The sequence below is a fragment of the Peromyscus eremicus genome, chromosome 11 (assembly GCF_949786415.1).
Source record: "Peromyscus eremicus chromosome 11, PerEre_H2_v1, whole genome shotgun sequence".
Lineage (NCBI taxonomy): Eukaryota > Metazoa > Chordata > Mammalia > Rodentia > Cricetidae > Peromyscus > Peromyscus eremicus.
Genome location: NC_081427.1, coordinates 5,946,405 through 6,007,352, shown reverse-complemented (window position 1 = coordinate 6,007,352; position 60,948 = coordinate 5,946,405). Strand labels below are relative to the sequence as shown.

The 60,948-nt window shown below is 40.5% G+C and overlaps 2 protein-coding genes and 1 long non-coding RNA gene across 3 annotated transcripts; 2 read left to right on the top strand and 1 right to left on the bottom strand.

The window, feature by feature from the left end:
- The first annotated feature begins 1,467 nt into the window (after positions 1-1,467).
- On the top strand, positions 1,468-23,051 carry LOC131921396 (zinc finger protein 728-like). Its single transcript, XM_059276086.1, has 4 exons — positions 1,468-1,641; positions 10,040-10,166; positions 11,337-11,432; positions 17,695-23,051. The coding sequence occupies exons 1-4, from the start codon at positions 1,636-1,638 to the stop codon at positions 18,795-18,797; spliced, it is 1,332 nt and encodes a 443-aa protein (XP_059132069.1). The 5' UTR covers positions 1,468-1,635; the 3' UTR covers positions 18,798-23,051.
- Positions 12,063-21,876, bottom strand: LOC131921398 (uncharacterized). The gene is made up of 4 exons (XR_009381995.1): positions 21,793-21,876; positions 20,878-20,972; positions 17,127-17,281; positions 12,063-12,346 (listed from the first exon to the last, which is right to left on the bottom strand). It is a non-coding gene; the product is annotated as an uncharacterized LOC131921398 (long non-coding RNA).
- A 10,362-nt stretch (positions 23,052-33,413) lies between the features above and the next one.
- On the top strand, positions 33,414-49,388 carry LOC131921963 (zinc finger protein 58-like). Its single transcript, XM_059276713.1, has 4 exons — positions 33,414-33,583; positions 36,723-36,849; positions 44,660-44,755; positions 47,097-49,388. The coding sequence occupies exons 1-4, from the start codon at positions 33,578-33,580 to the stop codon at positions 48,869-48,871; spliced, it is 2,004 nt and encodes a 667-aa protein (XP_059132696.1). The 5' UTR covers positions 33,414-33,577; the 3' UTR covers positions 48,872-49,388.
- Positions 49,389-60,948: the final 11,560 nt, after the last annotated feature.

Below are 60,948 nucleotides of genomic sequence, written 5' to 3'. Positions count from 1 at the left end.
CCTATATGCAGCAAAAATTTATTTTCTTGGATATTAATGTATTAGTTACTGTCATGACCTGATGCTGATTTCTTCTGGTTTCACTGATTTCTTCACTGAAAGTTTGTTCCTTTCATATCTAATCTGAGACTCCATTATTTCTTCATTTCCATTCTGCAGTTCTTGACTGATGTGGCTGCTATGGTTACATTCCTGGGTCTTTTTCTGCAACTACAACTGGGATACCTTCCCCTGTCCTTACTCCAGAGGTTCCACTGTGTGCAGATGCTTCTTACTGTGAGCCAGAACAAAACCACTTCCTCACTGTCCTTCACATGGGCACTGCCATATCCAACCAGTAAAGCAAAGTGCTAATGCTGGTTCCTGCTCTTCCAGAGGTCCAGTCCAGTTTTCCTTGTTGAGCAGTCCCGTCTCTTTCCTCCCAGGCTTCTTTCATTGTATTCTAATGTCAGTGTGAGGGAGGGAGTTTCTTGTGTTTACAACTCATGCATGAACCTTGCTGTGTTAGACATGTCATATCTGGAAAACTCTGGAGGGGAGGTGTGCTGAGTGAGGAAATTCAGTTCCTGCTGATTGATCAATATGATTATGTCATAGGCCATGGAGAGACATTGCAAAAGATTTGAACAGAGGTCAAACATGTGCAAGGAATAAACCTGAGCAGCACAGATTTTCATTATATTGTCATTTTTGGTTATATTGGTGCATGTCATAGTGCCCCCCATACATATTTTGAGTTCAGAGGTGTGTCTGTTTGCCCTGCCTATTCTCTTAAAACTGCATTCCATTGTTCTCTTCTCTTCACTCCACTTGCTGTTGCTTTAAGAAACTCAGAAACAATATATGGATGATTAAAATTCACAAGTACATCTAGACATCTAATGGACACAGCAAGTGATATTTACTTTGAAACTAAATTCTCATTATATAATCCATGTTTCCCAAAAGGGACATTACATTTGGTCTCCTTTGTTTTTTCATGGTTCCAATTCCATTATCTGAGTCATAGTATTTCAAAATGTGGTAAGTTTAAACCAAAAGAATTAATGATTGCTGCATGCCACATTTATTGGGTAAAGAGCCAAGATAGAGATCTAGGAGTTGCTACTTGATGATGTGTTTTAAGCACTAGGTCATTTAATCAGTACATTGGCAGTTTTGAATGGGGGGTGGTGGTCACTACTGTTAAGTGATATTTGTGGAGCAAACACAAGGGCATGGGAGTGGGAAGATACAAGCAATGCTCAGGTAACATTAAAATCACAACATATGGACCAGAAAACTTGCAAGGCTAACATGTTTGTCAAAGGCTCCACTCACACTAATACATCTCATGCTGTGGATCTGGAGGTGAACACCAGCCTCACTTCCCAGAGCGGTCCTGCTCTCTCTGCTTCTTCCTCCCATACTTCACTGCAGGGAGCCAGACACAAATCCACAAGAGGAGGAAACTCCATGCATGGGTTCCGGGAATTCTTTCGCCTAGACTTCTGGGAAATGTAGTATGTGGCACTGTGACATCACGGGGAGCCATCCAGGAAATCCCAATCAGGCTTTCTGTGTCGACACACGTGCTTCTTCTTCAAAGTTCGGCTAGAGTTCTGACCTGCTGTGCATTCCTGTTGCGTCTCTGACATGGAGGTTGGTCCAGGGTGCAGCGCAGCCTGAGGCACTGTGCGGGGTTCAGTGGTCCGTCTTGGAGAAAGAGGAACTGGGCTGGGTGGGAGGGCGGAAGAAGCTGCCTTGGAGGTGCTGTGCTGAACTGACGGGGTCACGTGAGGTTGCAGGTCAGGGCTGGGGAGAGGGCGATAGGGACTGTGCCTTGAGTGACAGTTTCCTTAGGATGTCCCCTGCAGCCCGAGTCCACCTTGGGCTTCTGGACAGGAGAGCTGCCTGGTAGCGCGGAGTAGGTGATAGTGCAAAGTCCAGGATTGCAAACTAATGATGGTCAGCTGACTGCATGCTCCTGAGGTGGAGCTGGGAGCTCAGTGAGCAGCTTTGGTGAGGAAGCATGCTTCTCTAGCTGAACCGTTCTCACATGGACGCTGTCAGATTTCTCAGAATCTGTAGAGCAAACGGGGTCTGGTCCTTCCTGAACTCTGTAGACGGCCTAGTGTAATGGTCTTGAGGTTTTGATCGTGCTCATTGTCTCTGCCAGTTAAATAAGTAAGAGGAAAATTTTGAGGCGAAACCAAGGTCTCAGGTGGGAAATTCTGGAAGCAGCCGTCAGATCTGCCAGAATCAGCTGCTATAGAAAAGCTTTGACTGGGGCTGAGAGAACACACAAACACCCACACACACAAAGGGACTGTCTGCAGGAAAAAAGGAACTGGAGAAGCTGACTCCAGGCCTCACCTTAAGGGCTGTGTTTTCTTAACTTTGAAAGGTCTTCCATCTCTTCTATAGGGTGGACTACAGTGGTTGTTGTGTCAACAGGTCTTGATCTTGTCTTGAAGTGTTGAGCTAGTCCATAAGCAGGATGTCTAGGAACAGATGAAAAACTCATGGCCTTGGGTTCCAGTGCCAGGCTTTTTTGTCAATTCAGCAGGGTGAGGAAGAACTCACAGACTGTGTGTATTCATGTGACAATAAACAGACCTGTGATAGAAAAGAAACTTCAGTCTGTTGTACTCAGAATCCCCCAAATACCACCAAGAGACCAAATCCAATGCAAAAGCAAGGTGGTCTTGGGGTCTACAAACTACATAGGAACAAACTCAGGATTGGTTTGTGTGAGTGGCCATCATGTTAGTAACTTTTTATTGGCTAGGATTAGTTAGGGGTTACAGTTACCCATTTTTGGAGAGGCCTGGACAAGTCCCAAGCTTTGTCCTTTAGCAGACATGGAGGTTGGCTGGCCTAGCAAGAACTGACTGTGGGACCTGATTCAAGTGCGTCCTATCTCCCTGTCCTTGCTGGCAGGGGCATCAGTGATTAATTGTCTTTTGTTCATGACCCTCTCAGAACCTGCTTGCTCAAGTCTCGGGAAACTGAAATTGAGGCCTGATCTCTGAGAGGAGACTGGGCAGCCTGTTATAGCACATGCTTGGTCCTGTCAGGTCTACTGATGGCACATCCATGTCATCTCTGCATTTGTGACGGGGAGGCAGGACCTCTGGTCATCCTCTGCTTTATAGCAAATTCAAAGCCAGAGTAAGTCAGAAAACATTTAGACATGCTTCAAGGTCATGAGAAATACTTTCTATGTTCATTTCATGTTTCTTACAGTAAGTGCCGTGACAAATCCATGCAATCAGCACTTTACTGACTTAAGAACTACTTGTGGTTAACGTCTGTTCACACATTCCATGTATAATTTAAACTTTTTTCATTATCATGCTTTTGTTATAGGTATTAAAATTTGGTGATTATGTACTTGCTCTCATTTACTCTGTGAGGAAGAATTCCTCTTTGCCTGGCTTAAATATTCCTCCCTATATGTAGTGATTGTTCATTCTTTTTGGATATTAATCTCTGTTTGTCACTGTCATGACCTGATGCTGATTTCTCCTGGTTTCACTGACTTCTTCCAGTTTGCTCCTTTCATATCTAATCTGAGACTCCATTATTTCTTCATTTCCATTCTGCAGTTCTTGACTGATGTGGCTGCTGTGGTTACATTCCTGGGTCTTTTCCTGCAGCTGCAGCTGGGATGCCTTCCCCTGTCCTTACACCAGAGGTTCCACTGTGTGCAGATGCTTCTTACAGTGAGCCAGGACAAAACCACTTCCTCCCTGTCCTTCACATGGGCACTGCCATATCCAACCAGTAAAGCAAAGTGCTCATGCTGGTTCCTGCTCTTCACAGGTCCAGTCCAGTTCCCCTTGTTGAGCAGTCCTGTCTCTTTCCTCCCAGGCTCCTTTCATTGCATTCTAATGTCAGTGTGAGGGAGGGAGTTCCTTGTGTTTACAACTCATGCATGAGCCTTGCTGTGTTAGACATGTCATATCTGGAAAACTCTGGAGGGGAGGTGTGCTGGGTGAGGACATTCAGTTCCTGTTGATCAAACTATATGATTATATAGAGTCCATGGAGAGTTAGTGCATAAGATTTGAACAGGGTCAAACACATGCAAGGAGTAAACCTGTGGTGCACAGATTTTCATTACATTGTCATTTTTGGTTATATTGGTGCATGTCATAGTGTCCTTCGTAGTCATTATTAAACACAGGAACATATTTTGAGTTATAAGGTGTGTGTGAATGCATGCCCACCTTCTTGAAAATCTGCATTCCATTGTTCTCTGTGGCAGGGTCCTGTGCTGTTGTTCCCTTTGGGGGAGGGGGCCAAGTAGGCTCAGAGTCAAACCACACAGACTCTGGGAGGATGTCCAAACAAGCTCAGTTTATTCAGGAAGAGGTAAACCTTATATACCCTCCACCCTACCCTGGGGGGAAGTCTGATGAATATGCATCTGCTGGTGTGGCATGGCTGCCTCTCATTGGTCCAGGTCATCTCCAGATCATGTTTCAGCTGCTGTTGCTAAGGTCCTTAGGCAGACATAGGTTGACTCTCAGAAAGTTTCTTTTTCACTTGTTTGGGCCGGCTGGCCCTCAAGCCTGTTAGGAAGGAGTCATCCCACAGTTCTCTTCTTTGCGTTATCTATATGAAATCAGATGTATGAGAGCACATGTCCCAAAACTATTGGCTACGATCCACTTACTGGTCCTTCAAGGAGACTTAGAAGAAATAGGTGGACTATTAAAATCCATACATCCATCTAGAAATCTAATGTAAAATGCCAAGCTTGGGATAATTGTAGCTAGAGAGTTTCTCTCCAGCTCCCGCCAAACCCCGCCAGTCCTGGAGCCCACTTATAAAATAAACACACCGACCCTTATATAATTTAAACTGCTCGGCCATTAGCTCAGGCCTACCATTGTCTAGCTCTTACTCTTATACTCAGCCCATTTCTGTTCATCTATATGTCACCATGTGTTCCATGGCTTTACCTGCTGCCTTTACATGATGCTCCCTTGATGGCAGGCTGGTGTCTCCCCCCTCTGCCTTCCTGTCCTTTCCTCTCTCCTCTCTGTTAGTCCTGCCTATACTTCCTGCCTAGCTACTGGCCAATCCGTGTTTTATTTATCAAACAATCATCCACAGCAGATAATATTGTGAAATTTATATTATTATTATGTAATTCCTGTTTCCAAAGGAGATACTACAATTGGTCTCCCATATTTTTCATGGTTTATTCTACTTTCTGAATCATATAATTGCAAGACATGTTGGCTTAATTAATAGCAAATATTAATGAGTCATGCCACACATATGCAAGTATAGAGCCTGGATGGAGACCTAGGAGTTGGTACTTGATGGTGTGTATAGTGTGTATTTTAAACACTATGTCCGTTGACCAGGACATAGGCTGCTCTGAATGGAGGGTCACTACTGTTAGGAACCTGATCAGGAATCCCATTCTCTCTTTGCATCTGGCTTGGACTTCCCACCACATCTTCTGCTAGTCTTCAGTTTTCTCTGAAAAGGTATCTCTGAGGAATACTGACAGGAGATGCAGGAGTTCCTAATGTATCTACTCTGTCCATTCTGTTATTCTAGGCTTGACTCTAGGTCAGTCTCTATTCAAGCGGACTACAGATTTCTGCCTCAAAATTATGGTGAGAATTGTAGCATGAATCTTAAAAAGTCTTATTAATAAAACAAATTCAGGGCCTGGTATTGGGGTGAATGCTGGAAGATCAGAGAAGCAGAACAAGCCACAGCTACCTCACCTCGCCAGTTCCTCAGCTGGTCCTGTTTCTTCAGACTGGAAGCCTCTGAGTCCTCATCCAGAATGAATCTCAGCTGAACTGTGTTGCTCCAAAGCCTGAAAGCTTAACCAGCCAAAAGCTTCTAGTTTCTGGTCTTCACGCCTTATATATCTTTCTGTTTTGCCATCACTCCCTGGGATTAAAGGCTCACTTCTTGGGATTAAAGGCATGTGTCACCATGCCTGGCTGTTTCCAGTGTGGCCTTGAACTCACAGAGATCCAGAGGGATTTCTACCTCTGGAATGCTAGGATTAATGGTGTGAGTGACACCATTTTCTAGCCTTTGTATCTAGTGTTCTGTCTCTGACCCCAGATAAATTTATTAGCGAGCACAATATGTTGGGGAACACAATACCACCACAGAGAATGTTAGCAATTTTTAATGAACGACACTTTGCCCACCTCAGACCAGACATTATTTGCATTTCTTCTTCATAGAAAGTGAATTTTGCCAGGCTCACATTCTCTTGAAATGGTTGCCATTAGTTTTACTGGATAAAATTCCTACTAAATGCTATCCAGTTTACAGGTGCACTGCCCTCCACTGACAGCATCTCATAAGAGATTGGCCTAAAGACAGTAGATGCTTCCTCATGGAATGGTAGTAGACAGTGCTGGGCAACACAGACAGTGATCCTTGCAGTTAGTTCTCCATTGGGGACCTACAATATTTCTCTTACAGAAGTATGTTTCCATCTTCACTGTGCTCAGGGCTCTTTCCATTCTCCACAGTGACTATTTTTCCCTGCTCTTGGTGATCATATAAATAAGAAGAGTCATATCCGAGGTTTTTTCCCCTTCCTTGTGAAGGTAACAACATGCTCTACTAGCTACGAAGAAGCTTTCACATAGTTCACTTGTTTTTTTTCTTTGAGAAATTACTGGGTGTTCTAGTCACCGATTTTCTTCAGTTAGGTGGTGACCTGGAGATGTGTTGTCCCAGTTGCTAATTAACTCTGCCCTTTATTTAAGGACATTATTTGTGTGGTCACTCTTTACAGAGTATATGTTTCTGCTGTACTAAAGGTCTTGTGACAATAGCTACTCCCTCCTCACAATGCTGACACAAGACTCAGGGGATTAAAGCTCGATCTGACCTGAAGGTTTCCTGCCTAAAGGTAAGTTTCCTTAGTTCTGGAAGATGCTTTGCAAGTTCCAAGGGAGAGAAACAATAAATAGTCCTGCTTAGTTGTTATGTTCATGAACCAAAACAATGGCCAGTATGGCATGATATCTCTAAAGGTGCCACAGTGCCTCTCACAACTTGGCCTTAGCAGCAGCTGTCAAAGGGACTTAGAGGGGACAGGAGACCTACATAATGCTTGGAGCTGCCTCTGATGACTTGTTAGGTCTTAAATCGTAGAGGAGAACACACTAATGCCACTAAACTGTCATAATCCATAACTGCACTCCAAGTACTTCTCCTTAGACCCACACTGAGTGTAGCTGTCATTGCTCATCAAAGGTGCTTCTTTCTGGAGCACAGAGAACATTCCAGAAACTAAAACTTACAAAATGCATAAATCTATTGTCTTGTGGTGCTGTGACCCAAAAGATACCCTGCACCACATTCCTGCACATAAGGCTCAGGGAATATCTCTGCACAGAGGTCATATTGATTATGAGAGCCAGGGGTCCAGGAAGTCTGCTGTGAGGTTGTGCCTTCTAGAAAGTGAAGGGAAGCTGCACCCATGATATCCCAACAACATGGCTGCCTGAACAAGCCCTGAACAATGACAGTGGCACAAGATCCCCTGCAGGGGGCAGTCTGCTGGGTAAGCATCCAAGTGTAGGCACCTGAGAACTGCTGAGAGAGGGAGAATTAGTGTTTCCAGGATGAGAGCACTCACTGTTCATCCACTAACAAGTGGTCAGTCCTCAAAACTTACACAAGGGAACACTAAACAGAATCAGCCGTTCATGTTTATATAGTTATGTATATATGCTCTCTGTGTGTAAAACAATAATAATTAGAGAAGAATAAGCTTCATATTTGAAATGGACTATAGGGGGACATGAGAGAAGTTGCAGTGAGAAGTTAGAGGGGAAATGACATACTTATATTTTAATTCAGTAACTTTTCAGAGAAAAAATACAATCTCGCCAATTGTGACAATATCGGTGAAACTGGAAGTTATTTCAGGCAGATAAAGGTAAATAACACATGATCTCAGTATGTTAAATGTAATGAATTGAAACTCATATAAGATAGAGCTATGTTAAACATACAGAATCATAACGGACAGAAGTTGGAGATGCAATGATTTTTCTATTGACCAGTGACCTCAGGAAGCCAACACTTAGGGACTTCCTTCCTTGTTGTGGAGTATTAGTTGAACATTGCAAAGAGGTTTTGCATTTGTATACAGAATATTTCTTTAACTGTGTGAAGATGTGTTGCATTTGTTTACCTTGCCTGCCTAAGGTACCTGATTCCTCTAATAAAACCTAGATGGGCAATAGCTATGCAGGAGGTAGAGGTAGGACTTCAGGGCAAAGAGTAAGAGGAGAAATGTAGGAGACAGAGACAGAGGGAGTTGCCAGGGGCCAGCCAGACTCAGAGGAAACAGGAAAGCAGGACATACAGAATGAAAGAAAAGTAAAGGCCCAAAGGCAAAACGTAGATGAATAGAAACAGGCTAAATGAAGTTATAAGAGCTAGTGGGACAAGCATAAGCTAAAGGCCAAGCTTTCATTAATAAGAAGTTTCCATGTCATTACTTGGGAGCTGGTTTGTGTCCCAAAGAAAAATGTCAGCTACACTTCCTGAACAGTGAATGCTCTGGGACAGTGTGATAGGAGGGAGAAGCCCCCAGTACTGTTGTCCCGAGTGCTGGGTGTCTGTAAGCATTATGTAGGGTACATTTCAGAAGCCCGGAAGATAGTGTTTAAGGACCATACCATAACTGAGAAAGAGGATCCAAAGGTTAACCATGAAATTATTACAAAATACCTCATTACTATATAAGTACCTGTTATTCCCTGTATTGATACAAAGAAAAATTAATTTGTGACTTTTCCGATAGGTCATTCTGGGACTTTACTCAATAAAATATGAAAAACATAAATTTTAAAATTAGAAAAATTTGAAATAAAAAATAGCAGGAGCAATTATATTTCTCAGCTTCAGCACAGAGATGCACAGGTGTCACATGTGCAAAACATGCTCTAGGAATACCGCAAACACCTCAATCAACACCTGTCAGAGAAAAGATAGCAAGGGAAAAACGACAAAAAGGTCAAGTGATGTGTATTCTATATTAAATTCTCAACAGCGTTGTTAGTCCTGTACTTGCCTGTTTTCTCACATGATCGGATACTTAAATGACATTCAGTCTGAGTTCCTCCCCTGCCTGCTCCTTCTCATGTCCCTTGTCACCATCATTTGCACCATTAGTAAATCTGTAGAAATCCTGAAACCCAGATGACAGCCCGAGCTGCTGCATCAGACTCTGTATTTTCATTTCACTTCACATTCGTGATTGTGCTTATCAACTGTTGAGAAATTCCTTCTCCCCCACCATGACTTCCTCCTGTGAGAAATGTGTGTATGTGTGGTGTATAGTAGCATATGGCACTAAATGCATGTTCCATGTGTGTGTTCATTCTACATTTCTGTCTTAAATAGATCATGTGCAACTTGGCTTATTGGATGTTTTACCTTGTCTTTACTTGAAGATGGGTTCAGTGTGAGATCATGTGACCACTTCAGTCATATTACTCACCTATTTAAGAAACATTTCCAGCTCTCTATCATCCTGGGCAAAATCTAGATTTGTGTCCACAAGCACATGATGCCTGTGTTAGGGTTTCTCTTGCTGTGATAAAGACCACGATTATAGACAGTTTGGAGAAGAAAGGGTTTATTTTAGACTACAACTTCAGGTAACTGTCCATCACCAAGGGAAGTCAAGGCAGGAAGCTGAGGCAAGAACTGGAGCAGAGGCCACAGAAGAACACTGCTTACTGACTTGTCCAACCTGCTTTCCTACACCATATAAACTGCCTGCCCAGGACAAGTACCACCCATAATGGGCTGTGCTATGTCATATCAATCGGTAATTAAGAAAATGCCCATTAGGCTTGGCTACAGGACAGTCCTAGGGAGGCCTTTTCTTAATTATGTTTCTTTCTTCTGAAATGACCCTAACTAGTGTCAAGTTGACAGGAGAACATCCAGCCCAATGCATCTTGGTATTTATATTACATTATTCATGGTTTTAATTACATTAAAGTGTGGTATCATTCATTGATCTTTATTCCAGGAAATGCTGTCCTTCTGGGATGTGGCCATTGAGTTCTCTGCAGAAGAGAGGGAATGCCTGGAGCCTGTTCAGTGGAATTTGTACAAGGATGTGATGTTGGAGAATTACAGCCACCTTGTGTTCCTTGGTGAGGCTCTCATCCATAGTGAATTCTTATTTCACCATCAACTGTAGCTTCCTCACTTTGTATGGTATCTCATGGGAGAATTTCAACAGTCATTTTCATATCCTTTGTTTTCAGAAAAATCAGGGGGATTGCTCTATTAAAAATCATTTCAGGACTGGTGAGATGGCTCAGTTGTTAAGAGCGTTGACTGCTCTTGTAGAGGATTGGGGTTCAATTTCCAGCATGCATGTGGCAGCTTACAACTAACTGTAATCCCAAGATCTCACACCCTCATATGTTCTATTTTGATTGTGTTCTGACAAATAAAGCTTGCTTGGAGTCAGAGGGTGATGCTAACTACTAGCTGGTCATAGAGGCTCAGAGGCTTATATAAAGATGGACCAGAAGTGATAAGTCGGGACTGAGACAGGATTTGAGCCCTTTTGGATCAAGGAACAGAATATGTAGGAAGTAACTGTGTCTGCTCCTCTGCTTGTCTGATCTTGCAGGTTTTTCTCGCAATATCTTACTTCCTTTTCTTTATTAATAAAGATTAACTTGATTAACATTTATCCACATAAGACAAAAGTGCAGGTAAAACACTAATGTGTATATAAAATTAAAATTAAAAAAAAATATCATTACACTGTTTTTCTCTTTTTGTGTTTAACATTTCTGTGTTGGACATATGTTTCCTTCACTCTAGTGGGACTCTTAGAAATTCGATGGCATGAGACCTCAAGTACACTTGTTAATTAAAGTGTTTCTCTATTCAGTTTTTTTTTTTTTTTAAATTTTATTTATTTATCATATATACAGTGAATGTTCAGCCTGCAGGACAGAAGAGGGCACCATATCTCATTGTAGATGGTTGTGAGCCACCATGTGGTTGCTGGGAATTGAACTCAGGACCTCTGGAAGAACAGCCAGTGCTCTTAACCTCTGAGCCATCTCTCCAGCCCTCTCTATTCAGTTTTAATGTTTTTTTTTCCTTTAAATGAAACTCAGAATCTAGATGTTGTAAATTCCTTTATGTAGTGTAGTGATTCTGTCAGAAAACATTTAAGGAACTGATTGTCTGCAATCATTTATTTCATCATCTCTTTCCTTATAAGCCATGTACTGGAAGGCGCATGTCAATTCCAAGTAAAAGAACACACAAACTATCTTGTTCCCTTTTTCTACAAACAGGTCTTGCTGTGTCTAAGCCACACCTCGTGACACTTTTGGAGCAAAGACAAGAATCTTCAGATGTGAAGAGACAAGCAGCAGCCAACATGCAGCCCGGTGTGTAGGAATGAAGGGTTTGGGGGAGGAGTTGAGGTCCAAATATCCCACAGAAAGGCAAGCTTTTCCATTACCCTGGAACATGACACTGTGGGAATCATTCTTTAGGTCTCTCCTTCATGTCTTTGTTGTCAAAGCTCATCTCTGAGAAGTTTATGATGGTTTAAGTCTGTTTTTTATTTCTTTTCTTCTTTACTAAGAAATTTCCTATTCATTTTACATACCAGCCACAGATTCCCCTCACCTCCCTCCTCCCATTCTCCAGCCTTTCCCCTCATACCAACTCCCGTTCCCACCTCCTCCAAGGTAAGGCCTCCTGTGGGGAGTCAGCAGAGCCTGATACACTCCGTTCAGGTAGGTCCATGCCCTTCCCTCCTGGATCAAGGCTGTGTAAAGTGTCCCACTGTAGGCAGTGGGCTCCCAGCTTAACTCTCTTAAGCTTTGTGATTCTGCAACTACTACTCAGTTGCTATGCTTCTATTTAAAGTGACTTCCAAGGTTTTTCTTTTTGTTGATTCTTTTTTTGTAGTATAAGACTCAGAGAAAGAGAACTCAGTGCTGGTCAGACTAAGAGTTATTTATTAGCAGAGGTTAAGGGTAGATTTTGCCAGAAAGATCTCTGTACCAAAGTGAGCATGATTGGGTTTATTAAGCCAGACCAACAATTCCATCGCAGAGAAGCAGGAGGGGCAGAAGGCTCAACAGTTCTGTTGAATAGAACAATTTGGGGGTAGGGAGCAGTTGGAGAAAACTCAGACAATCTGAGTCACTTTGGATAGTTTGTTCCCCACTGATCTTAGGGAAGAGTCAGAGCATTAATAGTGTAGAAGGGGATGGATTCGGCCATTAGAAGCTGTTTGGTTTTTTTCAATACTTTTACCACCAGTAGGTTCAGCAGGGCCTGACCATCAGACCTAGGAAGACAAGGACAGGATGAGTTACAGGGACTTACACTTGATTCAGGGATGCCCATGAAACTAGTTCTGGGTACAGTGATTGTGTGCCTCTCTCTCATGCCTCTCTTTCACTGTGTTGTAAGGCTCCATGGTTTTTTGAAGTTTTTTTTTTGTTTTTTCAAGTTAATATATTTTTTGGTATATTAGGTCTAACTGTTATTTGGACATAGTCCCAGTCACAACTTGTTAGAGAAATTAGAAACTTTTATACATAAATCTGATGTTCCCAGATACATCAGAGCTAGTAACATGCTTTGTTTCAGATCCAGTCAGGATAGCCACTGTGGCTAGTCCTATAGCAAGCATTATGGCTATTATTACCATGAGTCCAATGGGATGAAGAGATCTTGTAGTCCCTTCTTCTCCAGGTCCTCTGTTGATTCTCAGACTTCCTCCAACTGTATATTTTCATTTACCCCCAGATTTGTAATGGGAGCATGGCTTAGGAGTGCAGGTGGTTTTTTTTTTTTTTTTTTTGGTCAGGACCATGATCAGCTCTGTCCACCAGCCATTCCCAATAACAACTCAGAGACTTAATATTAATTATAAATGCTCAGCTGATTGCTTAGGCTTATTAATAACTAGCTCTTACATTTGAAATTAACTCATATGTCTTATTTATATTCTGCCATGTGGTGGCACCTTTTCTTCATATGGCCTATTTATTTCTGTCTCCTCTGCATCCTGGTGACTCCTCTGACTCTCCCCTTCCACTTCCCATCATTCTCTCTGCCCTGAAGATCCTGCCAAGCCATGGGCCAATCAGCTTTTTATTAACAATGAGTGTTTTATTAACATCTTCACAATGTGCAGAAGGATTATTCAACAGCATTTCCCCCTTTTGGTCTAATTAAAGGGGATTTTAATTTTAACATAGTAAAACTATGTATAACAATAACAGTTTTCAAGTAAGGATTACAGTTACAATGTCCAGTCCATTTGTATTTGGCAAATTTAGAGAAAATATTTTATTATCTATCTTATCTTTGTGAGTCAAAAAAGTTTTATATCTAATTTACCTTTTATCATAACTAAGGAAAATTTTAAGTCTAATTATTTAGTTTTTAACTCAATCAAAGACTCTAGAAGGGTGAAGTGTTGCCTAATGACAGGGACATCTGCTTGGACAGTCACTCAAAGTTTTTCTGTAATGTTGGGGCATTTATTTTTGGCCTACAGGCCTAGAATATCTGACAGACAGTTTTGAGAAGCAGGGAGTTTTGAAGGGCTGTGCTACCTTGTCTTGGCAAAGGTTGGCAGTCACTTTCTTTATGTCCTGCTGGCCTAGTTTGGACAGTATACTGTCAGCAATTGGGGCAAGGGCAATTCATTTGTCCAAAAGGGTAGCTTTTGCCATAAAGAAAGTAAACTCCATATGGAGTTTCCTCAATGTCCATCATCTTCTTTGAAGTAAATTGGTGCTGTTAGGAACAGACATGTTTTTCTGTCTAGAAAACCTATGTTATTAAAACATCTTAAATGACATATACTGTAGGTCTTTGAAGTGTTTGAAGATGGTCTGTCTATCCAAATACATCTGTTTATGACCTTGAAAATATACCTAACATGACTATAAGTTTGATTATTATAGATGACTAACTACTAACCTGTATTTTTAATTATACATTACATTTTTAAATGAGCTGCATAAACACAATAACCCAAACAAGAGTAGAAACGTACATATAGTATAAAAAATTAACTTTCAATTTGTATCAATAAACTAAAATTCATACCAATGTAAAATATTTTGAGATTAATGCTTGTCTTTTGGCTTAAAGTAGATTCAATAATCTACCCTTTTATCTTATCATTTCTATATCATATCAGGTTCTTTCCTTTAGAAGAGATCTTTGAATTTAACTCTTTCATTTAGACTTTTTTTCCCACTAAGACCAATCACATCTTGTAACCAGTCCCCCTTAAATGATAATAAACATCCATAACCCATATTTTGGAAATGTGGGTGTTGTTCTTTGGACTACTTCCTGTTGTCTGTGGGCACTGGTATCTTTGGGGAAACATTGAGAAAATCAGGATAATTGTTAGGTCTTGGCTGGAGTAGTCTGTAACGCTGGATCATCTCAGCCAGCAGCCTTGAAACTGTTTTTGATTCAGAATTCTAAGCAAACTGCAATAGAGGTTCACTGAGATGTCTGATCATCTGGACCATTCATTTTTATCGGTGTGTCTCCTTGTTCTGAAAATACATAAACAGATTATTTATAGACTTTATGTAAATTATGTTGTTGTTGAATTCTAACTTTAAGCCATGGTGGTCCAATAAAATATAGGAGGTTACTCCATTTTTTTATATCTGTTGAGATTTGCTTTGTTCCTGAGTATGTGGTAAATTTTAGAGAAGGTTCCATGGGGTGCTGAGAAGAAAATATATTGTTTTTTGTTTGGGTGGAATGTTCTATAGATGTCTATAAGTTCATTTGACTCATAACAACTGTTAGTTCCCTTATTTCTCAGTTAAGTTTCTGTCTGGTAGATCTGTTCATTTGTGAGAGTAGGGTGTTGAAGTCTCCCACTAGTAGTGTGTGGGCTTTGATGTGCAAATTAAGCTTTAGTAATGTTTCTCTTAAATATATTGGTGCCCTTGTATCTGGGCCATATATGTTCAGAATTGAGCCTTCATCTTGATGGATTTCTCCTGTGATGAACATGTAATGTTCTTCCCAATCTCTTTTGATTGATTTTAGTTTGAAGTCTATTTGGTTAGACATTACAAGAGCTACACCAGCTTGCTTCTTAAGACCATTTGATTGGAAAGACTTTTCCCAGCCTTTTACTCTGAAGTAGTGTCTGTCTTTGAATTTGAGCTGTGTTTCTGGTATGCAGCAGAAGGATGGATCCTGTTTTTGTATCCATTCTGTTAGCCTGTGTTTTTTTATAGGAAAATTGAGTCTATTGATATTAAGGGATATTAATGACCAGTGATTTTTAATTCCTGTTATTTTTTGATGGTATTTCCCTTCTTTGGGATTTGCTGCTGTGGGATTATCTATTGCCTGTATTTTCATGGGTGCATCTAACTTCCTTAGGTTGGAATTTTCCTTCTAGTGCTTTCTGTAAGGCTGGATTTGTGGATAAGTATTGTTTAAATCTGGTTTTGCCTTAGAGTATCTGGTGTACTCTGTCTTTGGTGATTGAAATTTTTGCATGGTATAGTAGTCTGGGCTGGCATCTGTGATCTTAATGTCTGCATTACATCTGTCCAGGACCTTTTGACTTTCAGAGTCTCCATTGAAAAGCTGGGTGTTATTCTGATGTGTCTGCCTGTATAAGTCACTTGGCCTTTTTCCTTTGCTGCTCTTAATATTCTTATTTTTTTTCTGTATTTATTCTGTATGTTTAGTGGTTTGATTATTATGTGGTGAGGGGATTTTTTTTTTGGGGGGGGAGGGTCCAGTCTATTTGGTGTTCTGTAGGCTTATTGTATCTTCATAGGCATTTCCTTCTTTAGGTTAGGAAAATTTTCTTGTATGATTTTGTTAAATATATTTTCTGTGCATTTGAGCTGGTATTCTTCTCCTTCTTCTATCCCTCCTATTCTTAGGTTTGGTCTTTTCATGGTGTCCCAGATTTCCTGGACGTTTTGTGTTATAACTTTTTTGGCTTTAATGTTTTCTTTTACTGATGAATCTATTTCCTCTACCATATCTTCAACACCAGAGATTCTCTCTTCCATCTCTGGCATTCTGTTGGTTATGCTTGCGTCTGTAGTTCCTGTTCATTTACCCAATTTTCCACTTCCAGCATTGCCTTGGTTTGTGTTTTGTTTATTGCCTCTATTTCAATGTTCAAGTCTTGAACTGTTAACCTTCACCTGTTTGATTGCTTTTTCTTGGTTTTCTTGGCTTTCTTTAAGGGATTTATTGATTTCTTCTAATTTTTTGTTTGCCTTTTCCTCAATTTCTTTAAGGGAATTTTTCATTTCCTCTTTAAAGGCCTGTATCACCTTCACAAAATTATTTTTAAGGTTCTTTCCTTCTGCTTCTTCAATGTTGTGAGGTTCAGGTCTTGCTGTTGTAGAACCACTAGGTTCTGGTGGTGCCATATGGCTCTTTATGCTGTATTCTTGCACTGGTGTCTACCAGTCTCCTCCTCCAGTTGGTGCAAGAGGTGTCTGTGTCTGAAGGAACTGCTCTTGATCCAATCTGTGCTGGCTGTGTCTGTGTCTCAGGGGGCCACTCTTGGTCCAATCAGAACTCTTGGTGCAATCAAGCTGGTAGATTCTGTGTCTCAGGGAGCTGCTGAGGTCACAGGGAGATGGGTGAGTTTGGGGGGAGGGAGTTGTTCTTGTAGATTGCCGAGTCCCCTGGGGGATATAGGTAGGGAGATCTGCCCACTGGAGTCTTCCCTAGTGGCCTGCAATGAGTGGGGTTGGGGGTGGAGTCATGGTTGTTCCCTGGGGCCTAGGTCCTAGAGACAGAACTTTCTGACTGGGAGAAGAGTCACTCACCTCTTGGTCCAATCAGAGCTGGTGGATTCTGTGTCTCAGGGAGTCAATGAGGTTGAAGGGAGATGGCTGGGTTTGTGGGAGGGAGTGATGTTGTAGAATACAGGGTCTGATGGGGGGTGTTGGTGGGGAGATGTGCTTGCCTGGGTCTTCCCTGCTGGCAGGCAACTGGGGCAGCAATGGATGGGGATGAGGGGGGTGGGCAAAAGTTGTGCTGCAGAGCCTAGGTGCTAGAGATAGGACTGTCCAGCAGGGAGAAGAGTCACTCACCTCTTGGTCCAGTCAGAGCTGGGGGATTCTGTTTTATTTTTTTTTCTCATCAATGTAAAACATACCATTCTAAATTTTTCAGTTATAAATTTAATCTTTTTGTGGACCATCTACTTCTTGTGCAGCATATCTTTTGTACCTTCCAAAATAATACTCTGTGTAGAGGATAAAAATGTTCTATTTAAACAATGGCTCAAATCCATACAGTCACAATTACCTTTCTCTTTTTCACAGCTTGGTTACTTTATAATTTTAGGGTTGTCTGGCCATATAACATCTCTATTGTTTAATGGGTTTATTTCTCTTAGTAAAATGCCCTTACAACTTCCTTAGGTATTAAACTTTGAATAAATATGCCATTATGCCTAGGTTCTTTTTGGTCATGCCCTTATTCTAGGAGAAGTTTCGGTTATTTCTACCTACAATATTTTACCATTTATTCTTAGTGCCTATAGGTTTTGATATGCTTCAATATATATGAGTAAATGTTTCCTTTTAAAAAGATAAGCATTGTAAGTATGAGGAATATTTCCTAGCCTTTGTTCATATCTCAACTTTTGCTCAACAGGAACAAAACCCAATGATTATAACATTTACAAAGCCATTGACTGTAACTCACTAATTATGCAACGCCAGAGAATTCATACAAGGGAGAAACCCTACAAGTGTGAAGAATGTGGTAAGGGCCTAAGTTCTCATAAAGCACTTTCCATACACAAGAGACTTCATACTGGAGAAAAGTCCTACATGTGTATAGAATGTCATAAGACCTTCAATACTCACGCATCACTTTTTATACACCAGAAAAACCATACTGATGAAAAAACCTATAAGTGTGAAGAATGTGGCAAATTATTTTATTATCCTTCAATGCTGAAGCAACATCAAAGAATCCATTCTGGAGAGAAACCCTACAAGTGTGAAAAATGTGGCAAAGCTTTTTATGATCCTTCATTCCTGAAGCATCATCAAAGAATCCATTCTGAAGAGAAACCATGCAAGTGTGAAGAGTGTGGCAAATGTTTTTACTCACTTTCATACCTTAAACAACATCAAATAGTTCACTCCAAAGACAATTTCTGCAAGTGTGAGGAGTGTGGCAAAAGGTTTTCCCATTATGCAACCCTTCAGAAACATCGTACAATTCATAACGGAAAGAGACCATACAAGTGTGAGGAATGTAACAAAACCTTTCTTTACCACTCAGGACTTAAGAACCACAAGGTATTTCATACGGGAGAGAAACCATACAAGTGTGAAAAGTGTGGCAAATGTGTTTGCTCAGCTTCATCCCTTAGACGACATCAAATAATTCACTTTGAAGACAACCCTTACAAGTGTGAAGAGTGTGGCAGATGTTTTTACTCATATTTATCACTTAGAGGACATCAAATTATCCATTCTGAAGTCAATCCTTATACCTGTGTACAATGTGGCAAACGATATTCCTGTTCTAGGGATCTTCAGGAACATCAAACACTTCATACTGGAGAAAAACTATACAAGTGTGAAGAATGTGGCAAAGCCTTTCATTATCACTCAGGCTTTAGAAGACACAAGAGAGTTCATACAGGAGAGAAACCCTTTAAGTGTGAAGAATGTCACAAAGCCTTTTGGTATCACTCAGGCCTTAAGAGACACAAGAGAGTTCATACAGAAGAGAAACCCTAAAAGTGTGAAGAGTATGAGATGGTTCTTTTCATCTTCATCTCTTAGACAACATAAAAAAGAAAAAGAAATTCATTCTAAAGATAATCCCTAAAATTGTGGGAAATGTGACAAAGACTTTGTTAATCTTTATATCCTTTCTCAACACATGATATAGTTCATAGGGGAGAGAAATCCTACAAATGTCTTAAAAACTTTACTTCAACCCTTAAAACACATCAAATGATTCATTCTGACTACAAACTCCATGAGTGTGTGAAGTGTGGTAAAATCTTTACTAACAATTCTCATCTTATCCAACTCAAATGAATCTGTAATAGAGAATATTAAGTTAATTATTTTGAATATTAACATGAACATCTAACTTCCAATAGCAAAAATGCTAAGCATATCATCAGAGAAGAGTAGAGATTTCTCTTTGCTGTAACATCCAACAGTTTGTTCAAGCAATATGTTTGAAACATGCCTTGATTAATGAATCTCTTTCTTCTATAACTATAAATATTCTCTGAAACCTTTACCATGCCCTAACTTTGTCCATTGGGTGCCTGGAGTCTGAGATCTGGGATGTGGCATAGTTACTGTTGTTTTTCCCAGTGGAGTCATCCAAGCTCCTGTAATATCTCCCCTTGGTGTGTAAGAATCTCTGTCTCTCTGAGCTAGCAGGTTTTCACGCAGTATCTGGCTCCTGAGTTCTTATTGGTAAAATAAAAGGATAATGACTTAGTTAAAACTACAGGAAGGCTCTTCCAGTCTAAGGCCTCAGCAGCAAGGCAGCAGCTACAGCTGAAGAGATAAAATCATCAGCTGAGGCAGAGATGGCATCAGGTGCAGCTGCTGTGCCTCAGATAAAAAACAACAGTGCCCATAGAGCAATAATGGCAGGAAAGTTATGAGAGCAACCAATCACTTTCTGATTGGATTTAAAGCTTATCCACAAACAGTAACTAATGTGACATTAATTTGGTGATATACATATATATTTTTGCCTGGCTAGGTGGTAAGCCCTGGGGAAAATTTAATGCTGTTATTGTAATAAGTAGATAATAACTAAATGAACTCTAGTTCTCATCTTTATTTCAGAGAGTCGGGATCCCACATTCTCATCTTTATCCCACAGAGTCAGGAACCCAAGTTCTCATCTTATCCCAGAGTCAGGCATCTCTCAACACCCACCAGAAAATATTAATTGTGTAGTAGATGGAGAATAATACAAAAACACACATTGGTCAAAGTGTAGAGAATATTAGCCTGTGGAGGACCTAAATCTAAAAGTGTCATACATGTCACACATTTTAAAAGAGGTCCCGTACACACATCTAAAGCCAAAAGTCAGAGAATACTGAGGGAAAAGAGTTAGAAACAATGTCAGAGGCAGATATAGTAGATGTGTGCAGTGAGACAGTAGGAATGTTAAAACATGTCTAGAGGCTGGAGTTGGCTCAGAGATTAAGAGCACTGACTGCTCTTCCAGAGGTCCCCAGTTCAATTCCCAGTAACCATGTGGTGTCTCACCACCATCTATAATGAGATATGGTGCCCTCTTCTGGCATGCAGATAGACAGACAGAACACTGTATACATAAAAAATGAATCTTTAAAAAATTATAGAACAGTGAAACATTGCTAGAAAAGTTAGTACCATTTCATGCTTGAGCACACTGTGGCTATTATTTCCTGGAGAACACTTACACAGGCTAAACCCCACCATACAATAAGCATGGTTGCATAAGGGCCTCACTGTATGTCACTCATACTGTGGAGGAGCTACTGACAATTGATGGCTCCTAAGAGAGACAGTCAATCTGATAGGCTTCCAGGTTCTAGTCAACTGTCCTACACCCCTACACATGGAGGGAGCACTAAGGGGAATGAAGAAATAGTAAATAAAAAGCCCACCAAGGTGGGAGAGTAAAGTGTTTTTAAGTAAGGGTAAGAAGCAATAGGTGAAGGAATGTGTAGATTTGAATAAAACATGTAGCAGGAATCTTAGAAGGTTCTTATTAATAAAATCAAACCTCAGCCAGGTATTGGGGTGAATACTGGAAGATCAGAGAGACAGAACAAGCCACAGCTAACCTCACCTGGCCAACTTCTCAGCTGATCTTGTTTCCTCAGACTGGAAGCCTCTCAGTCCTCATCCCAAATAAATCTCAGCTGAACTGTGCTGCTCCAAAGCCTGAAAGCTTAACCAGCCAAATGCTTAACCAGCCAAATGCTTAACCAGCCAAATGCTTCTAGTTTCTGGTCCTCACACCTTATATACCTTTCTGCTTTCTACCATCACTCCCTGGGATTAACGGCTCGCTTTCTGGGATTAAAGGCGTGAGTCACCATGCTTGGCTGTATCCTTGAACACATGGATTTCTGCCTCTGGAATGCTAGGATTAAAGGCGTGTGCTACCACTGCCTATCCTCTATGTTTAATATTGTGGCTGTTCTGTCTCTGACTCCAGATAAGTTTATTAGGGTGCACAATATTTTGGTGAACACAATACCACCTCAAAAACATTTAACATTCATGTATTAAATTCTCTCTAAATATCATTTTAAACCTTGTTGGTTTGGGATATGTCCAAACTTGACCTGTTTTAGCAGTGATTATAGCACATGAATCTGGCTGTCATAAAGTTTACAGAGGGTCAGCATCTTACTGGGAAGGCATCATGAGAAATCAAGTGAGTGGACTCATAGAAGGGCTCAGATGTGAGGACTAAAGAGCCCTATATCCTACCCTCCCCCGGTCTATATAGCCTCCATGATTCTATGGGTTGCAGTCTGATTGTTTGATGACTGTAGCTTATAATAAGTTTTGGTTTTACTCAATTACTGAGCAAGCCTCAATGAAACATTTCACTATTAAGATAAAATTTTATACTGTATCAAGTTGATAATAGAAAAATAAATGAATTAATTAATAAAAAAAGAGCCCTATATCAATGTAACCTCAGGAAAGAGACAGGGATCGCTTTGCAGAGATGAGATACAGCCAGACTCACCTTGTATCTTCACTTGGCTTTGCCATGAGCACTGTGGGAGCCCATTTCCAGGTTCCTCATGGCTTTACCCAGCAGCTCTGCATAGAGAGGATGATTAGGACTACGGCCTCAGTGCAGGTGTCTGAGATGGTCTGCACTTGGCTGTGCTGGGGGAGGAGGTCTTTTGCTCTACCCCTTGGCGTCTCTATAAATACCCTAGGGCAGAGATGATCCTGGCCCATTGAAATAGGTTCCAGACCTTCTTGAGGCTATCCTATATTTTGTATCTGTTTATCTCTACACTCTAAATCCTTCTATTTAATATTTCTTTCTGCTTTCACTCAAGAAAACTCTGGGGAACTGTGGGGTTGGTGGGTAGCCACCCCACAGAGTACAACAGAGTGATGATGAACAGTGGCCTCACCACCTTCCCTTATCTCCCTTCTCCATCCATAGTGGTCACAGTTATTTGTCATTATGAAAGTTAGGGAAGGAATGTAACTGTCAAATGAACTTGGTGGATAGAAAGTTACAACACATCACATACCTTCTATCATTGTATTATTCTAAGAAGCTTATTAACATGTAAATGCCATATGCTCATTAGAGAAAACAAATGAATAACCCTCTAGATTGCATGGCAAAGATAGTCTATGCTTCCAGCTTTAATTTTCATCATAGATAATAACAAAGAAAGGCTGCTGTGTGGGAAGGTTCTGTTTTTTAAAATGCCTAAGATGTAGTCAGCAATACACCTTGAACAAGAGTCAGGTTTGCTATGTGTATGTGAGTCAATGTTTTCTTCCTGCTTGGAGTCTCTGGAGACCTAGTTATTAATTTCTTCAGAACACAGAGGGAGATTTCCTTATGAATGGAAATTACTTTAATGGATATACATTTGTTCTACAAGAGAATGATGTTTTAGAGTTACAGTCTGTGGGGAAAGCTTCTCAAGGTACGAGTTCATGTGAGAAATATAACAAAGACACACTGTCAGGAGTAAATAGTTTAGCAGAGACATGCACAGGAGTTAATAATACAGCAAAGGCTCACACACTTAGGAGTAGACGGAATAGCAGAGACAGACACACTCAGGAGTAAATACTATAGCAGAAACCTACAATCTCAGGATTAAATAGTACAGCAGGGACTCATAATCTCAGCTAGTATTTCTCATTTCTCTCTTTAATTTTAAACCCCATTATTTTGAAAGTAAAAAGTATTCATATATGAAAATTAACAATACCTGAAAACTACAGTGTTGTGGAATGTTATTTTAACTAGGCAAAGATCTGCTTCTGGTGTGGACTCTTACTTTAACTGAGTAAAGGTGTGTTACATTTGTTTCTGCTTCCTTGTTAACCATGTAAAAATGTGTTGCATTTGTTTCACCTTGCCTGTCTAAGGCACCTGATTGGTCTAATAAAAAGCTGAATGGCCAATTCCTAGGTAGTAGAGGGATAGGTGAGACTCACAGGCAGGGAGTATAAATAAGAAGAGAAATCTAAGATGGAGGAAAAGGAGAAGAGAACAAAGAAGAGGGGAACACCCCGGGGCCAGAAGTCAGGCAGCTTCCAGACAGCCGTGGAGACAGCAGGAAAGCAAGATACACAGAAAAATGGGTAAAGAGCTGCGAAGCAAAACGTACATGAAAAGAAACAGGTTAAGTTATAAGAGCTAGCAAGAAATGAGCCTAAGCTAAGGCCAAGCATTTATAACTAGTAAGTCTCCATGTTATGATTTGGGAGCTGGTTGGTGGCCCGAGAGATAGCCTGTTACACTACACAGATCATGAACTTCTGTGCAGTTAGGAGGTACACTCAGAACAAACTCTTTGAGGCATTCACATTGGATTTTTCACTGTCTTCACTGAATGTATTTTATGCACTTATACACCCTGAAAACTAAAATCCACAACAGAGTTGGAAATTGAAAATCAGTTATCTTATGTTCTTTTTGACAACCCATGTTCATTACCTGCTTTAAATCTTCCTCATCCCCTAATATTTAATGCTTATTCTCTTTTCTACTTAGTATACCCACATATACATTTCTTCACATATATACATATATTACTGTCTATACTAACCATATCAGGGAGAACAAGCAGTGTATTTCTTCATATGACTGTGTGATCTCAACTTACATACATTACATGTCCATCGATTTTTCTGTAAATTTTGTGATTCTCCATTTATAGAGTTAAATAGTATCATCCTCTTTCTGTGTGTATAATAAACATATACATTTATATTTAGCAATTTATGTTTTTTTATTAAAATTTTTTTATTCATTTCAAAAACCAAGCACAGATCCCCCTCTTATCCCTCCTCCCACTGCCCTACTCCGTGCCTCCCCCACCCTCCCATCCTGTCCTCCAAAATGATAAAGCCTTTACCCAACTTATTTTCTATTGATATGTTCATGGACATGTACATTGATTCAGGTTCTTTAAAATTGAGAATTTACAAGCAATAAACAAGAGGTACAAATATCTCTATGTTAAGGTGTGAGGTTCCCTGAGCATAGCCCAGGACTGAAACAGTGGGGACAGTGCAGGGACGTGGGCCCTGGTTCCAGTGATGTGAGATCATGATGGGTGTGAGGTGCTGACTTGTGAGGTTCCAGCTGTCACTGCAGCACTCATAGTCTATGCTATGGTGGTCATGGAAGCTACTTTGGGTCTGTGGCTCTAACCACAGACTGCACTGCATCTGAAGTTTGTATCTGTCTCCAGCAGGCACATAGGCTCCAAGACGTGACCAAAGATTTGACTCCATGTGGTCACCTGGCTGCCTAGTGAGCAGCAGCCATATAAACCTGCACTGATTTCTGGGGTCACTCTAAGGAAATCTTGGTTGCAGATGCTTTCCTATGGCTTTGATGGTGACCATCCTTTTAAATGTTTATACCTGGTACAACCTTGCTTCCACAGTAAACCTGAGGCTTCACGCACTTATGGCTGAACTACATATTCCAAGCTGGGATAAAATGACTCAATGTGTCATTTGCATTTATATAATCACCTTTTACACCAGGAGATAAACAATAGTAAACTCAGTTGGACCTAGGCAGCCTGTTAGCTGTTCTTAATCACACAATGTCTTCTATGGCTGTTTGTTGATCTTTTTCCTGTCTCAAAGTCAGGGGCACTGACTCAGGACAGGAGAGTTAGAGGACCCTTAGAGATGTACATGCTTAGGGCTGATGTATGGACACCAGATAGTACCTTTAACAGCATATGTTCATATATATGTAATATTAGTAATATGTAACACAGATCTTAAAAGGTCTTATTAATAAAAATTAAAAATAAAAAAAAAAACAGAGCCAAATATTGGGGCAAAAGCTGAAAGATCAGAGGAACAGAATAAGCCAGCCATGTTCTTACTTCTACAAAATCCTCAGCCTCAAGAAAGTGAGTTCCTATTTCCTCACACCCTATATTCCTTTCTCTGCCAAGAAACCACTTCCTGGGATTCTGTGACGTGTGCATCAAAGGCATGAGATCTCAAGTACAGGATTAAAGGTGTGTGCCACCACTGCCTGGCTCTGTTTCCAGTGTGGCCTTGAACTCACAGAGATCCTGACAGACCTCTACCTCCTGAGTGATAGGATTAACTGTGTTTGAAACTACGGTCTTGCCTCTATTTCTAATCTAGTGGCTGGTACTGTCCTCTGATCCGCAGATAAGTTTTATTGGGGTATACAATATCTCACCACATCAATACTCCAAAAGCAATTGTTTCTATGTATTTGAAAAGCAGAAATATAAACAAGAGTAGCCAGGTGTGTTGAGGTAGAAATCAAGGCAGATCACAGTCATACAGCAAAGAAATTTCAAGGACAGAGGAAATATCCAATCACAGAGGAAGCTGGCTTTGAGACGTACAAAGAGCTCGACCTAGGACCCAGTATAGCTTTTCTAACTTAAGAACCACACAGCTAAGGGACCTTCCAGCACAGAAAAAGTGGTCCTACACCTTAGAGCCACTGTGAGTTGGGGTCTTGCCTCCCAGGCTGCTAGGCTACGGGATGATTAGGGTTTCAGAAGGGTAAAGAGGTGCAGAGTGAATACTCTACTACTTCCAACATGGTACCTCCTGCTCAGGAACCCCCTGCAACCACCACAGGCAGTCCTCCCTGGTCTCCCTCACCTCAGGATGTGAGGACAACAAAGAAGCCCAGGTTCCAGTCTGTGCATTTATTTGCACTGGGTTCTTTTAAGGTAACTGGACACTCAATAAAGATTCATCAAAGCCTTGTGACCTCATGAGGAGAAGTATCTGAGATAACTAATTGCATCCCTCAAACTGTTCAGTAATAGCTGTTATCAGGATAGCATAATGGATAGTGAGTTTTATGGGAGTATCAAATGTGCTAAAGAGAAAGGTGACTAGGTATTGGACTGGATAAGTATTTAAAAGTTTGTCACTTTGGGGCCCATTTCAGGCTGAGAGATTAGTGTAAGAGAGGTGTTGTGGAATAATCTTTTTGTACATTGTGAAGATGTGTCTTTGCTAAGGCACCTTCTGATTGGTTTATTAAAAGCTAAACACCCAATATCCTGGACTTCTGGACATAGAGTGCTGAGAAGAAGAAAGGCAGAGTCCCCAGGAAGATCCCAAGGAAACAAGACATGCAGGAGGAGAGGTAAACACTACAAGTCACGTGACAACGTGTAGATGATGAGAAATGGATTAATTAATGTTATGAGAGATAGTAGACAAGCCTTAGCTATAGGCTGAGCTGTCCTAATTAATAATAAGTTTCCATGTTGGATTTGGTGAAGTGGTGGCCCAAAAGGAAAATGCATGTACAGAGAAAAGTCAGCACATTCTGAGTGAACATGACAACTGAAAGAGGCATGGAGTGCCACTCTGAGGACCCTGGAGTTAGAACAAGTTAAAGAACACATGGATTTCTCCCACACCCACTTAGGTACATTACAAACTAAAGACCCATTTGGGTCTCTACATTTTTGATAGACTGGTTTCTTATGTATGGCTAAGGAAATAATTTGTCTTTAAACAAATCAGACACTAACATGATGTTCTAGGGCTTAGGCCAAGTTACAGCCTCATGCATAACAATGAGATATATGCAAATACCAAAACAGGGTTTCCACAAGAAATGACTGATATCGCAGAAAGTAGGGAACTATAGTGAGGCTACTAAACAATGTATTTCTCTATAATAGGATAAACCATTTATAAAATGCATAGAGGAATTAAGACTGCGAACGAGATGTCAAAGGACAGGCACAGGCTGATAAGGAAATGTGCTTGTCCCACAAACTTAATAGATGGTTTAAGAACACAAGAATTCTTGTAAATGTGAAAGAAGGGTAGAGGACTGAGAAGTGGTTAAGCAAACACAAAGGGAATCAGGACAAGTTGGATGTTAGTCATTTAAGTATCGCCTCATGTCCAGATTGATCTTTGGGGACTCTCCAGATTCCTATCCATCATGTTCATGTAACATCCATGTTCCAAGGTAAGGTATGCTAAAAAAGATAAGTACATCTCTAACTCACTCCCAGGACACCTATCTCTGATGAAGTCACCTGTGCTTTACCTGGCTTCAAACTCAGTCATTCCAATGGCATGACGTCCATTGATGAGATCTCAAATGACCTAGGAGACAAACTTCTGCTAATGTCTGTTGGGGAAATTTAGTAGTTGCTTCTTGAGGAAAGAAGATACTCTCTGAATGTGTATATCTCCAAACTTTGGAGGTTTACCTTGGCAGTATAAGTAGTGCTCAATAGAAGTGTTCATTATTCTCTCTGTTGGGACTGTGTATGCAATGTGGCCAGTAGCAATATCCTCTGAAGGGAATCATTCCATCCTGGAGGGGTCTCATTATCTCCTGGGAAGGATGCATGTGATAGGCCTTGGGGATTTCCCAACCTCTACAAGATTCACAGTAAGGACCTGCTGGAGGCAATATAAACAGTAAGGAGTGTAAAGGAGGAGACAGATCATCAATGGAGCTACCTGCAAGTCATACATTGAGCTGTAGGCATGCAGGTAACCTGAGTTCCAATTTTTAGTACTGCTGATGCACGTGTATATGAGTTTTCCCTGTTTCTGTTTTAATCCCTCAATCATTCTCCTGCTGGCAACCCCAATAAACTCACTGATTCTTGAAGATAGGGACTACAATGGAATCTTTGCTGTGTCAGTCATTAGAGTCTGATCTGAGATGAGTACATGTTCTTTCTCTTTTCCACTAGAAAACCACAGAACTGGGTGTCTTTTTAATTGCTGTGAGACAGTACATTAATAATTCATGGCTCATTGTTTCATTGTGCAAAGTCCTCTGCTAGAGAGCATAGTATCAGGAAGATAGGCACGGTCCTTCAGCAGTAGCAGAGAGCTTACATATTTATCCACAATAGGAGGTAGATAAAGATAACCGGGAATAGCTCACAATTTTCTATATAAAAACCCAATCCCAATGACACAGCTCTTACGATAAGGCCACACATTCTAATCCTTCCCAAACAGTTCCTACCAAGTGGTGCCTAAATCTTCCATTTTATGAGCCTATAAGTGCCATTCTCATTCTAAGACCACAGTGACTTTAAATTTACAGACTATGTAAAATCTGCTGTAATTGTTAAAGAGATTAAGGTCAATATTGGCAATCCTGGTACATTGAGCCAACAATAAATGTGCTCTGAGCCAAGACCATATCCAAGGAAATCTCTATCTTGTGGATGTGAAATTTCATTTGAATGGTGAGAGACCATTGTAGATGTTCATGTCAAAACTACACTTCTAGGAACCTTTGTCTAATGCCAGAACCAAGAGAAAAAGAAAACCTTGCTATTGGGTAAGGCCATTTCCCAAGATTGAAGCAGAACTTGATGGCATTGTCCATATTGTACTACCTTTGTAGACACTGAGGTGCAACATGTAGGTCAACATGGAGCTTTGCAGCGGAGTTAAAGAGAACTGATCCACAATGAAACAGGGAGATGACAGCTAAGTTGTATTGGAAACCCATCCTATACTCATGACAGAAACATATCAAAGTCTAGACAAAGACTATCTGTTCTTCAGAGCACAGAGATAGAAAGTTTGATTTGACACAGTTCTTTGGAGACCGCATTACTTCAATCAGGATCCTCAGATGCCATGTACATGATGTAGCAAGATGTGGGATTTCCCACTGAATTTCTGTCTCACTTATTCTTATCTTTCCTTGCCAGTAGATGATTCCTTACTTCTGGAATGGCAAGTGACCACAGTCTCAAGGCATGTTGAAGCCATGATCTAATAAGCACTGTGGGATAAGCAGTTGTTTGAATTACAAAGTCAAGAGACTTTGGACTTTGACTGTCTTCTGATTATTAGAGTCTAAACAGACATAGAGAAATAGATTTTCTCTCCTAGAAAGAGATGAAAGTGAAACTCTCAGAGCCTGCCAGGGTAGAGGTTATGGTGTATATATAGTAGGGTATTTGATTGTCAAATTCCAATAAGTTATTTGATATCTTTGTATTTTAGAACTAATAAGTTTTGTGTCCTGATTTTGAGAAACTGAGATAAATTCAAGGCAGAAGCCACAAATTTCAAAATACTGTCACACAGGAATCCTTTCAGCATCAGAGAAGAGGAAATTGAACACAGCAGATGAAATCTCTGCAGAGGGAATTCCAGCAATGGATAAGGGTGAGGTGTCATTACACACCCGTGTTTGAGCCAGGACCTGTGTCCCTCCACTTGTGGAGGAGCAGATTGTAAGCATGAGCTCACAGCACACCTGGAGACAAATACACAGCCATTAGGTAACTTGATGCTTGAAAGATTCAGCAAAGCCTTGTGACCTCATGAGTATGTGAGATAACTACATACTAGGTATTGTTCAGCAATAGGAGCTGTTATCAAGATAACATGATGTATAATGCATTTCAGAAAGTATCAAATGTGCAAAAACTAAAAGGCCACTAAGTCTCAGGGTTGGAAAATATTTGTAAGTTTGGAACATGTTTTGGTTCCATGTGAACCTAAGAGATTATAGCAAGAGGGAGGCAGCACATTCTGAGTGATCAGAACAACTGAAAGAGAGATCAGTGCCACTCTGAGTACACTGGGAATTAGAAGAAATTAATGAACCCATGGACTTGTGTAGCAGGAATCTTAAAAGGTCTTATTAATAAAATCAAACCCAGGGCAGGTTATTGGGGTGAAATGCTGGATGGTCACAGAGACAGAACAAGCCACAGCTAACCTCACCTGGACAGCTTCTCAGCTGATCTTGTTTCCTCAGACTGGATGCCTCTGAGTCCTCATCCAGAATGGATCTCAGCAGAACTCTGCTGCTCCAAAGCCTGAAAGCTTAACCAGGCCAAATGCTTAACCAGCCAAATGCTTCTAGTTTCTGGTCCTCACACTTTATATATCTTCCTGCTTTCTGCCTCACTCCCTGGGATTAAAGGCGTGAGTCACTATGCTTGGCTGTATCCTTGAACATGTGGATTTCTGCCTCTGGAATGCTAGGATTAAAGGCGTGTGCTACCACTGCTTATCCTCTATGTTTAATATTGTGGCTGTTCTGTCTCTGACTCCAGATAAGTTTATTAGGGTCCACAATATTTTGAGGAACACAATACCACCTCATTTGTGCAGCACGAATCTTAAAAGATCTCTTTAATGAAAATAAACCTGGAGCCAGGTATTGGGGTGAATGCTGAAAGATCAGAGAAACAGAGCTACCTCATCTTTCCACTTCCTCAGCTGATCCTGTTTCCTCAGGCTGGATGCCTCTCAGCTGAACTGTGCTGGTCAAAAGCCTAAAAGCTTAACCAGCTCCAGTTCCTGGTCCTCTCGCCTTAAACACCTTTCTGCTTTCTGCCATTACTTCATGGAATTAAAAGCGTGAGTCACCATGCCTGGCTGTTTCCAGTGTGGCTTTGAACTCACAGAGGTCCTGATGGATCTCTGCCTCCAGAAGGCTAGGATTAAAGGCGTGAGTGCTAACATTTTCTGGCCTCTATGTCTGTCTAGTGGCTGTTCTGTTCTTGGAACCCAGATAAATTTATGAGGGTGCATGATATCTTGGGGAACACAATATCACCACAGACTTGCCCCACACCTACTTAGTCATATTACACATTGAAGAGGAGTCATTGTCATGTGGCCCACTTGTGTCCCTAAGGTTTGGATAGGCATGTCTCTTATGAGTGGTTATGGAAATGACTGTTTTGTCTTAAACAAATTAGACTCTGACACTATATTACAGAAATACACTTCAAGTTACAGCCTTATTTATAAGAGTAATACATGCACAAGTACCCAAACTGAAAAAACTTCCACAGGAAATGACTGATATTGCAGAAAGTGGGAAACTATATTGAGGCTACTGAACAATGCATTTCTATGTAACAGGATAAACAATATATAGAGTGCAGACAGAAATTGAGACGGCAAACAAGATGGAGGGGTAATATGGAAAATTGTTCATCCCACAGGCATTAAGACATGGTTGATGAACAGCACAATCCATGTATGTGGAAGAAGTTTATAGGGCTGAGAAGTGTTCAAGTAAGCATAAATGGAATCAGGACAAGATGGACCAACTGGGGCCCAAGCATTCTATTGTATGAACCTATAGGTGCCTTTCTCATTCTAAACCACAGTGACTTTAAAGTTATAAACCATGTGAAATCAGCTGTAATTGTCAGAGAGATTAACTCCAATATGGACTAACCTGGCACTTTGTACTGACTGCACCTAAATGTGCTCTGAACCAAGAGCACATCCATGGAAGTCTCTGTCTTGTGGAAGTGCAATTTCATTTGCATGCTGAGAGACCACTGCAGGGGCTCATGCTCAAATCTGTACTTCTAGAAAAGTTTCTCCAGGGTCAGCATCCAAAGAAGAAGGAAACTGTGCGATGGGACTGACACTGTCCAAAGACAGTAGAACATGACAGCACTGTCTACACTGTACTAGACGTGTAGACAGGAAGTGCACCCTGGAGGTCACCATGACTGTCTGCAGCACTATTAAAGAGAACAGCCTCACCATATAACTGGTCAGATGTTCAGTGTTCCTCCTAACAGTCCCTGTGTGGTCACACTTCATGGAACATGGTGATCGCTAAGTGGAACTGGAACCCCACCATATACTCATGACAGAACTATAGGAAACTGGACTGTTTAGACAGTTTGAGCTATCTTTGCTTCAGTCCTGAGTGAATGAACCAGGACCAGTGACCCTTCACTAGGGAGGTAAGCATGAGCTCCTAGCACACAGGTGGTGAATATGGACCTGAGTTTGTGAAAAACCATGGAGACACTGGTAAAACTCTAGTAGAGCTCTCACAAGAACTAAATGGCTTACAGAGATTACTAGGTGAAAGTTTTCAAGGGAAGGAAGCACAGGTGAAAACTCCTGAGGTGGATTATGGGAGATCTTTGCAAGTAAGTGTCAGAGAGTTGGACATTTAACTTTGTTCAGTGATTATATAGTCTCTGTGTCCCTCATCAATACACTGTAGAGATTCCAGTGTTCACACAAAACTGTTTTACAAGCCGTGGAGTCAGATCTATGAATGACTTACACAGAGTGTCAGTACAGAGGAACAGGATTATTTATTTATTTACTTATTTATTTATTTATTTTTTGTAGGACAGCATATTCAGACAAAGCCCACATTATACTCAACTGCTTTCACATGTGTTTTGACTTTCTCTTTTTGCTTAGATACAAGGTCTCTTTAAATTTCCCAGTCCTGACTTTCACCTCTGGTCCACTTCTAAAGGAAACCACAAAGCAGCTAGGAGCTCGTTTTGACAGATGACAGCTGGTTTCAAAATCATCTTTAAAAGGTGCTTCTGTTTCCCACATTAGTGTATTTTGTGGTGGTATTGTGTTCCCCAAAATATTGTGCACCCTAATAAACTTATCTGGGGTCAGAGAACAGGACAGCCACAATATTAAACATAGAGGATAGGCAGTGGTAGCACACGCCTTCAATTCTAGCATTCCAGAGGTAGAAATTCCTCTGGATGTCAAGGAATTCAAGGCCACATTGAAAACGGCCAGGCATGGTGACTCACGCCTTTAATCCCAGGGAGTGGTAGAAAGCAGAAAGGTATATAAGGCGTGAGGACCAGGAACTAGAAGCATTTGGCTGGCTAAGCTTTCAGGCTTTCCAGCAGCAGCAGTTCAGCTGAGATTCATTCTGGATGAGAACTCAGAGGCTTCCAGTCTGAGGAAACAGGATCAGCTGAGGAATTGGCAAGGTAAGGAAGCTGTGGCCTGTTCTGTCTCTCTGATCGTCAAGCGTTGACCCCAGTACCTGGCTCAGGTTTGATTTTATTAATAAGACTCTTTAAGACTCCTGCTACAGTATTGCTTCCTTAGTTTAAAGCAAAACAGAGTCAACGAGATTTTTAAACGCTGTAGTAAGATTCAAATTACAAAATATGGGCCAGAAATTTTACATGGCTAATATTTCTGTCAAAGGCTGGACTCACACTCATACTTCTCATGTTGTGGATCTGGAGGTGAACACCAGGCTCATGCCCCAGGGATGTCCTGCTGACTGGGCTTCTTCCTCCAATACTCTGCTGCAGGCAGCCAGAATCGAATCGACAATAGGAGAAAACTCCATGCCTGGGTTCCAAGAATTCTTGCGCATAGACTTCTGGGAAATGTAGTCTGCGGCACTGTGACGTCAGGGTGAGCCATCCAGGAAATTCCCTCCTGGACTTCAGTCCTCACGTGAGCAGTTTACCCAAAGTTGGACAAGAGTCCTGCCTGCTGTACGTTCCTGTTTCGTCTCTGACATGGAGGTTGGTCCAGGGTGCAGCGCAGCCTGAGGCACTTTGCGGGGTTCGGGGGTCCGACTTGGAGGGAGCTGAACTGGGCTGGGTGGGAGGGCAGAAGAAGCTGCCTTGGAGGTGCTGTGCTGAACTGGCTGGGTCACCTGAGGTTGCAGGTCAGGGCTGGGGAGAGGGCGACAGGGATTGTATTCTGAGTGATTTCATTAGGTCGCCGCTTGCCACCCGAGTCTGCCTCGCGCTTCTGGGACAGGAGAGCTGCCTAGTAGCGCGGAGTAGATGATAGTGCAAAGTCCAGGATTGCAAACTAATGATGCTCAGCTGACTGCCTGCTCCTGAGGTGGAGCTGGGAGCTCAGTGAGCAGCTTTGGTGGGGAAGCATGCTTCTCTAGCTGAACCGTTCTCACATGGACGCTGTCAGATTTCTCAGAATCTGTAGAGCAAACGGGGTCTGGTCCTTCCTGAACTCTGTAGCCGGCCTAGTGTAACGGTCTTGAGGTTATGATTGTGATCTCTGCCAGTTAGAGAATTAAGAGAGAAAAATTTGGAGGTGAAACAAAAGTCACATGTGGGAAATTCAGGAACCAGTCAACAGATCTGTCAGAATTCACTGCAATAGAGAAGCTTTGACTCAGGGTGAGAGAACACACATACACCACCCCCCTCCCCCCCCCCCCCCCACAGAGACCCTCTGCAGGAAGAATGGGAACTGGAGAAGCTGACTCAGGGCTTCACATTAAGGGCTGGGTTTTCTTTACCTTTGAATGGTCTTCCTCACTCTTCTGTAGGGTGGACCACAGTGGTTGTGTCAACATGTCCTGACCTGGCCTTGAGCTTGTGGAGCTAGTCCATAAGCAGGGTGTCTAGGAACAGGTGAAAAACTCACATGGCCTTGGGTTCCAGTGCCAGGCTTTTGTGTCAGGTCAGCAGGGTGAGGAAGAACTCACAGACCTGTGTGTATTCATGTGATTTAAAGTAAACAGACCTGTGATAGGAAAGAAACTCCAGTCTACTCTATTGTACATCCCTGTCATCTCTGCATTTGTGAAGGGGAGACAGGTCATTCTGATCCTCCCATGTTTCACCAAAAATTCAAGGGCACCTGGGATACCCTAGTCTCTGTCAGAAAACATTTATAAATAATTCAAGGTCATGAGAAACACTTTCTATCTTCATTTCATGTTTCTTACAATGAGCGCTTTGACAAATCCATGCAATCAGCACATTGCTGACTTAAGAAGTATTTGTGATTAACTTCTGTTGACACATTTCACATGTAATTTAATGGTTTCTCACTAACATGCTTTTTTTTGTTGAAGACATTATCTTTTGGAGATTAGATAATTGTTTGCATTTACTATGTGAGGAAGAAATCTCATTGCCTTGCTTAAACATTCTTGTGTGTAGCGATTGTTCATTCTTTTTGGAATTTACTCTATTTCTCACTATTATGACCTGATGCTTATTTCTTCTGGTTTCACTGATTATTTCCAGTTTGCTCCTTTCATATCTAATCTGAGACTCCATTATTTCTTTATTTCCATTCTGCAGTTCTTTTTTTTTTTTAAATTTATTTATTTGTTATGTATACAGTGTTCTGTTTGCATGTATCCCTGCAGGCCAGAAGAGGGAGCCAGATCTCATTACAGATGGTTGTGAGCCACCATATGGGTGCAGGGAATTGAACTCAGGACCTCTGGAAGAACAGCTTGTGTTCTTAGCCTCTGAGCCATCTCTCCAGCCCGATTCTGCAGTTCTTGACTGATATGGCTACCGGGGTTACATTCCTGGGTCTTTTTCTGCAGCTGCAGCTGGGATGCCTTCCCTTGTCCTTACACCAGAAGTTCCACTGTGTGCAGATGCTTCCTACAGTTAACCAGAACAAAACCACTTCCTCCCTGTCCTTCACATGGGCACTGCCATATCCAACCAGTAAAGCAAAGTGCTCATGCTGGTTCCTGCTCTTCACAGGTCCAATCCAGTTCCCCTTGTTGAGCAGTCCTGTCTCTTTCCTCCCAGGCTTCTTTCATTGTATTCTAATGTCAGTGTGAGGGAGGGAGTTCCTTGTGTTTACAATTCATGCATGAACCTTGCTGTGTTAGACATGTCATATCTGGAAAACTCTGGAGAGGAGGTGTTCTGGGTGAGGACATTCAGTTCCTGTTAATCCATATAGATGACTATGTCAGAGGCCATGGAGAGACATTGCAAGGTTTGAACAGGGGTCAAACACATGCAAGGAATAAGCCTGAGCAGCACAGATTTTCATTACATTGTCAATTCAGGTTATAAAAGTGGCTGCCATAGTGTCCTCTATAGTCATTATCAAATGCATCAGCATGTTTAGTTTGAAAGGTGTATGTTGTTTCATGACCATCCTTTTGAAGATCTGCATTCCATTGTGTTCTTCTTTGCACTATCTATATGAAATTAAGTCAAATGTATGAGTGTGCATGTCCCAAATCTTTATGGGTTACACTCCACCATTGGTACTTTAAGAAGACTCAGAAGCAATAGATGGACTGTTAAAATGCACTAATACAGCTCGACATCTAATGTAAAAGGCAAAGCTTGTGATAGTATTTTGAAATTTCAATTGTAAATATGTAATTCATGTTTTCAAAAAAGATACTACATTTAGTCTCCACAGTTTTCATGGTTTATTCCACTTCTTGAGTCAATATATGGTGGATTAAGGCAAAAATCAATGAGTCTTTCATGCCACACGTATGCAAGTATAGAGCCTGGATGGAGACCTAGGAGGTGCTACTTGATGATGTGTGTAATGTGTATTTTAAGCACTATGTCTTTTGATCAGGACATAGGTTGCTTTGAATGGAAGGTCACTACTGTTAGGAACCTGATCAGGAATCCAGTCCTCCCTTTGCATCAGGCTTGGATTTCCCACCAATCTTCAGTTTTGTCTGATTTTCTGAAAAGATATCTCTGAGGGATACTGACAGGAGATGCAGGAGTTCCTAATGTATCTACTCTGTCCATTCTGTTGTTCTAGGCTTGACTCTAGGACCAATCTCTATTCTCTTTATATTATATATATTTATATTAATATATCATTGCTGTTAGTATCTTAATATTGTTAATGGTTTTAATTAAACTAAAGTGCAGTATCATTCATTGATCTTTATTTCAGGAAATGCTGTCCTTCTGGGATGTGGCCATTGAGTTCTCTGCAGAAGAGAGGGAATGCCTGGAGCCTGCTCAGTGGAATTTGTACAAGGATGTGATGTTGGAGAATTACAGCCACCTTGTGTTCCTTGGTGAGGCTCTCATCCATAGTGAATTCTTATTTCACCATCAACATGTAGCTTCCTCACTTTGTATGGTATCTCATGGGAGAATTTCAACAGCCATTTTCATATCCTTTGTTTTCAGAAAAATTAGGGAGATTGCTCTATTAAAAATCATTTCAGGACTGGAGAGATGGCTCAGTTGTTCAGAACGTTGACTGCTCTTGTAGAGGATTGGGGTTCAATTCCTTGCACCCATATGACAGCTCACAACTGTCTGTAATCCCAAGGTCTGACACTCTCATGTTGATTGTGTTCTGACAAATAAAGCTTGCTTGGAGTCAGAGGGTGATGCTAGCCACTAGCTGACCACAGAGCTTCAGAGGCTTGTAGAAAGATGGACCGGAAGTGGTAAGTCAGGGCTGAGACAGGATCTGAGCCCTTTAGGATCAAGGAACCAAAGATGTAGGAAGTCACTGTGTCTACTCCCCTGCGTCTCTGATCTTTCAGGTTTTTCACCCCAATGCCTGACTCTAATTTTTTTATTTGTAGAGATTAATTTGATTAACATTTCATCCTCACACAGACGTCCCTGCAAGTAAAGCACCAATGCACATGTAAAATTAAAATAACATGTTCAAAAAGAACCATTTCACTGTTTGTCTCTTTTTGTGTTTTACATTTCTGTGTTAGGTGTATATTTCCTTCACTCCAGTAGGACTCTTAGAAATTCAGTGGCATGAGACCTCAATTACACTTGTTAATTAAAGTGTTTCAAAATTCGGGGGTTTTTTTGGTTTGGTTGGTTATTTGTTTGGTTGGTTTAGTTTGTTTCTTGTTGTTTTTTGTGTTTTTGCCTCCCGTTTGTGACTCTGGACAGTCCAGGCTGACAGAGATGAATGCTTCCATGTAGGTCAACTTGATAAACTTAGAACAGCCACTTTAAAGGCATGAACCTCCGTGGCTGGCTGTGTTTTAAAACAGTTTCTCACTGAACCTGCAGCAGCCATTTAGCTGGACTTGTCAGCTGACAAGCCCCTAGGACCTGCCTGTCCTGCCCACCTAGTATGGGGTTTCAGGTGCATGCCACTGGCCAACTTTTTATTTTTTATTAAAAGATTTTCTATTTATTTACTTATCAACCACAGATTCCCCTGTCCTCCCTCCTCCCACTGCCCAGACTCCCCTCCCCCCCCATCTACCCTCCATTCCCACCTTCTCCAAGGCAAGGTCTGCCCTGTGGAGTCAGCAGAGTGTGGTAGATTCTGATGAGGCAGGTCCAATCCCCTCCTCCCTGTACCAAGGCTGAGCTAAGTGTCTCAGCATAGGCCCCAGGTTCCAAAAAGCCAGGTTGAGGAACTAAGGACAGGTCCCAGTCTCTCTGCCTGGGGGCCCCCTAAACAGTTCAAGCTAAACAACTGTCTCGCTCATCCAGAGGGCCTAGACCAGTACCATGGGGGCTCCTCAGCTATTGGTTCACAGTTCATGTGTTTCCACGAGTTTGGCTAGTTGTCTCTGTACTTTTTCCAATGATGATATTGATATCTCTTGCTATTTAATCCCTCCTCTCTCATCAATTGGACTCCTGGAGCTCCGCCTGGGGCTTGGTGGTGGATCTCTGCATCTGCTTCCATCAGTCACTGGATGAGGGTTCTATCATGACAGTTAGGGTGTTCAGCCATCCGATCACCAGAGTAGAACAGCTCAGGCACCCTCTCGACCATTGCCAGTAGTCTATTGTGGAAATATCTTTGTAGATTCCTGGGGACCTCTCTAGCATTCTGCTTCTTCCTATTCCCATGGCGTCTTCATTTATCATGTTATCTCTTTCCTTGTTCTCCCACTCTGTTCCTAATCCAGCTAGGACCTCCCGCTCCCCTAAGCTCTCTTTCCCCAAACCCTTGCCCTCTATTACCCCCCCTCACCCCCAGCTTGCTCATGTAGATCTCATCCATTTCTCTGTCACTGTGCGATCCTTGTGTCTTTTCTAGGGTCCTCTTTACAAGCTAGCTTCCCTGGAACTGTGAGTTGCAGTCTGGTTATCCTTTGCTTTACATCTAGTATCCACTTATGAGTACATACCATGTTTGTCTTTCTGAGTCTGGGTTACCTCACTTAGGATGATTTTTCCTAGTTCCATCCATTTACCTGCAAACCTCATGATGTCATTGTTTTTCTCTGCTGAGTAGTACTCCAGTGTGTATATGTACCACATTTTCTTTATCCATTCTTCAGTTGAGGGGCATCTAGGTTGTTTCCAGTTTCTGGCTATTACAAATAATGCTTCTATGAGCATAGTTGAACATGTGTCATTGTGCTGTGATTGAGCATTCCTTGGGTATATGCCCAAGAGTGGTATAGCTGGGTCTTGAGGGAGATTGATTCCCAGTTTTCTGAGAAAGCCCCTTACTGATTTCAAAAGTGGCTGTACAAGTTTGCATTTCAACCAACAGTGTAGGAGTGTTCCCCTTGCTCCACATCCTCTCCAATATAAGCTGTCCTTAGTGTTTTTGATCTTAGCCATTCTGACAGGTGTAAGATGGTATATCAGAGTCGTTTTGATTTGCATTTCCCTGATGACTAAAGATGCTGAGCAATTCCTAAATGTCTTTCAACCATTTGAGCTTCTTTTGAGAATTCTCTGTTTAGCTCTATAGCCCATTTTTTAATAGGACTGTTAGGTATTTTGAAGTCCAGTTTTTTGAGTTCTTCATATATTCTGGATATCAGCCCTTTGTCAGATGTGGGGTTGGTGAAGATCTTTTCCCATTCTGTAGGCTGTCGTTTTGTCTTATTGACCGTGTCCTTTGCCCTACAAAAGCTTTTCAGTTTCAAGAGTTTATTAATTGTTTCTCTCAGTGTCTGTGCTCCTGGTGGTATATTTAGGAAGTGATCTCCAGTGCCAATGGGTTGAAGACTACTTCCTACATTCTCTTCTATCAGGTTCAGAGTAACTGGATTTATGTTGAGGTCTTTGATCCACTTGGACTTAAGTTTTGTGCACAGTGACAGATATGGATCTATTTGCAATCTTCTACATGTTGACATCCAGTTATACCAGCACCATTTGTTGAAGATGCTTTCTTTTTTCCATTGTACAATTTTGGCTTCTTTGTCAAAAATTAGGTGTTCATACATGTGCAGATTAATGTCAGGGTCTTCAGTTCAATTCCATTGGTCCACGTGTCAGTTTTTATGTCAGTACCAAGCTGTTTTTATTACTGTAGCTCTATAGTAGAGCTTGAAGTCAGGGAATGTGATGCCTTCAGAGGTTGTTTAATTGTACAGGATTCTTTTGGCTATCCTGGGTTTTTTGTTTTTCCAAGTGAAGTTGAGTATTGTTCTTTCCAGGTCTGTGAAGAATTGTGTTGGGATTTTGATGGGGATTGCACTGAATCTGTAGATTGCTTTTGGTAAGATTGCCATTTTTACTATGTTAATCCTACCTATCCATGAGCATGGGAGATCTTTCCATTTTTTGATATCTTCTTCAATGTCTTTCTTCAAGGACTTAAAGTTGTTGTCATACAGGTTCTTCACTTGCTTATTTAGAATTACCTCAAGGTATTTTATATTATTTGTGGCTGTTGTAAAGTGTGATGTTTCTCTGATTTCTTTCTCAGCCCGTTTGTCATTTGTATATAGGGGGGCTACTAATTTTTTTGAGTTAATCTTGTTTCCTGCCACACTACTGAAGGTGTTTATCAGCTGTAAGAGTTCCTTGGTCAAATTTGGGGGGTCAGTTATGTATACTATATGTCATCTGCAAATAGTGAAAGTTTGATTTCTTCCTTTCCAATTTGTATCCCTGTGATCTCCTTTTGTTCTCTTATTGCTCTAGCTAGAACTTCAAGTACTGTATTGAATAAATATGAGGAGAGTGGACAGCCTTGTCTTGTTCCTGATTTTAGTAGAATCGCTTTGAGTTTCTCTCCATTTTCTTTGATGTTGGCTGTTGGCTTGCTGTAAATTGCCTTTATTATGTTTAGGTATGTTCCCTGTATTCCTGATCTCTCCAAGACCTTTATCATGAAGGGGTGTGGATTTTTGTCAAAGGTCTTTTCAGCATCTAATGAAATGATCACGTGGTTTTTTTCTTTGAGTTTGTTTATATGGTGTATTACATTGACAGACTTTCATATGTTGAACCAACCTTGCATCTCTGGGATGAAGCCTACTTGATCATGGTGGATAATTGTTTTGATGTGTTCTTGGAGTCTGTTTGCCAATATTTTATTGAGTATTTTTACATCAGTGTTCATGAGGGAGATTGGTCTGTAATTTTCTTTCTTTGTTGCGTCTTTGTTTGGCTTGGGAGTCAGAGCAACTGTAGACTCATAGAAGGAGTTTGGTAATATTCCTTCTGTTTCTATGGTGTGGAACAATTTAAAGAGTATTGGTATTAACTCTTCTTTGAAGATCTGGTAGAATTCTGCATTGAAACCATCTGGTCCTGGGTTTTTGGGAGGGGGGCAGAATTGGGAAACTTTTAATGACTGTTTCTATTTCCTTAGGGGTTATTGGTCTATTTAAATAGTTTATCTGGTCTTGATTTAACTTAGGTATGAGGTATCTATCCAGAAAACTGTCCATTTCTTTTAGATTTTGCATTTTTGTGGAGTACAGGTTTTTGAAGTATGACCTGGTCATTCTCTGGATTTCCTCATTGTCAGTGTTATGTCTCCCTTTTCATTTCTGATTTTGCTAATATGGATGCTCTCTCTCTCTGCCTTTTGGTTAGTCTGATTAAGGGCTTGTCTATCTTGTTGATTTTCTCCAAGAACCAACTCTTTGTTTCATTGATTCTTTGTATTATTCTCTTTGTTTCTATTTTATTGATTTCAGCTCTCAATTTGATTATTTCCTGGTGTCTATTCCTCCTGGGTGACTTTGCTTCTTCTTGTTCTAGAGCTTTCAGGTGTGCTGTTGTCATTAGTATGAGATTTCTCAACTTCTTTATGTGGGCATTTAGTGCTATGAATTTTCCTCTTAGCACTGCTTTCATAGTGTCCCATAAGTTTGGGTATGTAGTATATTCATTTTCATTGATCTCTAGGAAGTCTTTAATTTCTGTATTTTTTCCTTGACCCATTGGTGATTCAGTTGAGCATTATTCAGTTTCCATGAGATTGTAGGCTTTCTGTAATTCTTGTTGTTGTTGAAATCTAACTTTAAGCCATAGTGGTCTGATAGAATACAGGAGGTTATTCCAATTTTTTTGTATCTATTGAAATTTGCTTTGTGACCAAGTATGTGTTCAATTTTAGAGAAGGTTCCATGGGTTGCTGAGAAGAAGGTATATTCTTTTTTTTTGTTTTTGTTTTTGTTTTTTTTTTTTTTGGTTTTTCGAGACAGGGTTTCTCTGTGTAGCTTTGCGCCTTTCCTGGGACTCACTTGGTAGCCCAGGGTGGCCTCGAACTCACAGAGATCCGCCTGCCTCTGCCTCCCGAGTGCTGGGATTAAAGGCATGCGCCACCACCGCCCGGCCAGGTATATTCTTTTTTGTTAGGGTAGAATTTTCTGTAGATATCATTAAGTCCATTTGAGTCATAACATCAGTTAAGTCCCTTATTTCTCTGTTAAGTTTCAATTTGGCAGATCTGTCCAGTGGTGAGAGTGGGGTGTTGAAGTCTCCCACTATTAATGTGTAGGGTTTAATGTGTGGTTTAAGCTTTAGTAATGTTTCTTTTACATATGTGGGTGCCCTTGTGTTTGGGGCATAAATGTTCAGAATTGAAACTTCAATCTTGGTGGATCTTTCCTGTGATGAGTATATAATGTCCTTCTTGTTCTCTTTTGATTGATTTTAGCTTGAAGTCTATTTTGTTGGATATTAGGATAGCTATACCAGCTTGCTTCTTAAGACCATTTGATTGGAAAGACCTTTCCCAGCCTTTTATTGTGAAGTAGTGTCTATCTTTGAATTTGAGCTGTGTTTCTTGTATGCAGCAGAAAGATGGGTCCTGCTTTTGTATCCATTCTGTTAGCCTGTGTCTTTTTATAGGTGAATTAAGTCCATTGACATTAAGGGATATTGATGACTCGTGATTGTGAGTTCCTGTTATCTTTTGGTGGTCGTGTGTGTGTATTTCTCTTCTTTGGGATTTACTGCTGTGTGGTTATCTATTGCCTGTGTTTTCGAGGGTGTATCTGACTTACTTTGGTTCAAATTTTCCTTCTAGTGCTTTCTGTAGGGCTAGATTTGTGGATAAGATTGTTTAAATCTGGTTGTGTCTTGGAATGTCTTGTTCACACCGTCTATGGTGATTGAAAATTTTGCTAGGTATATTAGTCTAGGCTGGCATCCATGCTCTCTTAGTGTCTGCATTACATCTGTCCAGGACCTTCTGGCTTTCAAAGTCTTCATTGAGAAGTCGGGTGTTATTCTGATGGGTTTGCCTTTATAAGTCACTTGGCCTTTTTCCTTTGCTGCTCTTAATATTCTTTCTTTATTCTGTACATTTAGTTGTTAAATTATTAGGTTGCGAGGGGACTTTTTGGGGGGATCTAGTCTGTTTGGTGTTCTATAGGCTTCTTGCATCTTCATAGGCATTTTTTTCTTTAAGTTGGGAAAGTTTTCTTCTATGATCTTGTTGAATATATTTTCTGTGCCCTTGAGTTGGTATTCTTCTCCTTCTTCTATCCCTATTATTTGTAGGTTTGGCCTTTTCATGGTGTCCCAGATTTCCTGGATGTTTTGTGTTATGACTTTTTTGGCTTTGGTATTTTCTTTGACTGACAAATCCATTTCTCTATTGTATCCTCTACACCAGAGATCCTCTCTTCCATCTCTTGTATTCTGTTGGTTATGCTTGCATCTGTGTTTCCTGTTCATTGCCTCAGAATTTCTATTTCCAGCATTTTCTCTTTGTGTCTTCTTCATTGAATCTATTTCCCTTTTTAGGTCTTGAACTGTATTCCTCACATGTTTAATTGCCTTTTCATGGATTTCTTGGCTTTCTTTAAGGGATTTATTGATTTCTTTCTTTTTTTTTTTTTTTTTTTGGTTTTTCGAGACAGGGTTTCTCTTTGTAGTTTTGCGCCTTTCCTGGAACTTGGTTTGGAGACCAGGCTGGCCTTGAACTCACAGAGATCTGCCTGCCTCTGCCTCCTGAGTGCTGGGATTAAAGGAGTGCGCCACCACTGCCCAGCTCAATTTTTTATTTATCTTTTCCTCTGTTTCTTTATTGATTTTCTTCCAATTTTTTGTTTGTCTTTTCCTCAATTTCATTTTTCAATTTTTCTTGAAAGGCCTCTAGCATCTTCATGATGCTATTCTTAAGGTCACTTTCTTCTGCTTCTTCTACCTTGTGAGGTTCTGCTATTGCTGTTGGAGGGGGGCTAGATTCTAGTGATGCCATATTGCTCTTTATGTTGTATGTATTTTTGCCTTGACATCTGCCCATCTCCTTTTCTCTTGGTCCAATGAGAGCTGGTGGTTTGATTTCCATGCCTCAGGAAGCTGCTGAGGTCTTAGGCAATGGGTATGGGGGCATGGCATGTAGATTGCAGGGTCCAGTGGGGAGTTTTGGTGAGGTGGTTCTTCTGGTAGGAGTTTTGCCTGCTGTCTGGCAACAGGGACAGATTTGGGTGGTGGTAACCCGGGGACTGACAATTCAGTTTTAATGAGTTTTTCTTTCCATTAAATGAAACTCAGAATCTGGTTATTGTAAATTCCTTTATGTAGTGTAGTGATTCTGTCAGAAAACATTTAAGGAACTGATTGTCTGCAATCATTTATTATATCATCTCTTTCCTTATAAGCCATGTACTGGAAGGCACATGTCAATTCCAAGTAAAAGAACACACAAACTATCTTGTTCCCTTTTTCTACAAACAGGTCTTGCTGTGTCTAAGCCACACCTCGTGACACTTTTGGAGCAAAGACAAGAATCTTCAGATGTGAAGAGACAAGCAGCAGCCAACATGTATTCAGGTATGTAGGAATGAAGGATTTGGGGTCAGGGTTGAGATCCAAATATCCTACAGAAAGGCAGGCTTTCCCATTACCCTGGAACAAGACACTGTGGGAATCATTCTTTAGGTCTCTCCTTTATGTCTTTGTTGTTGAAACTCATCTCTCAAGAGTTTCTGATGCTTTAAGTCTTTTAAGCTTTGTATTTCTCCAAGAGTAACTCACTAGCTGTGCTCTTATTGACAGTGACTTCCAAGATTTTTCTTTTTGTTGATTCTCCATTGTAGTGTAAGACTCAGGGAAAGAGAACTCAGTGCTGGTCAGACTGGGAGTCATTTAGTTTTAGAATTTGAGAGCAGACTCTAGCCGAAAGATCTCAATACCAAAGTGAACATCATGTCTTGAGTTATGACTTTCTTGGGTTAAGTGCTTTCTTTGACTGATGGATCTATTTCCTCTAGCATATCCTCCATGCCCCAAATTCTGTCTTCCATATCATGTATTTGTTTCCTTTTGCTCGCTTCTTTACTTCCTGCTCATTTACTCAGATTTTTGTTTCTAGCATTCCTTCGCTCTGTGTCTTCTTCATTGCTTCAGTTTCAATTTTTAGATCTTGAACTGTTACCTTCACCTGTTTGATTGCTTTTTCTTGGTTTTCTTGGCTTTCTTTAAGGGATTTATTGATTTCTTTTAATTTTGTCTTTTCCTCAGTTTCTTTAAGGGAATTTTCATTTCTCTTTAAAGGCCTCTATCACCTCCACAAAGTTATTTTTTAGGTTCTTTCCTTCTGCTTCTGTGTTGTGATTTTCATGTCTTGCTGTTGTACAACCACTAGGTTCTGGTGGTGCCATATGGCTCTTTATGTTGTATGTATTCCTGCACTGGTGTCTACCAATCTCTTCCATAATCAGTCCAAGAGGTGTTTTTGTTTGAAGGAACTGCTCTTGATCCAGTCTGTGCGGGCTCTGTCTGTGTCTTAGGGGGCCATTCTTGATCCAACCTGCACTCTTGGGTCCAATCAGAACTCTTGGTGCAATCAAGCTGGTGGATTCTGTGTATCAGGGAGCTGCTGAGGTCACAGGCATATGCATGGTTTTGGGCAGAGGGAGTTGATCTCATAGATTGCAAGGTCCCTGGGGAGATATAGGTAGGGAGATCTGCCCACTGGAGTCTTCCCTAGTGGCCTGCAATGGTGGGGGTAGGGGTAGGTCAAGGGTTGTGCTTTGGGTCTTAGGTCCTAGAGTCAGGATTTTCTGGCTAGGAGAAGAGTCACTCACCTCTTGGTCCAATCAGAGCTGGTGGAACCTGTGCCTTAGGGAGCCACTTAGGTCAAAGGAAGATGGGTGATTTTGGGTAGGGAGTGGAATTGTAAATTGCAGTGTTTAATGGGCAGGTGTTTGACAAGAGGCCTGCCCACAGCAGACTTCCCTACTGGCCTGCAACTTGGGCAGTAATGAATGAGGGTGGGTAGGCATGAGTTGTGCTCCAGGGCCTAGGTCCTAGAGAAAGGACTCTCTGGCTGGGAGAAGAGTCAGTCATTTACCTCTTGGTACAATCAAGAACTGGCAGGTTGTGTGTCTCAGGTTGCCCCTGGGTGGGTTTGGGGAAGGGAGTGGGTCTTACAGATTGCAGGGTCCCTAGGGGGTATTGGTGGGGAGATCTGCATGCCAGAGTCTTCCCTACTGGGCTGTAACTGGGGCAACAATGGGTGGGAATAGTAGAGCATGGATTCTGCCTTGGAGCTAGGACTTAGGCAGGGAGAAGGGTCACTCACCTCTTGGTCCAATCAGAGCTGGAGGATTCTGTTTTATATATTTTTCTCATCAAAATAAAGCATAAAATACTGTCCTAAATTTTTGAGCGATAAATTTAATCTTTTTGTGGACCATCTACTTCTTGTGCAGTATATCTTTTGTACCTGCCAAAATAATACTCTATGTGGAGGATTAAAATGTTCTATTTAGATGATGGCTCAAATTCATATAGTCACAATTAACTTTCTCTTTTCTCAGCTTGGTTACCTTATAATTTCAGGGTTGTCTGGCCATATAACATATCCTGTTTAATGGGTTTACTTCTGTTGTAAAATGCCCTTACAACTTTCTTAGCTATTAAACTTTGAATACTATGCCATTATGTCTAGGTTCTTTTTGGTCATGCCCTTATTCTAGTAGAAGTATAGATTATTTCTGCCTACAATATTTTCTCATTTATGCTTAGTCCCTGTAGGTTTTGAAATGTACTATAGTTTCTCACTGATGCTTCAATATATATGAGTAAATATTTCCTTTGAAAAAGATAAGCATTATAAGAATGAAGTTATTTCCAAGCCTTTGTTCATTTCTCAACTTTTGCTCAACAGGAACAACATTCAGTGATTATAACGATTACAACAAGGGTATTGACTACAACTCATTAAGTATTCAACGCCAGAGAATTCATACAAGGGAGAAACCCTACCAGTGTAAAGAATGTGGTAAAGGCCTTAGTTCTTATAAAACACTGTCCATACACCAGAGACTTCATACTGGAGAAAAGTCTTACACATGTAAAGAATGTCATAAGGCCTTCAATACTCGCTCATCACTTTTTATACACCAGAAAAATCATACTGATGAAAAAACCCACAAGTGTGAAGAATGTGGCAAATTATTTTACTATCCTTCAATGCTGAAGCAACATCAAAGAATTCATTCTGGAGAGAAACCCCACAAGTGTGAAAAATGTGGCAAAGCTTTTTATGATCCTTCATTCCTGAAGCAACATCAAAGAATTCATTCTGGAGAGAAACCATATAAGTGTCAAAAATGTGGCAAAACTTTTTATAATTTTTCATTCCTGAAGCAGCATCAAAGAATTCATTCTGGAGAGAAACCCTACAAGTGTAAAGAATGTGACAAATCTTTTAACACTCCTTCAGTGCTGAAGCAACACCAAAAAATTCATTCTGGAAAGAAACCCTACAAGTGTGAAGAATGTGGCAAATCCTTTTATAAACCTTCAGTGCTGAAGCAACATCAAAGAATTCATTCTGGAGAGAAACCATGCAAGTGTGAAGAGTGTGGCAAATCCTTTTACACTCCTTCAGTGCTGAAGCAACATCAAAGAATTCATTCTGCAGAGAAACCATGCAAGTGTGAAGAGTGTGGCTGTTTTTTTTCTTCATTTTCATACCTTACTCAACATCAAACAGTTCACTGCAAAGACAATCCCTACAAGTGTGAGGAGTGTGGCAAAAGGTTTTCCCATTCTGCAATCCTTCAGAAACATAGTAAAATTCATAGAGACAGACCATACAAGTGTGAAGAATGTCACAAAACCTTTCTTTATCACTCATCACTTAAGAACCACAAGGTGGTTCATACTAGACAGAAACTGTACAAGTGTGAAGAGTGTGGCAAATATTTTTCCTCAGCTTCATGCCTTAGACGACATCAAATAATTCACTTTGAAGACAACCCTTACAAGTGTGAAGAGTGTGGCAGATGTTTTTCCTCAGATTCATGCCTTAGAGGACATAAAATAATCCATTCTGAAGACAATCCTTATACCTGTGTACAATGTGGCAAACGATATTCCTGTTCTAGGGATCTTCAGGAACATCAAACACTTCATACTGGAGAGAAATTGTACAAGTGTGAAGAATGTGGTAAAGCCTTTCATTATCACTCAGGCTTTAGGAGACACAAGGCTATTCATACTGGAGAGAAAGCTTACAAGTGTGAAGAATGTCACAAATCCTTTCGTTATCTCTCATCCCTTAGGAATCACATGGGAGTTCATACTGGAGAGAAACCATACAAGTGTGAAGAATGTCACAAATCCTTTTGTTATCTCTCATACCTTAGGAAACACAAGAGAGTTCATAGTGAAGAGAAATCCTACAAGTGTGAAGAATGTCACAAAGCCTTTCATTATCTCTCATCCCTTATGAAACATAAGACAATTCATACTGGAGAGAAATCCTACAAGTGTGAAGAATGTCACAAAGCCTTTTTTTATCTCTCATCCCTTAGGAGACACAAGACAGTTCATACTGGAGAGAAACCATACAAGTGTGAAGAATGTCACAAAGCCTTTCATTATATCTCATCCCTTATGAGACACAAGACAGTTCATACTGAAGAGAATCCCTAAAACTGGGAATATGTGACAGAAGGTTCTCTTCATCTTCATCCTTTAGACAATATAAAAAAGAAAGGAAATCATTCTGAAGACAATCCCTAAAATTGTGGGGAATGTGACAAAAACTTTGTTAATCTTTATGTGCTTACTCAACAGATGCTATAGTTCATATGGGAGAAATATCCTACAAATGTCTTAAAATGTTTACTTTTCAAACCCTTAAAATACATCAAATGATTCATTCTGACTACAAACTCCATGAGTGTGTGAAGTGTGATAAAATATTTGCTAACTATTCAGATCTTACCCACCTCTAATGAATCCATAGTAGAGAATATTAGGTTAATTATTTTGGAACGTCAACAAGAACATCTACTTCCAAGAGCAAAAATGCTAAGAATGTCATCAGAGAAGAGTAGAGACTTCTCTTTGCTGCAACCCACAACGATTTGTTCTAGCAGTGTGTTTGAAACTTGCCTTGATTAATGAGTCTCTTTCTTCTGTAACTATAAACATTCTCTGAAACCTTTACCATGTCCTGAAATTGTCCACGGGGTAGCTAGAATCTGAGATCTGGGCTGTGGCATAGTTACTGTTGTTTTTCCCAGTGGAGTCATCCAAGCTCCTATAATATCTCCTCCAATGTGTAAGAATCTCTGTCTCTCTGAGCTAGCAGGTTTTCACCCAGCATCTGGCTCCTGAATCCTTATTGGTAAAGTAAAAGGACAATGACTTAGTGAAAACTACAGGAAGGCTCTTCCAGTCTAAGGCCTCAGCGTCAAGACAGCAGCTGCAGCTGAAGAGGTGAAGTCATCAGCTGTGGTATCGATAGTATGAGGTGCAGCTGCTATACCCCAGATAAAAAACAACAGTGCCCATACAGCAATAATGACAGACAAGTTATGAGAGGAACCAATGATTTTCTGGTTGGATTTAATGCTTATTCCACAAATTGTAACTGATGTGATATTAATTTGGTGATATACTTTTGCTTGGCTTGGTGATAAGCCCTGGGGAGAATTGAATGCTGTTATTCTAAGAAGTGGATAATAACTAAATGAGCCCAAGTTCTCATCTTATCCCACAGAGTCAGGAACCCAAGTTCTTATCTTTATCCCACAGCGTCAGCGACCCAAGTCCTCATCATATAACACAGTGTCAGGAACCCAATTCTCATCTTCATCCCACAGAGTCAGGAACCCAAGTTCTCATCTTGTCCCATAGAGTCAGGCACCTCTCAACACCCACCAGAAAATATTAGCTGTGTTGTAGATAGAGAATAATACACAGATGCACATTGGTCGAAGTATAGAGAATATTAGCCTGTGGAGGGCCCTGATCTAAAAGTGATACCTCTGTCACACATTGTGAAAAGAGGTTTCCTACACATATCTAAAGCCAAAAGTCAGGGAATCCTGAGGGAATAGAGGTAGAAAGAATGTCAGAGGAAGAAATAGATGTCTGCAGTGAAACAGTAGAAATGTTGACTCATTTTTAGAACAGTGAAACGTTGCTAGAAATGTCAGTACCATTTCATGCTTGAATGTAGTTGATATATTGTGCAACCCAATAGGCTTATCCAGGGGTCAAAGAACAGAACAGCCACCAGCTTAGACATAGAAGCCAGAAAATGTTGGTACACACGCCCTTAATCCTATCACTTGGGAGGCGGTTGCACTGGAAATAGCCAGACATGGTGACACACACCTTTAATCCCAGACAGTGATAGCTGGAAGCAGAAAGGTATGCAAGACATGAGGACCAGGAACTAGACACTTTTAAGCTTTTAGGCTTTTGAGCAGGAGTTCAGCTGAGATCCATTTGGGTGAAGACTCAGAACCCTGCCATCTGAGGAGACCAGATCAGCTGAGGAGTTGGCAAGGTGAAGTTGGCTGTGGCTTGTTCTGTGTCTCTGATCTTTCAGAATTTACCCCACTATCTGGCTCCATATTTTTTTATTAATAAGACCATTTTTCAACTAGTCTACACTTGAACATACTGTGATTATTGCTACCTGTACAACACTTACACAGGCTATACCCCAGCATACAATAGGCATGGTTACATAAGGGGCTCACAATGTCTCACCCTGTGGAGGAGCTGTTTGGCAATTGATGGCTCCTGAGGGAGACAGTCATTCTTAGAGTATTCCAGGTTCCAGTCAACTGTCCTACACCCCTACACATGGAGGGAGCACTAAGTGAAATGAAGAAATAACACAGAAAAACCCCACCAAATTGGGAGACTAAAGTGTTTTTAAGGGTAAGAAACAACAGGTGAAGGAATGTGGGGATTAAATAAAACATTTAACATACATATATTAAATTCTCCCCAAGTAAATATTTTAAGCCTTTTTGGTTTTAGACATATTTATACTGAAATGTTTTAACAATGATTACAGCACATGCATCTGGCCATCATAATATTTACAGAGGGTCAGCATCCTACTGGGGAGGCATCATGAGGGATCAAGTGAGTGGACTCCTGTAATATCATAGCCTTCTGACAGTCAGGTGGGGAGCTGGGTAGAGGTGTGAGGATTGTAGAGACAATGAAGAAGACAGAAAAGAGTTGAGAGGTCTGCTGGTCAATGCTGCACAGCCCCCAGTTTACTTCACAGCCAGCTGATATACAGTCTTAAAGAACAGAGGTAGAACAATGCACAGTACAGGCATTCAGTCATTGTCTATCCTGCCTTGCATCCAGGAACAGGCAGTTTCATTTTCTATCTCAGTGTACCACTGAAGGCAGCAGCAGCCTGCATCTAGCTAGATAGTATATTCCCTCATATGGGCTTATCAGGACTTTCTCACAGCCCTTTAAGGAGACTCTGTGGGCTAATCAGAACTTTCTCACAGCCTTGGAGCAAACAATCTTGAACTCTGTTGACTCAGAATAGACTTCAGATTCAAACTGGGAAACTGAGTCAGTTGTGGGCTCCCACAATTCCTCCGTTTTTATTTATTTTAAGACTCTCTTGAGTCTCTAATGACCATGCCTGTCTTAGGTGTTTTCTTATCACATTCCAATCTTACCCATCATGGCAGCATGAATTTCATCATTCACGACCTGTCTTAGGTTGAAAGGAGGCAAAGAAAACTTACCCATCCTTGGCTACCAGCTTCTGGTGTTGAGTCAGAGGAATGTGCAGAATTTTACTCTGGAGTTATGAGCCCAATCTCTGTAATGAGTTCAAAATCAGCTTGAGAATTATAGGCAAACAAATTATGTCTACTAAGATACATGCTCCAATAGCTATAACACTACTTAAGAGCAAAATAAATGATGATGATGATGCGATATCCATTTTAAATTGTTCTAGAATATCTTTAGCTATTTTAACTGCATCAAAATCCAATTTAGCCTTTCTCATTTCTATAATCTCTTGATGTAATTTAGCCAAATCTAAGGATTCATTAGAATCATGCCAAATTCCTTTAAGATGTGCCTTAACCTTTTCCCATCCAATTGCACTTTCATTGTACACAGAAGATGTAACACAAATCCATTCATAATTAGCATGACATTTCAAATGCACTCTAGCTTTCAGACTTCGGAGTTTATCTCCCAAAAATTGTACCATATCATATAAAGCATTCAATTTATGTTCCATTTTTACATTAATATATTTTTGTGTCTCTAATGTCATAGAGACATTCATAGACAATTGATTTACAAACCGTGCTGTCTGAATGGATTGAGACAAAGCCACTGAAGCCACTGTGGTAGTAGCAAGCATAGTGACAAGAGCTGCAATTCCTGCTATAACTAATCCAGCAACATGTTTCTGCCTGCTTAAAGCTTTCTTAATTTCTTCAATTACTTATAGCCCTTTATCATCAAACCATGGATCATTCATATATACTGGCAATATAACAAATAAAGGTTGTTTTAACACTATTACACGAATGTGATTATCCATTTGGGAAATATAATTGGTCAAAATACAATTAAGACATGATACATTAAACACAGAACCATTCATAGAAATATTTGTTTCACCAACTAAAAGAACATAGGGCATTTTAACACAAGCTAAAACAGTTTCTTTCAAAGGACAAACAGGTTTCAAATGACTGGAACGTCCTCTGACTATTCTCATAGCAGCAGCAAGTTTCCAAACATAAGTTTGTGGAGATCCAGTACTGGAATACCAAATTCCAGCTGACATTCCTTGGCCCCAAGATTCTGCTGTAGACACAGCATAAGAGTCACTATAGTCTTCCTGATTTCCAGACCAGTCAAGAATATACTGTTGTATCCCTGTGATGTTGCACCTTAAAGGAACAATACCAGTGCATCATCTCCAAAACAAAGTTCTGTTAGACTCTCGCAGTTCTTTTGTGCATGAAGGAAATCGTTGAGGTGGTGAAGTATTACTTGTCCAATTACCTTGAGAAAGCAATAACTGTATTACTGGTACACTTTTTATCATGTTCCAATACTTGTTTTGGAAACATTCCAAGACATCCCTCTAAAGTAATATCTTTTGTAAAACATATAGGGATCCCTTTACCATATGCAATATAAGAAAAATAATATAAGAAAAATTGTGAGTAATCTCTTAGAGTGACAGGTCGCTCTAAAAGCCTGGTATCATTAACCACAACCACAATTTCTTTTCCTTACCAAGTTGCAGGATGTAAAATTGGTGCATCAGGAACATAGGCCCAATAGGTCTCACTTTGGCGTCTCTGGATGGTCATCAGCAACATCAGGGTCAGCATCTCTCTACTCCATACACCGCACCAATCTTTTAGGCAACCAACGAGTTTTATTTTCTTCCTGTGAAAAAACACAAACATGCCTAGTCCCCATATCAATATAGGGTTGGGGCCCTTCCATAAGCCAGTACAGGGATCTTTCCATTTAACTAGATCAAATTTAGTGGTGATGTCTTCATGTCAAAATTGATCAGCTGCAGATTTTCTAGCAGCATCCACATTTTAAAAGTTTAAAACAAATAAGGCCTGATTTAAAGCATTGTGTGGTGACTGGGGATATAACTCCCCCTTCCTTAATTTTTTAAGATGTATCTTGAGGCTGCTTTAAGCTCTCTCAACAATACCTTTTCCTTGAGGATTATAAGGAGTGCCTGTTTTATGTTCAATTTGCCATTGAAAACAAAATTGATGAAAAGCTTTACTAACACATCCAGATCCATTATCAGTTTCAATAACTTTTGGTATCCCCATATAGGAGAAACATTTTAGGCAATGATCAGTTACATGCTTAATAGCCTCACCAATTTGAGCAGTAGCCATTAAAAATCCTGAATAAGTATCTGTAGTTACATGTACATGTTTCAGTTTTCCAAATTCTATAATATGAGTGACATCCATTTGTCGTAAATGATTAGGAAGAAGACATCGAGGATTTACTCCAAAATGAGGTACAGTTGGATATTGAGGACATGTAGCACATTTTTTAACAATTTGGTGAGCAGTTTCTCTTGTTAAGTCATTTTTTTTAAGCTTTTACTATTTTGATGATGTAATGCATGTGATTGCTGAGCAAGTTCAACTTGAGATAAAGTGATCAACTGAGTAAATTTATCAGTTAAAGCATTACCTTCAGCCCATGGACCAGGAAGATTTGAATGTGTTCTTATATGTCCCACAAAATATGGCAATTTTCTTAAATGAATGGCATCCTGAATTTGTTAAAATAACTTCCATATTTGTTCATTAATAATTTTAATATAAGAAACAGTTTTTATAACTTGAAGAGCTCTATAAGTGTATTGACTATCTGTATACAAATTAAATGAATTATCTTTCAGAACTTGGAAGACCACTTCAACAGCTCTTAATTCAACCACTTGAACTGAGGCAGGAGTAGTTTGAACTGTATATCCTTTGAAATATGATCATATGAGCTGATTTCCCATTACATGAACTGTCAGTAAAGACCAAAGCAGCATCTTCTACTGGAGTATGCATTACTACTTTAGGAAAGATAAAAGAATGTATCCGAGAAAACTGTAATAATTCATCAGCAGGATAATGATTATCAATTTGACCCAGAAATTGAGCAAAAGCAATTGCCCAAGAATCATTATTTTGAAATAGCCAATCAATCTGTTGTTGAGTAAGTGGCACAGCAATAGTTTTTGGCTCTTTACCAAAATACCTTTTGGATTTAACTCGACTTTGTACTAGACATGCTACAGCTTCATAATATGGATATAATACCCTAACAGGTGAAGCAGGAAGATGTAACCATAAAAGAGGACCATCTTGCCATAATACTGCTATAGAAGTAAGTCTAGTGGGCAGGGTATATGCTTGTCAAGGTTGATCATAATTAATATAACGTATCTGTTGGTATTGAATAGCATTCTCAACCTGTGCAAGAACCTGTCTTCCTTCTTTAGTTAACTGTCAAGGTGAATTGGGATCACTATATCCTTTTAAAATATCATATAAAGGTTCTAAATCACCAGTAGGTAATTTTAAATAAGATCGTAACCATTGAATGTCTCCTAATAACTTTTGAAAATCATTCAATGTTTTTAACTCATCTTTTTTTACTTCTAATTTTTGAGGCTTTAATTCCTTAGGATATAATATATATCCTAAATTCTAGAAAGGTGGCTCTCTTTGAACCTTTTCAGGGGCTATAATTAATTCTGTTTGGGTCAAATCTTGTTGTATTTGGCCATAGGTACCTAATAAAATTTCCTCATCCTTATAAGCAAGTGAAATATCATCCATATAATGGATAATATAAACTTGTGGAAACTGAGCCCTAACTTGTTGTATAGCTTGAGCTACAAACTTTTGACATAATGTTGGGCTATTAACCATTCCTTGAGGCAAAAACTTCCAATGAAATCTTTTCATTGGTTTCTTAATATTCACAGAGGGATTACTAAAAGCGAATCTTTGACAATCCTGAGGAGCTAAAGGAATAGTATAAAAACAATCTTTTAAATCCAATATAATTTTATATATATTACTAGGTATTGCTATAGGGGAGGGAAATCCAGATTACAAGGCACCCATCAACAGCATAGTTTCATTTTCTAAGATCTTGTAATTTGCCTCCATTTGCCTGATGTCTTTTTTATAACAAAAATAGGAGAATTAGAAGGCTCTTATGGCCATTGTCCAGCTGTTCCTGTACTAACTGCTGGGCTGCTATTATCTTATCTTGTGTTAGGGGCCAGTGATCCACCCACACAGGCTCATTAGATTTCCAGATCACAGGGTCTGCATGGGGTACAGACTGTCCAATGACCCCTTCTAAAAATACTCTAATCCAGCTCTATCAGGCCTTTGCTGTGGAAGCAAAGGAGATACACATCTATCATTCCTTTTTCCTAAGCCTTGATCTGGCAATAACCCTTGTTGAAACATTTGATTGGTGACTACTTCATTAGGACTATACAAATAAACTCCCATCTAACTCATAACATCTCTTACCCAAAAATTGACAGGCAGTCGAGGAACAATGTAAGGTCAGAAGTTTCCTTCATGCCCCTCCTCATCTTTCCATATTAATTCATCACTACTCTGTTCAGGACTCTGAGACTGACCAACTCCTTGTACTTGTGTCATGGTCTGTTGTTTCGGCCAGGCAGATGGCCACTGATTAGCAGTAATTACAGACATATCTGCACCTGTGTCCAGAAGACCAGAAAACCTTTTTCCATTTACAAATAAAATTAGTTCTGGACATTTTGTGGGCCTATAGCTTGTAATAAATAAGCATCAGAAGAGTCAAATCCTGCTTTTCCCCTTTTGTTTGGTATAGCTTGATTTTTTGTTTGCACTTGTGGAAGTAAAATCAATTGAGCAAGTCTCTGCCCTGTCTTTATAATAGAAAGACATTAGGTGAATGAGTCATAACCTTAATCTCTTCTTCATAATCAGTATCTATGACACCTGGAGCAACAAAGATCCCCTGCGTAGTTGTACTACTTCTCCCAAGCAAAGACCAATTGTGCCTTCTGGTGGAGGCCCATAACTGCCTCTGGGCAGGGTCTGGACTCCCATTTCAGGAGTCAATACTGTGTAGGAGGAAAAACTGAGGTCCAATTCTTCACTGCCTGGGTTGCTCTGTAGAGGTATTGAATGTATTTCTTTGCTGAGTAACGAATGGTTGGAGTGCCCCATGACATTGTTTTGGGGCCTGAGGCTGGCCCCTTTGCTCATTTCCAGACAGAGGGTTTCCATGCACTTCTTTTATTGACTTACATTCATTTGCCCAATGTTTCCCTTTTTTACATCTAGGGCATAATCCAGGTTCCTTCAGCTTTCCCTTATTGGGGCATTGCCTAATCTGATGTCCCATTTGACCACACCCAAAACAATTTCCAGGTGGTCCAACAATCCTCCTTTTTTCTGGAACCTGTCATCTTTGCTGAAAAAAGCACATCTTTAATTGTCTTTCCCTGCATTTCAGCAGCCATAGTCATCCTTGGAGTATAAGAGGGGCCAATATCAGAGCATAACTGAATATAATCAGAAATATCTCCTTTCTTTTTAAATGGTCTAATGGCAGCTTGACAAGCTGTATTAGCATTCTCATAAGCCAACTGTTTTACAAGCAAAAGTCTAGCTTCATTATCCCCCAATAGCCTTCCTGTTGCTGTCATTAGTCTGGAAACAAAATCTTGACACAATTCATCAGGTCCCTGTGTTATTTTGGTAAATCCTCTGTTTGCTTTCCAGTGCCAGGAAATTTATTCCAAGCTTTCTTTGCTGCAGAGCTAACTTGAGCATACATTGCCACATTAAAATTTAACTGATTATCCACATCTCTATAATCATCTTTACCTGCTAACATCTCAAAAGTAATAGGCATCTGTTAAGCTCTGTTAACATTAGCCATACTTTCACACTGCTCATGAAATTCTGTTTTTCATAATAAATAATCTCCTCCAGACAAACAAGCTTTAGCTAATTGTTTCCAATCTTCAGGAGGCAAGGCTTCAATTGCCATAGCTTCGAAGATGGCTTGAGTGAAGGGCACTGTTGGGCCATATTGAGAACAAGCAGACTTTAACTCCTTCAGTTGTTTAAAAGGAATAGGTGCATATACTCTGACTACATTTCCTCAAACATCCTGCTGTGCCATAACTGGAAACATCTTAAATCCATTAATATTCTCTCCTTTATTAGCCACTTCCCTTAAGCTAGCTTGCAATGGACTAATAAAGTTTGCCAGGAGCCTGGAGGCTTCTGAACCATTGCAATCACAGGAGGTTTCTTTACCTTAACAGTTGAGTCTTCAGGAGGGTCTAAACCTGCTATCACTGTAGGGAGAGGAATGCTTCTTTTCAAGGTAGAAATTTGAAGCATTTCCCACTTTTTACTCTGTGGGAGCCTGTTCTCGGGTGGCTTTACCCACCAGGTCCGCATAGAGGATGATTAGACCACGGGCCTGAGTGCAGGTGTCTGAGATGGTCTGCACTTGGCTGTGCTGGGGGAGGAGGTCATTTTCTCCACCCCTTGGCATCTCTATAAAAAACCCTGGGGCAGAGACAGTTGGGGCCCATTGGAAAAGGTTCCAGGCCCTCTCGAGGCTATTCTTTATTTTCTATCTGTTTATCTCTGCAATATTCTCTGCAATAAATCCTTCTATCTAATATTTCCTGCTGCTCACACTCAAGAAAACTCTGGGGAGCTGTGGGGTTGGTGGGTAAATGCCCCACATTACTCAAAGGAGCTTTCAATTTTATCAGTTCTCCCTTCTCCTTAATTCTTTACTTGGCTGCTGTTCAACATTCATAGTCAGAAGCAGAGAGGAAATTTTTGCAGCCTTTACTTTAAATTCTATTTCATCATCAGAATCTCACTGATTATTCTCTTCAGAGGGCTTCATAGAGACATTTGTATTAAATGATTCCTCTGGTGGAGCAGAAGGTTTATTTTTTCTTAATTTCGGTAACATCTTCTGTCTGTCAGGACAAAGATCTAGACTGTCCTGAATGAGTGTCCAGAGACTAAAAATATCTATTGGAAGTTTTCCTGGACCATGCTTATCATAATATTGCTGTATTTTAACTCCAATATGCATCCACATATCTGGGTCCAAAGTGCCTTGTTTAGGAACCAAGGACAAATCTTCTTTACAAATTCTAAAAATTTACACAACTGCTTACATTTTATTCTAGCACCTCTAGCCTTTAAAGTTTCTTTAAGTAAATATACAAACCTCTGTTTTCTATTTGCTTGGCCCATATTTATACTTTACTTTTTTTTTTTTTTTTTGGAGTTGAGGATCAAACCCAGGGGCTTGTGCTTGCTAGGCAAGCACTCTACCACTGAGCTAAATCCCCAACCCCTATACTTTACTCTTATTCACAAAATTTTTACACCGGGTTTACTTTTTTATTTACACTTATGACTTTTACTCTCGAATTAACTCACCACAGCTTCCACTTTTCTTGAGTACATTCCTTTTTCTTCTGTGGTGTCTGTCACAAATTCCTCCATACCTGCCCCACGTTGGTTGCCACCTGTAGGAGCCTGCCGACAGTCAGGTGGGGAGCTGGGTAGAGGTGTGAGGATTGTAGAGACAATGAAGAAGACAGAAAAGAGTCAAGAGGACTGCTGGTCAATGCTGCACAGCCCCCAGTTTACTTCACAGCCAGCTGATATACAGTCTTGAAGGACAGAGGTAGAACAATGCACAGCACAGGCATTCAGTCATTGTCTATCCTGCCTTGCATCCAGGAACAGGCAGTTTCATTTTCTATCTCAATGTACCACTGAAGGCAGCAGCAGCCTGCATCTAGCTAGATAGTATATTCCCTCATATGGGCTTATCAGGACTTTCTCACAGCCCTTTAAGGAGACTCTGTGGGCTAATCAGAACTTTCTCACAGCCTTGGAGCAGACAATCTTGAACTCTGTTGACTCAGAATAGACTTCAGATTCAAACTGGGAAACTGAGTCAGTTGTGGGCTCCCACACCAGAAGTGCTCAGATGCTGAGGACTAAGGACCCCTGTATCAGTGTAACCTAAAAGAAGAGACAGGGGTGGCTTTGCAGAGATGAGATGCAGCCAGATTCACCTTGTATCTTTCACTTGGCTTTGCCATGAGCACAACAGAGTAATGGTGAACAGTGGTCTCTCCACCTTCCCTGACCTCCCTCCTACATCTACAGTGATCACAGCTGTTGTTGTTCCTGGTTATCCATCATTATGAAAGTTAGGGAGGGAATGTAACAGTCAAATGATCTTGGATAGACAGTTACAACACAGCACATCACAAACCTTCTATCATTTGAGTTTTGTTAAAAACAGTTTATTAACATGTAAATGCCATATGTACACTGGAGAAAACACAGAGAAATGAATAAGCCTCTAGATTGCATGGCAAAGAGTCTATGCTTCTGTGGGCGTTTACCCACCAATCCCATAGTTCCCCAGAGTTTTCTTGAGTGCAAGCAGCAGGAAATATTAGATAGAAGAATTTAGATTGTGGAGCTGAGCAGATAGAAAATACAGGATAGTCTCAAGAGGGCCTGGAACCTATTTCAATTGGCCCTGACTGTCTCTGCCCCAGGGTATTTATAAAGACGCCAAGGGGTGGAGCAAAAGACCTCCCCCCAGCACACCCAAGTGCAGACCATCTCAGACACCTGCACTCAGGCCCATGGTCCAATCATCCCCTCTATGCAGACCTGCTGGGTAAAGCCACGAGGAACCTGAAAACGGGCTCCCACAGGTCCCCCTTTCTTAATATATAAAAAATAACTTGTTATTAAGGATTCCCAACAATCTCCATAGCTGTTACACCTCCCAGTATGGGAGTAGAGGATAATAAAGATGGCATTTCTCTTTTGGATTAGGTCCAAAGTGACTACAGCAGTCTTTAGCTGCATCAAGCCCTGTCTAAACCAAAAACTTAATGCAATTGCAAACTTAAAGAATCCCTTAGCTTCATCATTACCATTAACAGGTTAACATAAATATTGCTATACATAGTCACAATTCTCCCAATCTTACATCTTTAACTCTTAATAAAATCATTTGAATTTTCTTGCTAACAGAACATAGGAAAAACTTTATATTCTCAAAAAAAAGTTTGTATTCTCAAACTTAAATATTTCCTTAACTCCATAAACCCAGGG

Bases quoted from the DNA above. Each gene is read 5' to 3' on its own strand.
- LOC131921963 (XM_059276713.1), top strand. The intron at 36,850-44,659 runs GTGAGGCTCTCA...TTCTACAAACAG, and splicing joins CAGCCACCTTGTGTTCCTTG to GTCTTGCTGTGTCTAAGCCA. The intron at 44,756-47,096 runs GTATGTAGGAAT...TTTGCTCAACAG, and splicing joins AGCAGCCAACATGTATTCAG to GAACAACATTCAGTGATTAT.
- LOC131921396 (XM_059276086.1), top strand. The intron at 10,167-11,336 runs GTGAGGCTCTCA...TTCTACAAACAG, and splicing joins CAGCCACCTTGTGTTCCTTG to GTCTTGCTGTGTCTAAGCCA. The intron at 11,433-17,694 runs GTGTGTAGGAAT...TTTGCTCAACAG, and splicing joins AGCAGCCAACATGCAGCCCG to GAACAAAACCCAATGATTAT.